Genomic DNA, 72089 nt, shown 5'->3' on the forward strand with positions numbered 1-72089 from the left:
CTCCACGTGATATCAAGAAACGGCTTAGTGCACTGCATACAGCAAAGGCTATGGACCCCAACAACATCCCGGCTGTAGTGCTGAAGACTTGTGCTCCAGAACTAGATGCGCCTCTAGCCAAGCTGTTCCAACACAGCTACAACACTGGCATCTACCCGCCAATGTTGAAAATTGCCCGGGTATGTCCTGTCGACTAAAAGCAGGACAAATCCAATCCGGCCAATTACCGCCCCATCAGCCAACTCTCAATCATCAGCAAAGTGATGGAATGTGTCGTCGACAGTGCTATCAAGCGGCACTTACTCTACAATAACCTGCTCAGTTTGGGTTCCGCCAGGACCACTCGGCTCCAGACCTCATTACAGCATTGGCCGGTCCAAAGATGGACAAAAGAGCTGAATTCCAGAGGTGAGGTGAGAGTGACTGCCGTTGACATTAAGGCAGCATTTGACCGAGTGTGGCACCAAAGAGCCCTGTTAAAATTGAAGTTAATCGGGATCAGGGGGAAAACTCTCCAGTGGCTGGAGTAATACCTAGCGCAAAGCAAGATGGTAGTGGTTTTTGGAAGCCAATCATCTCAGCCCCAGGGCATTGCTGCAGGAGATCCTCAGGGCAGTGTCCTCGGCCCAACAATCTTCAGCTGCTTCATCAATGACCTTCCCTTCATCATAAGGTCAGTAACAGGGATGTTCGCTGATGATTGCACAGTGTTCAGCTCCATTCGCAATCCCTCAAATAATGAAGCAGTCCGAGCCCACATGCAGCAAGACATGGATAACATCCAGGCGTTGGCTCATAAGTGGCAAGTAACATTCGCGCCAGATAAGTGCTAGGCAATGACCATCTTAAACAAGAGAGAGTCTAAACACCTCCACTTGACATTCAACAGCAATACCATCGGCGAATCCCACACCATCAACATCGTGGGCGTCACCATTGACCAGAAACTTAACTGGACCACCCATATAAATACTGTGACTGCGAGAGCAGGTCAGAGGCTGGGTATTCTGCGGCGTTTGACTCACCTCCTGACTCCCCAAAGCCTTTGCACCATCTACAAGGCATAAGTCAGGAGTGTGATTGAATACTCTCCACTTGCTTGGATGAGTGCAGCTCCAACAACACTCATGAAGCTCGACACCATACAGGACAAAGCAGCCCGCTTTGTTGGCACCCCATCCACCACCCTAAACATTCACTCCCTTCACTACCGACGCACAGTGGCTGCAGTGTTTACCATCCACAGGATGCACTGCAGCAACTCGCCAAGGCTTCTTCGACAGCTCCTCCCAAACCCGCGACCTCTACCACCTTGAAGGACAAGAGCAGCAGGCAGATGGGAATAACACCACCTGCATGTTCCCCTCCAAGTCACACACCATCCCAACTAGAAATATATCGCCGTTCCTTGATCGTCGCTGGGTCAAAATCCTGGAACTCCCTTCCAAACAGCCCTGTGAGAGAAACATCACCACACGGAATGCAGCGGTTCAAGAAGGCGGCTCACCACCACCTTCTCAAGGTCAATTATGGATGGGCAATAAATGCCGGCCTCGCCAGCGACGCACACATCCCATAAACGAATGAAAAAAATTCCACGCTTTCTCCCCATCATCATTGGGGATTACAGCGAGCACTAAATTCGACACTCTCAACCCACTCATCAAAGTGGATTACAGTGAGCAGTAAATTCCACAAATCTGTCCCCCACTCATCACTGCGGATTAAAGTGAGCGGGAAATTCCGCACTCTCTCCCCCACTCATCACTGGAGATTAAAGTGAGCGGGAAATTCCGCACTCTCTCCCCCACTCATCACTGCGGATTAAAGTGAGCGGGAAATTCCGCACTCTCTCCCCCACTCATCACTGCGGATTAAAGTGAGCGGGAAATTCCGCACTCTCTCCCCCACTCATCACTGCGGATTAAAGTGAGCGGGAAATTCCGCACTCTCTCCCCCACTCATCACTGGAGATTAAAGTGAGTGGCAAATTCCACACTCGCTCCCCCACACATCAATAGGGATTGCAGTGGCATAAATTCCACCCTCGCCCACTCATCATTGTGGATTGCAGTGACGAGTAAATTCCTCATTCTCTCTCCCACTCATCACTGTGGATTACAGTGAGTAGTAAATTCCACACACGTCCCCACTGATCACTGGGGATCACAGCGAGCACAATATTCCACAATCTTCCCCACTCATCACTGGGGATTACACTGAGCAGTAAATTCCACACTAACTCCCGCACTCTTCTCTGGGGATTAGAGTGAGCACTAAATTCCACACTCTTCCCCACTGATCACTGGGGATTACAACGAGCACTAAATTCCACACTCTTGGCCACTCATCACTGGGGATTACAGTGAGCAGTAAATTCCACACTCTCTCATACACTCGTCACTGGGGATTACAGTGAGCAGTAAATCCCACACTCTCTCCCACACTCATCACTGGAGATTATAGTGAGCAGTAAATTCTACGCTCGCCCACTCAACACTGGAGATTGAAGTGAGCAGTAAATTTCACACTCTGTCCCCAACACCACACTGGGGATTACAGTGAACATTAAATTCCACACTCTCACCCCCATTCATCATTGGAGATTACAGATGACAGTAAATTCCACACTCCCTCGCACTCATCCCAGGGGAAAACAATCAGCAATAAATTCCATACTCTTTCCCTCACTCATCACTGGGGATCACAGTGAGCGGTAAATTCCACACTCTCTCCCACTCTTCACAGGCGATAACAATGAGCAATAAATTCCTTACTCTTTCCCTCACTCCTCACTGGGGAGCACAGTGAGCCGTAAATTCCACACTTTCGCCCCTACTCTTTGTGGATTATACTGAGCAGTAAATTCTATACTCTCTCTCCAACTCTTCTCTAGGGATTACAGTGAGCAGTAAATTCCACACTCCCCCCCCCCCCTCATCACTAGGGATTACAGCGAGTATTAAATTCCACAATCTCTCCACCAATCTTCACTGGGGATTACAGTTAGAAGTAAATTCCACAACTCTATCCCCCAATTATCACTGGGGATTACAGTGAACAGTACATTCCATATTCTCTCCCACTCATCACTGGGGAATAAAGTGAGCAGTAAATTCCACACTTACCCACTCATCACTGGGGATTACAGTGAGCAGCACATTCCACACTGTCAGCCACTCATCATTGCGGATTACAGTGAGCAGTAAATTCCACACTCTCCTGCACTCATCACTGCGGATCACAGTAAGCAGTCAATTCAACACTGTCTCGTCAACTCATAACTTTGGATTACAGTGAGCAGTAAATTCCACACTATCTCCAACTCCTGACTGGGGATTACAGTGAGCAGTAAGTACCACAATCTCAACCACTCATCACTGTCGATTACAGTAAGCAATAAATTCCACAATGCCTCCCACTCATTGCTGTGGATAAAATTGAGCATAAATTCGACACTCTCTCGAATTTATCAATGGGCATTACAGTGAACAGTAAATTCCACACTCTCTCCCACTCATTACTGGAGATTACAGTGAACAGTAAATTCCACACTCTCTCCCACTCATTACTGGAGATTACAGTGAACAGTAAGTTCCACACTCTCTCCCACTCATTACTGGAGATTACAGTGAACAGTAAGTTCCACACTCTCTCCCACTCATTACTGGAGATTACAGTGAACAGTAAGTTCCACACTCTCTCCTACACTCAACACTGTGGATTAAAGTAAGCAGCATATTCCACAATCTCACACATATATGACTGGGGATGACAGTGAGCGGTAAATTCCACTCTCTCCCCCAGTCATCAAGGCGGATTACAGTGACAGTAAATTGCATATTCTCCCTACCATTCATCACTGGGGATTACAGTGAGCAGTAAATTCCACAATCTCTCCCCCAGTCATCCCTGGGGATTACACTGAGCAGTAAATTCCACAATCTCTCACTGACTCATCTCTGGGGATTACACTGAGCAGTAAATTCCACAATCTCTCACTGACTCATCTCTGGGGATGACAGTGAGCAGTAAATTCCACACTCTCTCCCCCACTCTTCTATGGGGATTACAGTGAGCAGTCAATTCCACTCTCTCCCCCACTTTCCACTGGGGATTACAGAAGGCAGTAAATTCCATAATCTCCCCCATCACTGGGGATTACACCGAGCAGTAAATTCCACACTCTTTCATCCAACTCATCACAGGGAATTACAGTGAGAAGTAAATTCCACTCTCTCTCCCCCAATCATGAATCTGGATTAAAGTGAGCAGTAAATTCCACACTCTCTCCCCGACTCATCAGTGGTAATTTCAGTGAGCAGCAATGTCCACACTCCCTCCTCCACTGATCACAGGGGATTACAGTAAACAGTAAATTCCACAATCTCTCCCCCACTCATCACTGGGGATTACAGTGAGCAGTAAATTCCACACTCTCGCCCCCACAATTCTCTGTGGATTACAGTGAGGATTAAATTCCACACTCTCGTCCACTCATCACTGGGGATTACAGTGAGCAGTAAATTCAACACTCTATCCCCCACTCTTCTCTGGGGATTACACTGAACAGTAATTATACACTCTCTCCCCGACTCTTCTCTGGGGATACAGTGAGCAGTAAATACCGCACTCTCTCCCACTCCTAACTGGGGATTAAAGAGAGCAGTACATTCCACTCTCTCTCCCCAATCACCAGTGGGGATTGCAGTGAGTAATAAATTCCACACTCTGTCCTCCACTCATCACTGGGGATTACAGTGAGCAGTAAATTCCACAATATCTCCATCAATCTTAACTGGTGATTACAGTTAGAATTAAATTCCACAAATCTATCCCCCAATCATCACTGGAGATTACAGTGATCTGTAAATTTTATATTCTCCCCCACTCATCATTGGGGTAACAGTGAGCAGAAAGGGGTAAGTAAAGTGAGCGTTGGTCCCCTGGAGGGTGAGTCTGGGGAACTAATAATGGAGAGCAAGGGAATGGCGGATGAATTGAACAGATATTTTACGTCCGTCTTCTCTGTAGATAACACAAATAACATGCCAGAAATAATTGTGAATCAAGTGGTGAACGGGAGGGAGGAACTTAAAATGTTTACAATCACCAGGAAAGGGTTTAAAAAAATTATTAGAACGAAAAGCTGACAGGTCCCCAGGACCTGATGGACTTAATCTTTGGATCATAAAGACTTGGCTGCAGAGACAGTAGATGCATTGGTATTATTTTTCCAAAATTCCCAAGATCCTGAAAGGGTCCCATCAGATTGGAAAATAGCGAAAATAACTCCTCTATTCAAGAAAGCAGGTAGACAGAAAGCAGGAAACTACAGGCCAGTTAGCTTAACATCTATCATGGGGGAAATGTTAGAATCTATGATTAAGGAGGTTATAACAGGGTCCTTAGAAAATCTCAATGCAATCAGGCAGAGTCAACACGGCTTTGTGAAAGGGAACTTGTGTTTGTCTAATTTATTAGCGTTCTTTGAGGAAGTAACAAGCTGACAGGTCCCCAGGACCTGATGGACTTAATCTTTGGATCATAAAGACTTGGCTGCAGAGACAGTAGATGCATTGGTATTATTTTTCCAAAATTCCCAAGATCCTGAAAGGGTCCCATCAGATTGGAAAATAGCGAATATAACTCCTCTATTCAAGAAAGCAGGTAGACAGAAAGCAGGAAACTACAGGCCAGTTAGCTTAACATCTATCATGGGGGAAATGTTAGAATCTATGATTAAGGAGGTTATAACAGGGTCCTTAGATAAAGGGAATCCCATGGATGTGGTGCACTTGGATTTCCAGCAGGCTTTTGACAAGGTGCCCCATCAAAGGCTACTACACAAAATAAGTGTTCATGGTGTAGGGGGTCACATATTAGCATGGATAAAGGATTGGTTAACTAACAGGAAACAGAGAGGAGGCATAAATGGGTCATTTTCAGGTTGGCAAGATGTAATGAGTGGAGTGCCACAGCGATTTATGATTGAGCCTCAACTATTTACAATCTATATTAATAGCTTGGATGAAGGGACTGAATGCATGGATGCTAAATTTGCTGATGACACAAAGATAGGTAGGAAAATAAATTGTTTAGAGGACATAAGGAATCTGCAAAGGAATATAGAAAGTTTAAATGAGTGGACAAAACATTGACAGATGGAGTATAATGTGGAAAAATGTGAACGTGTCCACTTTGGCTGGAGGAATAGAAAAGCTGTATATTATTTAAATAGAGAGAGATTGCAGAACTCTAAGGTACAGAGGGATCTTGGTGTCCACAAAAAGTTAGTATGCATGTACAGGAAGTGATTAGGAAGGCAAATGGAATGTTGTCATTTATTTCAAGGGGAATGGAATATAAAAGTAGAGAAGTTTTGCTACATCTCGAATACTTTGTGAAGTTTTGGACTTCAAATTTAAGAAAGGACATAATTGCTTTGGAGTTAGTTCAGGGAAGGTTCACTCGATTGATTTCTGGGATGAGGCGGTTATCTTATGAGGAAAGGTTGGACAAGTTTGGCCTACTTACATTGGAGTTTAGAAGAATGAGAGGTGATCTTATTGAAACATATAAGATCCTGAGGGGACTAGATGGGGTAGATGCTGAGAGGATTTTTACCCTTGTGGGCTAGATTAGAACTGGGGGCCTCAGATAAAAATAAGCCTTTCTCCCATCTAAGACAGAGATTACGAGATTTTTATTTTCTCTGAGAGCGTCCTCAGTCTTAAGATCTCCCTTCCCCAGAGAGCGATGGCGGCAGGGTCATTGAATATTTTATGGCTGAGTTCGATAGATTCCTGATCAACAGGGGAGTCAAAGGTTATTGTAGGTAGATGGGAAAGTAGGGTTGAGGTCACACTCAGATCTGCCATGATCATATCAAATGGCAGAGCAGGCTCGATGGGCCGAATGGCCCCCTCCTCCTCTTAATTTGTATGTTCGTATATTCTGTGTTAAACTTGAAACAATAATTTCCAGCTTTCAAATTTCCTGGTGCAGCCCCAGTCCAGGCGCTACCTTATACAGGGCCTTTTATTGTTGCTATAATATATTTGGACAAATGCGAGGTTTCGTCGGTGAAGTGCTGCCTTTTTAGTGGAAGAATCCACATTCCAGGGGCAAATTTCACCCTTTTTGTGTGGCCCCCTCCACCACACTCCAGCATTGATTGGTCTCAGTGTCTCATTATCTGGTTCATCTCTTTAGACTTTGGACATTGAATCATCTGCTACACTGTGTGTTGCTATCAGATACTGACAGCTGTGTCCTTGTGGTGAGAAAAAGCGGAACTTAGAGGCTGACAGTTTCTTGGTGTCTCTTCCGCTCCACCAGGCTGGGTCAGATCGATATAAACAGGAAAAATTTTTCAAACGTAACGTGTGATGTGTTGAGATCATACAGGGATGGAAAGGACTGCATTTTTTCTGAAACGGTCACGGAGTCAATTTCACAACAGTCGTCGGAACAAATAATTGTTAGCGGCGCTATTCGATGTTCGTGAACGCATTAACACATTTTAGGAAATTCCTCTCGCCCCTATTTCACCACGATGGTATCGTATAATTAATGTTTTTTTCTGTTACCCCATAGCGCGGTGCCACCTCACATGACAATGGCGGATCTCGGCTCCGACCACGAAGCAGGAAGATTGGCCGAAAACGTAACTTCCTGAAATCCACCTCGACGCCATCTTTTCCCTATTCACTGAATATTATCGAGCCTCCCCACCCAGATCACATTGCAAAATGTGCTGCCTTGTCCAACGTAAAGTTTTCCTAGGCGGAAATAAATCTGCCTGTAGATTAAGTTACTGCTTCTTCATTGATAGTAAAGTTATCGAATAAGGATACAGAGTGACTGCGGGATGGTGCAAAGACTTTGCCTCTCTCTTTAATGAAGGGCAGGTGCAACGCAGCTCGACAGCCTGATCAAGGAAGTCACATTTGCATTCATTGGTCAGTTTAAAAGAGCTTCGAGAGGAATTTCATAAATTGCGTTTCGTGTTTGTGAACAGACGATGTGCACACGCCACTTTGAACCGTTTTGACACCGTAACATGAATGAATATACGTCCATAGGAACAGCAACTTCGGCCATTCAGCCCCTGGAGCCAGTTCCGCCATTCAATGAGATCATGGCTGATCTGTACCCTTACTCCATTGACCTCTTCTTGGGAACTTATCCTTTAATACCGTTGGCTAGCATATATCGATGTCAGATTCAAAATTATTAATTGAGCTCGCATCTACCGACATTTGGGCGACGGAGTTCCACACTTCTACTACCCTTTGTGTAAAGAAATGTTTCCCAACTTCTTTCCTGACGGTCCTGGCTCTGATTTTAAGGTGATGCTGCCTTGCCTTGGACTCCCGCACTCACAGAAAACGTTTCTCTCTCTCTATCCTTTATCAAAATGCTGAAAACCTCAATCAAATCACCTCTTAGCCTTATATATTCCACGGAGTACAAGCCTAGTTTATGTAATCTCACATTATAATTTAACCCTTGGAGCCCTGGTAACATTCTGGTGATTATGCGCTGCACTCCTGCCAAGGTGCGATGTTCAGAACTGTACACAGTACACCAGATGTGGTGAATAGGGACAGAAGAATGCACAGAACTGGGAGAGGAATAGACTGTGATTCTCACAGCATAAATGAAAAAAACGCCAGTTTGCTTTTCGAACGTTCCTGAATTTAGAAGGCCGAGTAGAAGGGAGACGCCGAGAATCATACATTTCATACCTGCTGGTGAAGAGTGCAAACTAAGTATAGGGAAATGGCCGAGCATGTCTGTTAGCAAAAGTGGATGAATTTCTCGTTTCATTTTCTTGGAACGAAATGAGGCTCCATCACGTGATTATTGGTCGGAATTTCCTCAGTCACGAAACGGAATCCAGAGATAGTTCTTTCGACATCAGGGTGAAATTCGATTTGCACGGAGGCCGCCAGTTATTGCGCCTTCCAAAATTCAGTTTCATTGAAGTCAATGACGCAAAAATCACCTCACACCCTCAGCAGCACCACCATTGCCAGGACCCCAACAACTTCTTGGTAGTCATCAATGCGTAGGAGCTGAACTGGACCGAGCGGAACAACACAGTGACTGCAAGAGCAGGGCAGATGCTGAGTACTCTGCGACAAGTGACTTACCTCTTGACCCCTGAATTTCTCTCCTCTATCTTCAAAACGCAATTCAGGGGAGTCTGATGGACTCTTCCGACTTGCCAGCATGGCTGCAGCCCCACCAGCGCACATGAAGCTTAATATAATCAAGGAAAACGAAGGTTGTTTCATCTGCGCCCCTGCGACTGGATTCAATAAGCCCTCCCTCTATCACCTGCACACTGGTATGTACTATCTACTTCAGGCAGTGAAGAATCACACCAAGCTCACTTGACCTCACCTCCGAACTCCACAGCCTCTACCACTAAGAAGGACAAGTGCAGCAGGATGATGTGAACACTATTACCTATAAGCGACAGACCATCCTGACTTGGACATATATCGCCGATCCTTTATCAGCGCTGGATCAAAGTCCTGGAATTCGCCAAATAACACCATGGCGGGGGCACCATTAACACAAAAGCACCGGCGGTTCAAGCAGTCCCATCGCCACCTTCTCAGGGCAACCGAGGATGGGCAATAGAAATGGGTCCTTGCCCGAATCACCTCAATTCCACGAAGAAACGTTTAAAAACCATTAAATTTGCATAAGGTGCCCGTTGCTCGTGATTTCTACCGACTTCGTTTTTACATCCCTTTTCATTGATTTGACGATTTTGCTATTTACAGAGTCGCCAAAACAGCGCCACTGGAGGGAAAGATCTCCTCTGTTTTTGAATACCGTCGTCTTCATGATTCAAACACCAGGAGGTTTTATCTGTTAACTTCAACTGGTTATCTTCTGTTTGGTAAGCCGCTTTGGTCACGGCCAGCCGACAGTGGCAGCATATCTATCTCATAGAAACATATCAGAATTCCTATGTCTCTGTCTGCTACTATCTATCAAGGAAGTGACATGGAATATCAGCCCTTAAACTGAGAAGCATTCATATTCTGGAAAGATCATGACAGATCTCCCTAGAACTTACCATTGGCGTTGTTGATATAAAAGCTTAGTTCGTCAATTCTCTGCACTAGAAGGAGATGAAACCACTTGCACATAAATGAATTAATTACTATGATAAAGTGGCATTGAAAGTAACGTCATAGAAAGGCGTTCAGGGCAGCTACACCAGTATGTAAACCGGTAATTTCAAAACTACAATGAAGGGCAAATGTCTCATGTGGATAAAAGATTTTGCCACTTGAGCGACATATTGGAGGAGCTGAATGTCTGAGTCCACCTGACTTGGCGCCCATTCAACATATTCCACAGCGCGCTATTGAGTGCATCATACACGTCTGAAACTCATCTACAAAGCAAAATAATATCAGGTATAACAGATAATTTACAAGATAGATAGGTCGTGGGCAAGAGGAGAGGAGAGGAGGCCAGAGGAATTTTGAAGCGAGGTGGAGTGGGGAGGGGAGAGGAGGGCTGAGAGTGTCGGAGATGAGGAGTGGAGGGAAGAGAGGGGAAAGTGAAGACAGTCAGAGAGAGGGTGGGAAGTGAGAATTTGGGAGGGAAAGTTAGGAAAAATACTGCGAAGCGAAAGGGGGAGAGGAGGCAGAGAGAAGGTTGGGAAGTAGCGGAGAGAATTGGAAAGGAAAGGTACATAGAAAATAAGAGACAGGGCATGGAGAAGGCAGGATGTAGAGAGAGAGTGGAGATCGAGGAGGAGATACATTTGGGAATCAAGTAAGTGTAGGGGTGGAACAGGAGGAGCAGAGAAGATGTGAGAATGGAGGCGTGGAGAAGAGGAGAGGTGTAAGTAGATAGGAGGGACATGATAGGGCAGATGGGGAGAGGGGAAGAAGAGATCATCGGGCAGAACGTCGGAGAGTAAGTCAGAAACGGCCATGAAGTGCCGGAGGGCGGAAGTGGGGGGGGGGGGGGCGGGGGTTGGATGCAAGGGAGGAATAGGGACGAGGGTTAGTGGAGTGCGAGGAGGCAGTGGAGAAAAGTGGGAGCATGGAAAGCAGTGTTTTGAAGTTGGAAGGGCGAGATCGTGGAGGATAAGGCAAATTGAGGGAAAGAGTAAGTGGCCAGAGGTGGAGAAGTGTGATGCTTTTTAGCCATGGGGGAGAGGGGCGAGCGGCTGCATCTGCTGTCAGTGGACTGGAGGTTCAAGACTCATTGTAAGGTGGAATTGTTGAACTCAGTTTGGAGGCAGCAGTGGGCAATCACCGTCACAGCGTGGTGTGGGAGTTTAACATGGATGATTTCCTTTTCTTTGGGCAGTGGGTGTCACTGGGCAAGCATCGGCCTGGGCAGGTCGGTTGGTGAGTGATGTTTTGCGGACTCAGTGTGGTTTGTTCTTACAATGACTATCACTCAAACGGAGTTAAGTATTTCTTCACCTTCATCGCTCGTTTTGATTGAAGCCTGATTCTGTGAGGGGATGCTAGGATGGAGGGGTGGGGGTTTTGCTGGGGGTAAAATTAGCCTTAGTGGGTAGAAGAGGGGTGTCTCATTTGATTATATATATCTCATGAGAGAGGGTGGCGACTTTCCTATTGCCATCTGGAAAAGCTCAGACAGACCGTTTAGAGATTCCATGCCTAATATACGGTGAGATTGATTCCTGCTCTGCTTGTCCCTTTAAATATATGTTTTTATAGAGGATAATTTTTGGCGACGCTTGTCACGATTTCATTGTCATTGGTAATTGGTCTGCCCTATTGAGGCCTCTGCAGCGGACTGTCATGTCAAGTCAGGTGACATCTCACTGTTGTCTACGTGACACGTGACATTAGCGTTCAGCGCCACCGACCATTGCAGTGCCATTTGAATGTGGAGACAACGTCGGTTTATCATATAATCGATGATTGAAGAGCACATCTACAATATATTACATCTCTTACTTGCAGTCTCTGCATTTTTGTGTAGTTTTATGTGCAAACATTAAAGCGTCACATATTCAGATCGTTCAGGAGACACATCCGAAAAGCTGCATGGTCAGTAACATTGGAACTGTGCGGCTGAGTTTGACGGATTGAAACTGATTACAGTTTACGTTCTGTAACACGTCCGGGATAAGATTTGCTCTGGTCACAACAGGCTGCAACATCCATCGTTTGTCCGTGAACATTTCCTCTGCTCCAAATTCCCAGTGATATTCTAATGCTTCACTAAATTACCACAACATAGGACATCTTTAAGAACGTGACAAACAGAGATTGGATGAATTTTTAAATAGAAGCTTTATTTCATTTTCCTTTCGGGCCCTCGCAAACCAACCAATCCTCAAACTTATTCTCGCTCGAGGAAAACGCTGCAGGAGAGTTTCAGAATCGCCTGCAGGAGTACCGAATCAGTCAAGCATCGAATTCAAGAGATTCCCGTCGAAATTTGCAAATTGGGTTCAATCAATTCTAAAAGCTTTTCAAAAGTAAATAAAACCTGGCGGTTCAACACTTCATCTTTTCTTTCCAATTTGATCAGAAACATCAGCTTCAGAAGTGAGGAAATTACTGGCACCAAATTCACATCTGGCTGCACCATGCAAAGAGGTGCAGCATCAAGAAACTCTCTGAGGAACGATTTTGCCGCACTGGTTATTGTTTTGTGTGGACATGTTGCCTTGAGCATCAATGAGCTGGGGGGGGGGGGGGATTGCAAAGTCTATTTACAATCACAGATTTTGTGCATCCTTCGTTGTTCTGTGTTGCCGCCAGACTCAGTGTCCTGTTGACGCTTTCAGCGATACAGATCTGTTTGCGTCAAGACAATGATCACAGGAACCCCGCCACACTGATTACTATCGTCACTGTGGTGTTCAAAATACAACATTCGTCACCTTTACCCAGCATGCATTCTCCGTAATATGATAGCGGAATTTTGAAAGATATGATACAAAATAAAATTAAGAAATTGGAAATCCAACACAAGGTTCGCTGGCGATCAAGAGTTGAAGCACGAAGCAGCAAAACAAAGCGCATAATTTATGAAATTTATCGAAGTCGTTTTCCTAAGTTGCATGGGAGGATTTGTACTCACAACCTCTGTTTTTCTGGTCTGTTACCATAAGCGCTGACATAGAGTGTCCTTTGGAACGCGATGTCCACAAGGGAGCCAATATAATTCAAGAAAAGGAGCAACACCCAGTGGAGAATTGAACACTCTCCGGGGTCTGAGTGAGTTGTCTTTGTTCTCACAATTCCAACAAATATACGAGCACCTTATCTGAAATAAATACAAGAGTTAGTCGTGTAACGGTGAGAGGAGCAATATGTGCAGAATAAGTGGACACAGTGCAATAGTTTTTTTATTATAGAATATCAGGAGGAATTGATCTGAGTGGAAATTCATAAAGGCGTTCAGATTCGCAAGGAAAGTAGTGCTATCAATATAATTTGGGTAGATAGATGGCTGGATAGACAGATAGATAGAGAAAGACAGACAGATAGATAGATAGACAGTTAGATAGATAGATAGATACATAGATACATAGATAGACAGATACATAGATAGATCAGCAGTGTGTGAATCATACCTCTGCACTTGGCTGTACACCGACTGTTCCTCCAAGTTCAAACCCTGTGAAAAGTTACAGCAAAGGTGAGAATTCTTGATCACTCGATAATTCAGTTAAAACTATGTTATGCTGGAAACGGTATGTCTGTTCTGTACATTTACCATGTAAGTGGAGTTCAAATCAGTCGAATCCTGGAACATAACGTTAATACAGTTAAATTCAGGAGCATTCAGACATTGGTATCGACAGAATGGCGATATATACATGGAAAAAGGCGTGTCTAAATGTGTTCAATGAACGATGGTCTCAAAACTACAGAACTAAATACTAGCAGCAGCTCTGTAGACGAAAACAACAGACGGAATTAATTCATCTTCCATAAGGAATTGCTGAGGAACGATGCAATTGTTGTACAGCGATATCGATCAGAGATAACTGTCTGAAATAACAGCGAGGGGAGGCTTAGCCGTGTTTTATGCGATAGGCGTGTCCGTTATTTTAACTAAGAAGTGAACTCGTTTATGTTAAATGCGTTATGAGTTGGTAACCTATTGCCTTAAACAGTAATTAGACCATGAGTTTATGGTTAAGGAATCGGTTTTGATCGTAAACCTTTGGAAGCAGACGATTCATTTTGTCAACATTTAAAGGGACACCTTGCAAAGAGGAGCGCCCATTGACAAATTATCAATACAGGATTGGATTTACCTGCTCTGTTTTCTTCCTTTGAAGAGGAACGTTGATGTAGGGTCCCTCTGAAAGCACAAAGTTGTAGGCTTCAATCATTGCAAATTCACGTTTGCTGTTCTGCCTGATAAATGCCAGAAATTCTCTGATGTAAAGCAGCTCATCAATTCTGAAGAAGCGTATAAAGCTGTCTGCCCTTCCTCTCTACAGACACTCACAGTCTGGCTGTGTATCTCGAGCATTCTATACTTTATCCCAGAATAAAGTATGTGCCTCTATGAAACGAGTCTGCAAAGTGGCGCTGATAACTGATAATGTCTGCCATTTTTATATCTGACTCTTCCGTCCCACTGAGACTCAAGTATGAGATGTTTAATTGTGGGCGGTCGGGTGGAGTGCTGAACATATATGCTGAAAATAGGCGATAGCATTGGTTCTCTGCTAGCACTCTCCCCACTGACCCATAAGGTTGTCGGTTCGAGTCCCACTCCAAAGACTTGAACATGTCACCTGGGCTGACACTTCAGTGGAGTACTGAGGGAGCACTGCACTGACGGAGGTACCTTCTTTCGCACGAGACGTTAAGCCGAGGCCCTGTCTGCCCTCTCAGGTAAACGTCAAAGATCCCACTGCACGATTCATAAGAATAGAATCATAGAATCATAGAAGTTTACAACATGGAAACAGGCCCTTCGGCCCAACATGTCCATGTCGCCCAGTTTATACCACTAAGCAAGTCCCAATTGCCTGCACTTGGCCAATATCCCTCTATACCCATCTTACCCATGTAACTGTCCAAATGCATTTTAAAATACAAAATTGTACCCGCCTCTACTACTGCCTCTGGCAGCTGGTTCCAGATATTCACCACACTTTGAGTGAAAAAATTGCCCCTCTGGACCCTTTTGTATCTCTCACCCCTCACCTTAAATCTATGTCCCCTCGTTATAGACTCCCCTACCTTTGGGGAAAGATTTTGACTATCTACCTTATCTATGCCCCCCATTATTTCACAGACTTCGACAAGATCACCCCTTAACCTCCTACTATCCAGGGAAAAAAGTCCGACTCGATCCTACCTCTCCCTATAAGTCAAACTATCAAGTCCCGGTAGCATCCTAGTAAATCTTTTCTGCACTCTTTCTAGTTTAATAATATACTTTCTATAATAGGGTGACCAGAACTGTACACAGTATTCCAAGTGTGGCCTTACTAATGTGTTGTACAACTTCAACAAGACATCCCAACTCCTGTATTCAATCTTCTGACCAATGAAACCAAGCATGCTGAATGCCTTCTTCACCACCCTATCCACCTGTGACTCCACTTTCAAGGAGCTATGAACCTGTACTCCCAGATCTCTTTGTTCTATAACTCTCCCCAACGCCCAACCATTAACGGTTGTAGGTCCTGGGCCCATTCGATCTACCAAAATGCATCACCTCACATTTATCTAAATTAAACTCCATCTGCCATTCATCGGCACACTGGCCCAATTTATCAAGATCCCGTTTCAATCCGAGATAACCTTCTTCACTGTCCACAATGCCACCAATCTTCCCTGGAGAGTAGGAGGTAAAGGGGTGATCTTACAGAAGTGGATAAAATAATGAGGGGCATAGATAAGGTAGATAGTCAAAATCTTTTCCCAAAGGTAGGGGAGTCTACAACGAGAGGGCATAGATTTAAGGTGAGAGGGGAGACATACAAAAGGGTCCAGAGGGGCATTTTTTCACTCAAAGGGTAGTGAGTGTCTGGAACGAACTGCCAGAGGCAGTAGTAGAGGCGGGTACAATTTTGTCTTTTAAAAAGCAATTGGACAGTTACATGGGTAAGATGGGTATCGACGGATATGGGCCAAGTGCAGGCAATTGGGATTAGCTTAGTGGTATAAATTGGGCGACATGGACATGTTTGGCCGAAGGGCCTGTTTCCATTTTGTAAACTTGTATGATTCTATGATTCTAACAGCGGACCCAGCACCGATCGCTGAGGCACACCGCTGGTCACAGACCTCAAGTATGAAAAACAACCCTCTGCAACCACCCTCTGTCTTCTGTCGTCAAGCCAATTTTGTATCCAATTGGCTCCCTCACCTTGGATCACGTGAGATTTAACCTTATGTCACAACCTACCATGCGGTACCTTGTCAAAGGCTTTGCTAAAGTCCATGTAGACCACGTCTACTGCACAGCCCTCATCTATCTTCTTGGTTAGGAGCAGGCACGTTATTCACTGCTATCGATATGAACTCAACATTTATCACCAATGCGCATCACACAGAGATTGTGAAGCTCAGATTGACCGATATGCGCTGGGAAGAAGGCAACGAAGATATCACACTTAAAAAAAAACCTTGGATAGAGTATTCCTGACCGCTTTTGGAGAAATTTGTTCTGATTTTTTTTGTTTTTCTATACGTGCTCCACGTCGATGAATCTAAATTTAATGTTCATATAATGTCCTTCATTGGAAGTTCCGATTAGGCGGGAAAGTAAAACTATGAAGAAAATATAGATAGATAAAAAGATAGATAAATACATAGATAGATAGAGATTGAGAGATGGAGAGGCAGATAGATAGAGAGAGATAGAGCTGGAGATAGATAAATAGATAGATAGATAGATAGATAGATAGATAGATCAATAGATAGGTATAGATGGATAGAGAAAGATTGAAGAGATTGTCAGCGAGAGAGAGTGTGAAGAATGATTGAAAGAGAGGGATTGAGAGACTGTACACTAGAATTGTGGAAACAATGAATTCAGATATTAGCTTTTTCTTGCACTTTGTCCAAGAGAAACTGAGACGATGAGTCACCGCAGTGGCTTTCATCACGCCTCCCTCTCGATTGACAAGATTAGCAGAGATTTGGAGATGGTGATAATGATAACTTTGGACGACTGTGCAAAATGTGCGCTATCCAATTAACCGTCCGTCATGATCCACGCCCGATTTTACTTTGTGTTCAAGTTAATAGAAGGAAAAATCTAGCTTGTGGAATGATTTACACCAAGGGGCAAAAGTAAATATGTAAATTCAGAAACAAATAATCAGAGTAATTAATTTGATGTAAGGGGATAAAATTAAGTACATAGAGGATACCAAGGTTAAATGGATTAGGATTGCATTAAATGAAAATCTGATATGCATAAATAATAAATAGGAGTTAAGGGGATTCCAAAATAAAGAAATTACCAAACAAAAATAGTTAGTTACAAATTAATCTGAAATCAAGCTAAATCCATCGAGAGTCTGTTGGCAGGCAAAGGGACGTCTGGTAAGTGGGAGGCTTTCAAAAGTGTGTTAACCAGGGTTCAGGGTAAGCACATTCCTTATAAAGTGAAGGGCAAGGCTGGTAGAAGTAGGGAACCTTGGATGACTCGGGAGATTGAGGCACTAGTCAAAAATAAGAAGGAGGCATATGACATGCATAGGCAGCTGGGATCAAGTGGATCCCTTGAAGAGTATAGAGATTGCCGGAGTAGAGTTAAGAGAGAAATCAGGAGGGCAAAAAGGGGATATGAGATTGCTTTGGCAGATCAGGCAAAGGTGAATCCAAAGAGCTTCTACAAATACATAAAGGGCAAAAGGGTAACTAGGGAGAGAGTAGGGCCTCTTAAGGATCAACAAGGTCATCTATGTGCGGAACCACAAGAGATGGGTGAGATCCTGAATGAATATTTCACATCGGTATTTACGGTTGAGAAAGGCATGGATGTTAGGGAACTTGGGGAAATAAATAGTGATGTCTTGAGGAGTGTACATATTACAGAGAGGGAGGTGCTGGAAGTCTTAACGCGCATCAAGGTAGATAAATCTCCGGGACCTGATGAAATGTATCCCAGGTCGTTATGGGAGGTTAGGGAGGAAATTGCGGGTCCCCTAGCAGAGATATTTGAATCATCCACCGCTACAGGTGAGGTGCCTGAAGATTGGAGGGTAGCAAATGTTGTGCCTTTGTTTAAGAAGGGCGGCAGGGAAAAGCCTGGGAACTACAGACCAGTGAGCCTGACATCTGTAGTGGGTAAGTTGTTAGAGGGTATTCTGAGGGACAGAATCTACAGGCATTTGGAGAGGCAGGGACTAATTAGGAACAGTCAGCATGGTTTTGTGAGAGGAAAATCATGTCTCACGAATTTGATTGAGTTTTTTGAAGGGGTAACCAAGAAGATAGATGAGGGCTGTGCAGTAGACGTGGTCTACATGGACTTCAGCAAAGCATTTGACAAGGTACCGCATGGTAGGTTGTTACATAAGGTTAAATCTCATGGGATCCAAGGTGAGGTAGCCAATTGGATACAAAATTGGCTTGACGACAGAAGACAGAGGGTGGTTGTCGAGGGTTGTTTTTCAAACTGGATGCCTGTGTCCAGCGGTGTGCCTCAGGGATCGGTGCTGGGTCCGCTGTTATTTGTTATTTATATTAATGATTTGGATGAGAATTTAGGAAGCATGGTTAGTAAGTTTGCAGATGACACCAAGATTGGTGGCATTGTGGACAGTGAAGAAGGTTATCTAGGATTGCAACGGGATCTTGATAAATTGGGCCAGTGGGCCGATGAATGGCAGATGGAGTTTAATTTAGATAAATGTGAGGTGATGCATTTTGGTAGATCGAATCGGGCCAGGACCTACTCCGTTAATGGTAGGGCGTTGGGGAGAGTTATAGAACAAATAGATCTAGGAGTACAGATTCATAGCTCCTTGAAAGTGGAGTCACAGGTGGATAGGGTGGTGAAGAAGGCATTCAGCATGCTTGGTTTCATTGGTCAGAACATTGAATGCAGGAGTTGGGATGTCTTGTTGAAGTTGTACAGGGCATTGGTGAGGCCACACTTGGAGTACTGTGTACAGTTCTGGTCACCCTATTATAGAAAGGATATTATTAAACTAGAAAGAGTGCAGAAAAGATTTACTAGGATGCTACCGGGACTTGATGGTTTGACTTACAGGGAGAGGTTAGACAGACTGGGACTTTATTCCCTGGAGAGTAGGAGGTTAAGGGGTGATCTTATAGAAGTCTATAAAATAATGAGGGGCATAGATAAGGTCGATAGTCAAAATCTTTTCCCAAAGGTAGGGGAGTCTATAACGAGGGGGCACAGATTTAAGGTGAGAGGGGAGAGATACAAAAGGATCCAGAGGGGCAATTTTTTCACTCAAAGGGTGGTGAGTGTCTGGAACGAGCTGCCAGAGGCAGTAGTAGAGGCGGGTACAATTTTGTCTTTTAAAAAGCATTTGGACAGTTACATGGGGAAGATGGGTATCGAGGGATATGGGCCAAGTGCAGGCAATTGGGACTAGCTTAGTGGTATAAACTGGGCGATATGGACATGTTGGGCCGAAGGGCCTGTTTCCATGTTGTAACTTCTATGATTCTACTTCTATGATTCTATGGTCCTGGCGGAACCCAAACTGAGCTTCGGTCAGCAGGTTATTGGTGAGTCAGAGCTGGTTGATAGCACTGTCGACGACACCTTCTGTAACTTTGCTGATGATTGACAGTTGACTGATGGGGCGGTAATTGGCCAGATTGGATTTGTCCTGCTTTTTGTGGACAGGACACACCTGGGGAATTTTCCACATTGTCGGGTGGATGCCAGTGTTATGGCTGTACTGGAACAGCTTGGCTCGAGGCGCGGCCAGCTCTGGAGCACAAGTCTTCAGCACTGCAGCCGGGATGTTGTCGGGGCCCATAGCCTTTGCTGTATCCAGTGCAATCAGCCGTTTCTTGACACCACGTGGAATGAATCGCATTGGCTGAAGACTGGCTTCTGTGATGGTGGGGATATCGGGAGGAGGCCGAGATGGATCATCCACTCAGCAATTCTGGCTAAAGATGGTTGCAAACGCTTCAGCCTCGTCTTTTGCACTCATGTGCTGGACTCTGCCATCATTGAGGATGGGGATGTTTACATAACCCCCCCTCCCGATAGTTGTTTCATAGTCCACCACAATTCACGACTGGATGTGACAGGACTGCAGAGCTTTGATCTGATCCGTTGGCTGTGGAATCGTTTAGCTCTGTCTGCAGCAGGTTGCTTCCGCTGTTTAGCATGCATATCGTCCTGAGTTGTAGGTTCACCAGCTTGGCACCTCATTTTTCGGTATGCCTGGTTCTGCTCCTGGCATGCTCTTCTACACTTCTCATTGACCTAGGGTTGATCCTCTGGCTTGTTGGTAATGGTAGAGTGAGGAATATGCCGAGCCATGAGGTTACAGATTGTGCTGGAATATAATTCTGCTGCTGCTGCTGATCGCACACAGCGCCTCATGGATGCCGATTTCTGAGCTGCTGGATCGGTTCTGAATCTATCCCATTAAGCACGATGGCAGTGCCGCACGACAAGTTGGATGGTGTCCACAGTGTGAAGATGGGACTTTGTCTCCACAAGGACTGTCTGGTGTTCACTCCTACAAATGCTGTCATGGTCAGATGCATCTGCGACAGGTAGATTGGTGAAGACGAGGTCAAATAGGGATTTCCCTCGTGTTGGCTCACTCACCACCTGCCACAGGCCCAGTCTGGCAGCTATGCCCTTCAAGAAATGTCTCTGCCCTGAGACACTTCGGGTCAGAATCCTTGAGCTGGAGTGCGAGTTAGTGACACTCTGACATATAAGAGAGGGGGAAGAATTTTCGGATCGTTTTCTCCAGAGTGCAGTCACACCTCAGAGGAAAGCACAGGTACAAGAAGGGGAGAGTGGGACTCACAGTCAGCTGGATGTGGGAAAGCTAGTGCAGGTGGATAAAGTGATCACACAGACAGCGGTTCTATCCAACAGGTACAATGTACTTGCTATCTGTCACAAAATATAGATTCAGGCTTGGGGTTGGGCAGCCAGAATGCTAACCATGACACTTTGGAGCACGAGGTCGTCCGGGGGTTGCGGGCGGGATGGCGTAGGAGCAGATTAGAAAGGTTGTAGTGATAGGGGATTCACTAATAAAGAGGATAGATAGCAAACTCTGCAGTCAGGGCCGAGAGCCCAGGAGGGTGTGTTGCCTATCTGGTGTAAGGTAAAGGACATCTCGGAGCAACTGGAGAGGAGCTTCGAAAGAGAATGGGTGGATCCAGTTGTCGTGATTTATGTTGATACCAATGACATTGGGAAGAAAAGGGAGGAGGTCCTTCTAAGAGAATAACAGAAGTTAGGAAGTAATTTAAAAAAGAGAACTTCAAGGGTGATAATCTCGCGATTACTCCCCAAGTAACAGGCTGGTTGGCATCGGGATAGGCAGATCAGGAAGGTAAATGCGTGGCTGAAAGAGTGGTGTGGGAAGGCGGGGTTCTATTTCATGGGATACTGGCACCGGTATTGGGTCAAGAAGGAGCGGTACCGCTGCGACGGGGTCAACCTGAACCGGAATGGGACCAGTGTCCTTGCAGAAAGTCTAAATAGGGCACTGGATAGGATTTTAAAATGGGAAGACGAGAGGGGCCGGGGTCTGGGGAATATCATTTAAACCTGAAGATAAACAAAATAAATTATAAGAGTAATAATCAGACAAAGGTAAGGAATAAGGGTGACATAAACGGTGAGGGAACAAACACAGTTATATAACTTAAGTGAGGAACAAATTACGTTGCCTCTACAGCAATATGCACAGCATCCGAAACAAAACGGGAGAACTGGAGGCAATAATTCGTGGCGAGGAGCCAGATGTAGTAGGGATAACTGAAACATGGATCCAAAAGGACTGGCAGTTAAATATTGCAGGATATAACATATTTAGAAAGGATAGCTGCACCAATTAAAGAAAACATAATGGCAATAGAAAAAAAAGGGCATAAGTAATATTAAGATAGAAATAGATTCCACATGGATTGAGACGAATCTATGAAATAAATACAAATATTGAATAATATTCATAGGGGTTTACAATTGCCTCAGATAAATTGTCAAGAAGAGGTAGGTAAAGGGGAAAGGGGATTGGAGTTTGTGCAGGGTTTATAGGATTGCTTCTTTAACCCGTATATGAGAAGCCCAACAAGAGAGGAATCACTACTGGGTCTGGTAATAGGAAATGAACCAGAGCAGATAAGTGAAGTAAGCGTAAGGGAACATCTAGGCAATAGCGATGAAAACATAATAATGTTTAAAATAATGACTGAGAAAGACATGACTGAGGCAAAGTCAAAATAAAAGCTCAGAAAAAAAGCTAATATTGAGGGGATGAGAATGGAATTAGGTAAGATAAATTGGAAAACAAAATTGACAGGCAAAGAGATAGAACAGCAGTGGGAAATATTGAAAATGGTGATAAATAGATTTCGGGAGAAATATATTCCTCTAAAAATCAAGAACAAACTAGCCAACAATGAAACCCCATGGATGAATAAAGAGACAAGGGTAAAATTGAAAGTAAAGAAAATGGCATTATCTAAATATATAGACAATAAAGGAAAGAATGTCAAAAGGGAATACCAGGAGTTTAGGAAAGTAGTAAAAAAGAAGACAATTAGAAAAGCAAAGAGGAACTGCGAAATTAAATTATCAAGAAATTTAAAAAGAAATTGTAAAGTATTCTACAGACAAATAAATATCAAAAGAAAATCAGGATAGGGATAAGGCCTATTCCTTATAGGTGCACAAGATAAACTAAAAGGTAATGACAGCGAAATGGCAGAAATATTAACTAATTTTCATTCTCCCAGCCTCAGTATTTATCAGGGAGACGGACAAGCCGGGCATGATAGTAGAAGAAGGGACCTATTAAGACATTTAAGATAGAAAGGGGGAGATAATTGATAAAATATTCAGGCTTGGAGAGGATAAAACACCTGGTCTGGATGAATTGCATCCACGCATGTTAAAATAAGTAAGGGAAGAAATATCAGATGTGCTACTACAGCTATAAAAGAATTCAGTGGAAAAGGGAATAGTGCCAAAAGACTGGCAGACAGTTAATATGATTCCTTTATTTAAAAAGGGAGATAGAACAAGTCCAGAGAACTATAGACCAATTAGCTTAATGTCAGTGGTGGGAAAGATAATGGAATCTTTACTCAAAGATGCAACAGACAAAATCCAGAAAACGAAAATATAATAAAGAGCCGTCAGCATGAATTTCAGAAGGGAAAGTCATGCTTGACCAACCTTATTGAATCCATGAAGAAGTAGCAGAAACGGTAGACAAGGTTAATTCAGTAGATATAATATATTTGGATTTTCAAAAGGTCGTCAATAAGTAACCACATTATAGATTTATAACTAAGGTTAGAGCATGTGGACTCAGGGTAAGTTGCAGAATGGATAGCAAACTGGCTGCAACACAGAAAATAGGGAGTCGGGGTTAAGGGTAGCTTCTCAGACGAGCAAAAGGTGGAAAATAGTGTTCTACAAGGATCGGTGCTGGGACCACTGCTGTTCACAATTTGCATTAATGACTTGGACTCGGGAATCGGAAGCACAATTTCAAAATTTGCGCACAGCACCAAATTCAGGGGTGCAGTTAATAAAAAGGAAGAATGTGTCAGAATGCACGAAGATATTAATAAACTTGCAGAATCAACAAGTAATTGGTCAATGAATTTCAATATCGATAACTGAAAGATGGTGCATTTTGATAGGAAGAATAATAAGAGTTAAATGGTGTAGAGGAGCAAAGGGATCTCGAGGCACAGATATACCAATCACTTAAAGCAGCGATGCAGGTTGATCCGGCCATAAAAAGCAAAGCAGGCCCTGGGGTTTATTTCACAGGGTTAGAATTATTGAGCAGAGAAGTCATGTTAAACTTATTTAGAACCGTGGTTATAAAATACTTGGAGTATTGTAAACAGTTCTGGAATCCATAGTTTAAAAATGGTATAGAGGCATTGGAAAAGGTGCAAAAAGGATTCACAAGGATGATACTGGTACTGCGATAATATACTTATCAGGAAAGATTAAACAGGCTGGGGCTCTTTTCTGCAGAAAAGATAAGGCTGGGGTGACCTGATAGAAGTCTTTAGGATAAAGAAAGGGTTTGATAGGGTGGACGAAGAGAAAGTATTTACACTTATGGGGGAGTCCAAAACTAGTGCTCATAAATATAAGATAGTCAATAATAAACACAATAGGAAGTTCAGGAGAAATTTCTCTCCCAAAAGAGTGGTTAGAATGTGGAACTTGTTACCACTCGGGCTGGCTGAGGCAAATAGCATAGATGTATTTAAAGGGAAGCTCGCTAAGCATACGAGAGAGAAAGGAATGGAAGGGTCTGCTGATAGGGTTAGATGAATTGGGAGGGAGTAGGCTCATTTGCATCATGAATACTGGCATAGGCCAGTTGGGACGAATGGTCTGTTGCTGTGTTGTTCACTCGGTGCAACCGGATGTATCATCGGCGGCCAATTCAATGTCACCCATTTTACACAATGGTCCAAAGTTAAAATTACCCCCATAGACTTTACACCTCACTATGGTGTGGCGATATCCAATTTCGGAGCTGGGCAAATACAAAAGAGGATGCCTCAGTGTGTATAACTATGTAACCATTTCATCTCACATCCATTGAATAGTCTGTTTGTTTACTTCCCGTTTGGTGATTTGATTCTACTTCTCAAAAATAGAAACATCATAATTCCTTATAAGTAATGAACCACATCATAAACTCTCCAGACTCCAGCACAAATTGACAATGGATTTTTAATGCAGAGGAGTGGGGGCGATAAGGTTTGTTGGCATGGGAAATCTAATTTCCTTGGTTGCCCAATGACTTGAATATGCACTCGCAAATTAGTTTGAGATCAGAACAGTGTGAAACTCCATGTTCTGTGGTCCGACAAAACGACTTAATCTCAAGCTCAGAAAAAAACACACCAAGTGTGCCACTGTGATAAGTCCCATTTCCCAAACCAATTTCCCTTATTATCTCTGTTCAGTAAATTGCAAAGTTACTATGAGCCTGTGTAAAGGTTTGGAGAGTTAATCGTACCCTCCAGAAACTGGTTCAGCACAATGAGACTCATGTCATGTAGGGCCTTTGGAGCTCGCAGGAAGGAGGCCAATAACTTTATCAGTCCCCACCGGACTGGAATCCAGAAATGATGAACAGTGCCAGCAGAGTGATAGAATTGTCACTGCACACCTGGATGGGCAGCTGTAACATCACTAAAGAAGATTAACACGATCCTGGGCAGAGCATATCACTTGATCGGTGCCCTTGGTACTGGGCTCAAATCTCCACCTCTCTACCTTTGAGTACAATGTTTTTATGATCTATAGGACGCACAGGTTATCTCTCCCCACTCTGAACTTTACCACCAATAGGGACAAGACCACCAACGTGGTTCAAACCCCGTTATCACCACCTATCCCTCCGAGCATAACAGTGGAACTGAGGATCACTGGCATCACTGGTTGTGCATAACTGGCAGTAAATGTCAAACCGCTCGATTCGCGGTGTCGCCCAGGACAGGTTTCTACCCCAGGGAGATATTCAACATCGTTTGAGACTGATGGACCGAGAGGCTGGGGGTGGGGTGAACGTTGACTACGCCCATATCCCGGAATGTGTGCATCCTGAATCAGCAGCCCGTTTGCAACCCGCCCGGATTTCCTGCCCATTGAGGTCAGTGAAAAGCTAACAGGGCGGTCTATCAAATTGGCTGCCGAATGGCTATCAGTCCATTTCGCGCTTGTGGCAGAGACCAATTTCACCCTGGTTGCTAGAAATTATTTTTCTGTCCAGGAGGTCAAGTGAGTTGAGACCAGAATCTCCCCATAAATGGAACTCTTCTTCAACACATGGACTGTTTCAGCTCCGTGGAGAGTTGTGAATTAGGGAGAAAGTAAACAGTTGAAAGGAAAGAGAAAAGCTTTCCCCATGGAGCAAGTGTGAGAGTTCAAGTTGAGATCAGAGCTTACAATAAGACTAGGAATGTGAGCACCCAGAAGAAAGATGAAAAGTAGAGTGGTGGAACTTTTAAATGCCAGCCCTGAGTGGAAATACCTGTAGGCGGTGCAACTACTGGATTTACATGTTATTTTTGTTATATTTACCTGCTGGTTTGTATTTTGTTTTGATCAGTAAGCCTAAGAAAATCAAGGCAAGAGCAATCACCGCCACTCCGGCGAGAGCACCTGTGATGATTATTTTGCTCTTTGAATTCGTGGACGAAGCTGTGAAAACACCATCTCAATTAGAAAAGTAGCACAAAGTCCAACTAACTATCCACATGTAATACTAAACGTGTATAATATTCACATAAGTTCATTGTGACATTTGTAAAAGTTCATTTTATGTCTACTAATTTTACTTTCGTGAGATCACTCAAAAGCCATTCTTCCCACCCACACCCCCCTTCCCCCACCACCCACCCCGCCAGTAATGAAGCAGCCCATTAAAATTCGGTCCGATAAATGAACGGTAACATTCACATCACATAACTACCAAATAATGACCACCGAGAGCAACAGAAAGCCCATCTAGCTCCCCAGGGTCCAGCCTCAGTCAATGATTCGTGGATCATCACTGACCAGAAGCAGAAATGTACCCGCCCTAGGAACATTGTTTGACGAGCAGGACAGGGGCTGGGCACTCTGCGATAGGTGGCTCACTTCTTGATTTCTTAAAGCCTCACCAGTATGATAACGCTCAACTGCCGAGTGCGATGCAACACCCATCTTTAATTTGATTTGGTGCTGCTTCAACACACAACAAACGAGACTGCTTTTAGGTTATAACAGGTCGTCTGATCAATGCCCCTTGGAATCGAGATCCAACCCCTCCACCACTGGTGCACTGTGACAGGGCTGGAGTCGAAACGTTATGGGAACAGCATCACCCTCCAGTTTCGCCTCCAACGCACAAACCATTCTGATTGGACATACATCGCCCGTCTTCCATTTTCGCTGGGTCAATCATCTCGAATTCCAAGCCCATTATCTTGCACCACAATGAGTGCACCGTGCCCAGAAGGACTTCGATAAAGTCCCGCACAGGAGACCGGTCAAGAAGGTACGAGCCCATGGAATCCAGGGTGCCTTGGCACTTTGGATACAAAACTGGCTTAGTGGCAGAAGGCAGAGGGTGATGGTCGAAGGTTGTTTTTGTGACTGGAAGCCTGTGGCCAGTGGAGTACCACAGGGATCGGTGCTGGGTCCCTTGCTGTTTGTGGTCTACATTAATGACTTGGATATGAATGTAAAAGGTATGATCAGTAAGTTCGCTGATGATACAAAAATTGGTAGGGTGGTAAATAGCGAGGAGGATAGCCTCAGTCTGCAGGACGATATAGATGGGTTGGTCAGATGGGCGGAACAGTGGCAAATGGAATTTCACCCGGAAAAGTGCGAGGTGATGCACTTTGGAGGGACTAACAAGGCAAGGGAATACACAATGAATGGGAGGACCCTAGGCAAGACAGAGTGTCAGAGGGATCTTGGTGTACAAGTTCACAGATCCCTGAAGGCGGCGGAACAGGTAGATAAGGTGGTAAAGAAGGCATATGGGATACTTGCCTTTATTAGCCGAGGCATAGAATATAAGAGCAAGGAGGTTATGATGGAGCTGTATAAAACACTGGTTAGGCCACAGCTGGAGTACTGTGTGCAGTTCTGGTCGCCACACTACAGGAAGGATGTGATCGCTTTGGAGAGGGTGCAGAGGAGATTCACCAGGATGTTACCAGGGCTGGAGCGCTTCAGCTATGAAGAGAGACTGGGAAGATTGGGTTTGTTTTCCTTGGAGCAGAGGAGGCTGAGGGGGGACATGATTGAGGTGTACAAAATTATGAGGGGCACAGATAGGATGGATACTAAGGAGCTTTTTCCCTTCGTTGAGGGTTCTATAACAAGGGGACATAGATTCAAGGTAAAAGGCGGGAGGTTTAGAGGGGATTTGAGAAAGAACTTTTTCACCCAGAGGGTGGTTGGAGTCTGGAACTCACTGCCTGAAAGGGTTGTGGAGGCAGGAACCCTCACAACATTCAAGAAGCATTTGGATGAGCACTTGAAATGCCATAGCATACAAGGCTACGGACCAAATGCTGGAATATGGGATTAGAGTAGACAGGGCTGATGGCCGGCGCGGACACGATGGGCCGAAGGGCCTCTATCCGTGCTGTATAATTCTATGACTCTATGACTCTATGAAGTGGGTCAACGAGGAAGGCTGCAGTTTCTCAGAAAAAACAGGATTGGGCAATGAATGAGCCCGTGCCAGCATCCCCCACATCCCGAGAATTTTTAAAAAAATAATTAGAATGATTTAGGGAATAGTGGGATGCCTTTTTGGGAGGTGAGGTTGGGGCTTCAGGTTCTTTCTTAATGTTGATATTAAGATGGGATGAATGCCTTTCCTCATGTATAATTCTCTTGTGACTTTGCGATAAAGAGGTTAGCTTCAATGCTTTGGCCGTGTAGCTGTACATGGCGAGCAGACAAATCCCCCCGCATCCCCTCCCCGCACCCCCACCCCCAAAAGCCTTCAGCAATCAATCTCATTTTTTCTATGCAAGCACAGTCACTCGGGTTTACCACGTTTGAACCAGGAACAGCAACATTCTCAAAATGTTCAAAACGACTTTTACAGTGCACAACAGGAAATAAAAATCGTCCTTTACGCTTATCTCCGGGGTTTGCACCAATTTCGATGTCCGCCTCCTCAGATTTATACTGGATAGAACCAGAAATCATTGCTCCGTGTATCAGATGTTACCTCAAAAGTTCAGCACCATGAAAGGGTGAGAGAAGCAAATTGGTACTTTTTCTATCATCAAACTCTTCCCTTGGGGAGGTTAGTCGTAAATGACGAGTGGGTTTTATGGGCTCGTGCAACATATGCCATGAGGGGAAAGCCACACCCACCAGACACGCCTTTCTCACTGGATGTCAATAATTCAGAGCCAGAGCTCGGGTCTCCAGTTGCCAGGGCTGTGTGGAGCAGGGATCCAAACCTGCACTTTCTGACTCAGAAGTGGGAATGCTGCCACTGAGCCAAAAGCTGTCTCCAGACAGTTGGTGTCAATTCATTGATAGTTTAGAAGAAAACAGGACTAGTTCAGGTTTCTCTATGTCCTCCATTCCCTCCCCCAGTCTTATAACTGTCCATGTCTAAGTGGACTGGTCTATGGTAGAATCTCCCCATTTCCTGGCTGGTCCTTTTCTGCTCACTTTCTAAATAACATCAACTGGTGCAATTCGTCAAGTCAACACCCGTTGACTGCAAATCACCACAGCCGTTTCACTCAGCTGTCTCCAGGTGCATTTAGCTACAAGGCAGCAAGAAGCAAACAGGAAACCGTTTCATGAGAGAAAAGTTTCACCTGAAGTTGTTGTCGCTGGAGTCTTCACAGTCGGATTGACGTCATGTGAAAGTTCTACAGAAAATTAGAACAAATTAATAGGTGAAAAGGAATTTAATCAAAATAAGCAGCGGGGCTGAAAATTGACACAACACTGATGAAAGCTCCCTGTGTGTGAAATCCACCCAAATGATTGGCTATTGTCCTTCAGGGCGCGACCCGAGCTACACGTGACACCAGTCCCAAACTACGTGGTTAACTTTTACTGCCCACGAGGAAACTTGGAATGAAAAATAAATACTGTCTTAACAGTGCCGTCCGCATCGAAAGAACAAACTAAAAAAAATACACAATTGGAGTTTGGGAAGCTTTTTCAATAAAATCCTAATCCGTGTCGAATACAATTGAAAACGTGTTCAGGACTATATTAACTCCGCAAACACTTCAACATAAAACAGCGCATGGTAGCGTACGGGCAAGAAACACATTAATTAATATTCTTCGGTCCAATAATTTAAGGGCGGTGTTGATCTGTTGAAATAGCGCCACTTTTCAAAATAGTGTTCAAACATCAGTTAAAAATTTGGGCACGGTGACACCATATAATAAACAGGGCAGACTTGCCACCGTTCAACTTAACACAATAATATCCAGTTTTCAAACAGTGAGCTCCGCCATGTGTACACGGGGAAAGGGCTAGCTCTTAGCATGTCAGGTGCTTTCAGTCTGTAAATGGATCCTGTAGATATAGTCTCAGAGCCACCGTTACTTTACAGCAGGTCTTGGTTTCATGTTTCTATCATATCTGCACCAATGCGTGGGTCCGCCTGTCATGTGCTGCCCACTTAATGGAAGGATCCATTTTCCTGTGCACATTTCACTTCATCCCCAATTGCCCACCCCCCTCCCCTCACATACACCGAAACTGAATGGTTCCCAAAGTCTCATCATCTGATTCATTCGTTCAGTTACTACTCTTTGGACGGTCCGAGACTTTGGCTTAGTGGGTGAATTGCCACCTGTGAGTCAGAAGGTTGAATCCTGGGAGCGGATCTCAGGTTCGACATCCAGCGGGATACATGCTTCCGGTGGATGTGGGCGCCTCCCCCTCCCCCCACCCGCCACATCCTTGAGATTGTGGGTGCCCATCAGACCTTCCCTCCATACAGGAGTAATCACCCTGTTGGCTTGTATGAAGATAGCTACAGCCATGGATAGAGTGTTCACATCCTGGGAGGCACCACCGACCAGAAGCTTAAAGAGGAAACTGTGGGTACATGAAGGTACTGTAAGATGACCCACTCATCTCCTGACCTTTCAAAGGCTCTGCTCCCTCTTCAGTACTCAAGAAGGGAGGGCAATGGAATAATCATCAGTAAGCTGGATGTAAGGAACCAGAACAGCACCCGGGGAGCTCAACACCATGCAGGACATATGACTGTCGTATAAGGAGATATTGAGTCGATTCGGCCTGTATTCACTCGAGTTTAGAAGAATGAGAGGGGATTTCATTTAAACATATAAAATTCTGACAGGGCTAGAAAAACTAGATGCAGGAAGGATGTTTCCCCAGGCTGGGCGTCCAGAACGAGGGGTCACAGTCTCACGATAAGGGGTAGGACATTTAGGATAGAGATGAGGAAAAATTTCTTCACTCAGAGAGTGGTGAACCTTTGGAATTCTCTACCACAGAAGGCTGTGGAGACCAAGTCACTGAATATATTTAAGAAGGAGCTCGGTAGATTTCTAGACACAAAAGGCGTCAAGGGGTATGGGGAGAGAGTGGGAATATCGTATTGAGATAAAGGATCAGCCAAGATCATATTGAATAACGGAGCAGGCTCGATAAGCCGAATTGCCTCCTCCGGCTCCAATTTTCTATGTTTCTATGTTTCTATGACAGAGCAGTCCGCTGACACCACGTTCTAAACTTGAAACTGGGAGGATATTTATGGACATTGTGAATCATCCCTGGCAAATGGAAGTATTGTTTGAGATGTGTGCTAACCTGGTATCTCCAAGAGGCGGCTGTAACACCAAGACATTCCATCCTTCAACATTATCGTATACGTGTAGCGTCCCGCATCGCTGGGTTGAAATTTGTTGATGTGTAAACTCCTGAAGTCGAACTTGTGTCGTTTGTCTTGATGGATCAGCGTTCTGTTCCGTTTCCATTCGATTTTACCCCATCTCGAAGTTACACTGGTGTTTTTAATTCTCCAATCCAGGCTCTCAAAAAAGGACGGGTTGGAAATCTCACAGGTCAGGCTGACGGAGCCTCCTAGGGGAATTGGGCCGGCCGGGGTCACAGACACTGTGGAAAAAGGATAATCGGTTAAATTGATAAAAGCCATCGTAGTTTAAATCGCGGTCTTGAATTTCGATCGCGGCCGATTACGAGCAGGGGAAGATGCTGCACGCGCATCTTCACATCGTCCCAGTCATCACATTAAATTCGTGCTGGGACCTCATTAAAATAATTCAAGTACAACCAGCACTACATCCATTATTCATTGGCCTGTTTTAGGTTGGGACAAGGGATTCGAAATTGACTAAGTGACCGGAAACAGAGGGTAGTGATGAACGGTTGTTTTTTGGACTGGACGGAGGTGTGCAGTGGTGTTCACCCAGGAGTTGCTTGTAGGACTACTGCTTTTCTTGATATATATTAATAACTTGGACTTGTGTGTACAGGGCACAATTTCCAAATTTTGCAGATGACACAAAACTTGGAAGTGTAGTGAACAGTGAGGAGGATAGTGATAGACTTCAAGATGATATAGACAGACTGGTGGACACGTGGCAGATCAAATTTAACGCAGAAAAGTGCGAAGTTATACATTTTGGTCGGAAGAACGAGGAGAGGCAATATAAAAGAAACGGTACAATTCTAAATGGGGTGCAGGGACAGAGAGATCTGGGGGTATATGTGCACAAATGGTTGAAGGTGGCGGGGCAGGTTGAGAACTCAGTTTTTAAAAAATAGTATATGGGATCCTGGGCTTCATAAATAGAGACTTAGAGGACAAAGGCAAGGAAGATTATGATGTACCTGTACAAAACATTGGTTCGGGAACAACTGGAGTATTATGTCCAGTTCTGTGCAAGACATTTCAGGAAAGATGTGAAGGCCTTCGAGAGGGTGCAGGAGCGATTTTCCGGAATGATTCCAGGGATGCGGGATTTCAGTTAGGTGGATAGACTGAAGAAGCTGGGATTGTTCTCCTTGGAACAGAGACCGTTGCGAGGAGATTTGATAGAGGTATTCAAAATCATGAGGGGTCCAGAAGAAGAGATAGAGAGAAGCAATTTCCATTGGCGGAAGGGTCAAGAACCAGAGGACACAGATTTAAGGTGATTGGCAAAAGAACCAAAGGCAACATGAGTAAAAACATTTTTACACGGCGAGTGGTTAAGGTCTGGAATGCACGGCCCAACGGGGTGCTAGAGGCATATTAAATCGTGGCTTTCAAAATTGAATTGGACAAATACTTGAAGGGAAAAAAAATAGCAGGGATACGAGGAAGTGGCGGGATGTGGGACTCGCTGGATTGCCCTTGCCGAGATCCGGTACGGACTCAACGCATCGAATGACCTCCTTCTGTGCTGTATGATTCGATGAAATCGTATCTAAAGGCGTGCGCAGCAGCAAATCGACAATCCGGTGTGCTATGGCCTTGGACTACGGTCCAGGGTAAAAAGTGATCTGCTGTTCTTGCAGGAGTACGGGATCCCGCAGCTCAATAACTACCAGCAAATGTGACACTTATGGACGCAGGGGCAGTCGATCTAGTGGGGAGGCAACGATCGTCGTTCCTCAGGCCTGGGGATTCTGTTGCATGGAGGACAATTCACCATCACCAAGGTTAAGGAGGTGGTGGTGGGGGGGGGGGGGTGGGGTGGCGGAGCCATCTGTTTGTCACAGAAGTTCAGTACAAGAATGCCCCGCTCTGGCTGATCAATGTGTATGCCTTGACCGTGAGGAGCGAGCAGATAGAGGCCTTCCGGCATCTCCCGACGCTGCTGGCGACCTCCAGTCCGATCGTTCTCGCCGGAGACTTAAACTGCATCATCGATGCGGCTGGACGTTCCAGCAGAGACGGCGGAATACTGGCCGCCACTCCTGATGGAGGTGATGAAAGCCGCAAAGCTTTGCGATGTCTTCAGCAACCCTGCAGACGGAGCGCCGCAGAGATTCAACGAGTCCAGGCCAGACGGGACCATCCATAGCAGGATCGATCTCCTTTTTTGGGGTACGGTGGCATAGTGGTTATGTTACTGGACCAGTAATCTCGTGGCCTGGAATAATTATCCGGAGTCATGAGTTCAAATCCCACCTCGGCAGCTGGGGAATTTAAATTCAATTAATTAAATAAAATCTGGATTTAAATTACCAGTATCAGTAATGGTGGCCATGAAACGACCGGATTGTCGGAAAAATCCATCTGGTTCACTAATGTCCCTCAGGGAAGGAAACCTGCCGCCCTTACCCGGTCCGGCCGATATGTGACTCCAGACCCACAGCAATGTGGTTGATTCTTAATTGCCCTCTGAAATCGCTGACCAAGCCACTCAGTTGTAAAATCTCGCTAGAAAAAAAGTCATAATAAGAACAAAACTCGACGGATCACCCGGCATCGGACCACTCGGCACCGGACACGACAAAGGCAAACCAAGCCCAGTCGAACCTGCAAAGTCCTCCTCATTAACATCTGCGGATTTGTGCCAAAACTGGGAGAGCCGTCCCACAGCCATACTTTCAGCCAACGTCCCAGACTCTTCTATTACAATCCCTGAGTATGTCCCGCCCCACTGGTAGGACAGACGGACGAGAGGTGGCGGTACAGTGATAAACAGCTAGGGGGGAGTGGACCTGGAAGTCCTCAACATTGATTCTGGACCCCCTGAAATCTCATGGCATCAGGTCAAACATGGGCAAGGTAACCTAATGCTGATTACCACCTATCACCCTCCCTGAACTGATGAATCAGTCTTCCTCCATGTTGAACACCAATTGTTGGCAGCAAGGGCACAGTGGGGGGTCTTCAATGACAATCATGAAGCGTGGCTCGGTAGCACCGCTAATGACCCAGCTGGCCGAGTCCTGATGGACACAGCTGCCAGACTGGGCCTGACACAGTTGTTGAGCGAACCAATATGAGGGAACAACTTACTTGACCTCGTCCTAAACCACCTCGTCGGAAATGCATCTGTCCATGAGAGTATTGGTAGGAGTGACCACCGCACAGTTCTCGTGGACACGAAGTCCCATCTTCGCACTGAGGACACAATACAACGTTTTGTATGGCACTACCACCGTGCTAAATGGGACAGAATCAGAACAGATCTAGCAGCTCAAAACCGGGCAGCCACGATGTACTGTGGGCCACCAGCAGAAGCAGAATTGAATTCCAGCACAATCTGTAACCTAATGGCCCGGCATATTCCTCACTCTACCATTAACAACAAGTCAGGGGATCAACCCTGGTTCAATGAGGAGTGTAGAAGAGCATGTCAGGGGCAGCACCAGGCGTAACTAAAAATGAGGTGCCAACTTGGTGAAGTTCCAACTGAGGACGACATGCATGTTCAACAGCGGAAGCAACATGCGAAAGACGGAGTGAAGCGATTCCACAAGCAAAGTATCAGATCAAAGCTCGGCAGTCCTGACACATCCAGTCGTGAATGGTGGTGGACAATTAAACAACGAACGGAAAGAGGAGGCTCTGGAAACATTCCCATCCTCAATGATGGCAGAGTCCAGCACGTGAGTGCAAAAGACAAGGCTGAAGTGTTTGCAACCATCTTCAGCCAGAAGTGCCGAGTGGATGATCCATCTCGGCCTCCTCCTGCTATCCCCACCATCAGAGAAGCCAGTCTTCAGCCAATTCCATTCACTCCACGTGATGTCACGAAACGGTTAAGTCCACTGGATACAGCAAAGACTATGTGCCCCGACAACATTCCGGCTGTAATGCTGAAGACTTAGGCTCCAGAACTAGCGCTGCCTCGACCCAAGCTGTTCCAATACAGCTCCAATACTGGCATCTACCGACAAAGTGGAAAATTGCCCAGGTATGTCCTGTCCACATAAAGCAGGAGAAATCCAATCCGATAATTTTCCGCCCCATCAGTCTCCTCTCAGTCATCAGCAAAGGGATGGAAGTTGTCGTCGACAATGCTATCAAGCGGCACTTACTCACCAATAAACTGCTCACCGATGCTCAGTTTGGGTTCCGCCAGGATCACTCGGCTCCAGACCTCACAACAGCCTTGGTCCAAACATGGACAAAAGAGCTGAATTCCAGAGGTCAGCTGAAAATGACTGCCCTTGACACGAAGGCAGCTTTTGACCGAGTGTGGCACCAATGAGTCCGAGTAAAATTGAAGTTAATGGGAAAAATGGGGAAATCTCCCCAGTGGCTGGAGTCCTACCAAGCACAAACGAATATGGTCGTGGTTGTTGGAGACAAATCATCTCAGCCCCAGGGCATTGCTGCAGGAGTTCGTCAGGGCAATGTCCGAGGCCCAACCAACTTCAGCTGCTGCATCAATGACCTTCCATCCATCATAAGGTCAGAAATGGGAATGCTGCTGATGATTGCACAGTGTTCAGTTCCATTCGCAACCCCTCAGATAAGGGAGCAGTCCGAGTCCGAATGCAGCAAGACCTGGACAACATCCAGGTTTGAGCAGATAACTCGCAAGTAACATTCACGCCAGACCAGTGTCAGGCAATGACTATCTCCAACAAGAGAGAGTCTAACCACCTCCCCTTGAGATTCAACTTCATTACCATTACCGAATCCCCCACCATCAACATCCAGGGGTTCACCATTGACCAGAAGCTTAACTGGACCAGCCATATAAATACTGTGGCTACAAGAGCAGGTCCGAGGCTGGGTATTCTGCGGCGAGTCACTCATCTCCTGACTCCCTAAAGCCTTTCCCCCATCTGAAAGGCACAAGTCAGGTGTGCATTGGAATACTCTCCACTTGCTTGGATGAGTGCAGCTCCATCAACACTCAAGAAAGTCGACACCATCCCGGACAAAGCAGCCCACATGATTGGCAACACATCCACCACCCTAAACATTAACTCTTTTCACCACCGGCGCACAGTGGCTGCAGTGTGGACCATCCACAGGATGCACTGCAGCAACTCGCCAAGGCTTCTTCGACAGTACCTCCCAAACCCGCGACCTCTCCCACCTAGAACGACAAAAGCATCAGATACATGGGAACAACACCACCTGCACCATCCCCTCCAAGTCACACACTATCCCGACTTCGAAACAAATCGCCGTTCCTTCATCGTCGCTGGGTCAAAATCCTGGAACTCCCTTCCTAACTTCCCTGTGGGAGAACCTTCACCTACGGACTGCAGCTGTTCAAGAAGGCGGCTCACCACCACCTTCTCGAGGTCACTAGTATTAGGCAATGAATGCTGGCCTCGCCAGCGACGCCCACATCCCATGAACGAATAAAAAAAGATCTCTTTTTTGTGTCCCCAATGCTCAAGGTCAGATCCAGCGACGTCCAGCCGATGTTCCTCTCTGACCACTGCCTCCTACTGTCAATCGCAGCAGGACCAGAGTGCGGGCAGGGGATATGGAAGCTGATCAACAGACTGTTGATCCCTGAGAACATCGAGGAACTAAAGAGGGATTACACAGGTTGGAGGACCATGAAACCCCTCTTCAACTCCACTGTGCACTGGTGGAAAGCAATCAAGACCAACATCATAAGTTTCTTCATCCTCAAAGGTGTTCAGAAGGCGAGAAGGAGACAGAGAGAAGTGTCACAGGTCCAGAAAAGCATGCAGGATTTGGTCCATCTGCATTCGATTGGCCTCGATGAAGAGGAGGAATTCAGAGAGGCGATGGGCCAACAAGCCTCGCTCTTCACCTCTGAGGCCTCAAAGATCATCTTCTGGTCCAGAGTCGGCTCCATAGAGCAGGATGAGAAATGCTACTTCCAGAAACTGCACAGAGCGACCTCTGTGATCAGCAGCCTGAAGAAGGAAGTCGTCCCAGGCCGACATACTGAGGGTTAGCAAATCCTTTTATTCTGGGCTGTACGACGTCAAACCCACAGACAGCACGGCCTCCCAGTCCTCCCTGTCCTCCACCCTGGAAGTGTTAGAGGACAGTGAGTAGGAGAGCATGGATCAGCCATTGACCTTGGACGAGCTGACAAAGGCCGTCCGGCCCTTTGAGAAGACTAGAACTCCTGGAAGCGATGGCTTACCGGTCGAGTTGTACTCTCCTCTGTGGGACTGGATAGGCCCAGACATGATGGAACTGTACGGGAGTGTTACTTCTGGCAGGCAGAATGCCAGAGTCCATAACGAAAGGCATCATCACCCTGAACTACAATCGGAAGGGGGGTGGCGAGGAAATCAGAAATTGGTGACAAATTTCCTTGCTGAATGTCGACTACAAGATTCTTTCTTCGGCCATCATCAACAGGCTCAAGTCTGGTTTGGAGCGGGTGTTTCACCCGGATCAGATCTGTACTATACCCGGCAGGAAGATCTCTGATAGACTTGCGCTGTTCAGGGATATGATCACCTACGAGCAGGACAGAGGATGAAAAGCTGCCTCATCAGCCTTGACCAGGAGGCCTTTGACAGTATATCCCACACGAACATGCTGGCTGTGCTTTCCAAAATGGGTTTTGGGGGGCAATCTGCGATTGGACCCAGCTGCTCTACGCGGACATCCGTACTACAGTCCTAATCAACAGGTGAGAGTTGGGGAGCTTTCCGATCAGATCAGGAGTCAGGCAGGGGCTGTCCTCTCTCCACGATCTTGTTCGTTTGTTATGTCGAGCCGTTTGTCGCGTTCATCAGGAGGGACGCAGGCATCAGGGGGTGACGATCCCAGGCAGCGGAGGCTCTCTGGTGCAGGCCTCCCTGTACATGAATGATGTCACCATCTTCTGCTCTGACCAGCAGTCGGTCCACTCACTGATGGGCATCTGCGACTGATTCGAGCTATCCTCAAGGGGGCAGAGTGAACTGAAGTAAAAGCGAAGCCTTGTTCTTTGTCAAGTGGCAGGCCCGATCTTTTGTCCGCTTCAACGTCAGGTCCAACTACCTGAAGGTGCTAGAGATCTGGATTGTGGGGGCCCTGGCCTGCATGAAGAACTGGGAGGAGCCGATCTCCAAGGCCAAACAGAAGCTGGGTATGTGGAGGGGGTGCGATCCCTCTCCATAACCAGCAGGAGCCTCCTCATAAGGTGTGATGTACTCGCGGTGTTGCTGTACGTGGCCAGGGTTTAGTTCATTCCCCACAACTCTGCCATCACAGTCACCCAAGCTATCCTCTACTTTATCTGGAGGTCCAAGGTAGAATGCGTCCGCAGAGCCACCGTATACAAGCCCCCAGAACAACGGGGGAAGAGCGTCCACAATGCTGCACTGATCCTGATGATCACCTTTGTGTGTGGCTGCCTCAGGTTGTGTGGAGAGCCTCATTATGCAAACACCAAGTGTCACTACGTGCTGCGTTTCTACCTGTCCAACACATTAAGAAAGCTGGGTCTGGCCATCCTGGCCAGGAAGGCACAGGACATCCTCACCAGCTGGACTGGACCCCACCACCTGTCCCAGGTGGAGAAGTTCCTCAGGAGGAACACCTTTGACCACAAGGCCGCAAGACCGTTGTTAACACGAAACGTTACCAAAGAAGGCTGATGGACATCTGCCAGGAAATGCTGGGTGCACTGGGTAGCCTGCCAGCGACTGGTAAACAATTGGTCAGAGCATGAAGCAGTCCAGCTCTAAATTATCTCAAGGCTCCGCGCAGAGCATGGAGACAATTCTGTCCAACATCGATGCAGTGGTCAGCTCCATGAACACGACAGTGCTTCTCACCCTGATGGAAGTTCTATTGACAGATGTGACAGACTCCATGTCAGCTCACACTGACGCTATGAAGACCAGGCAGTTGCAATCCTGTCTCTGGGCGCTTGTGTTGACACGGACTTCCAAAGCATCGCAGCAGTCCTGCATTCTGTTCTCGCTCAGAGCTGGGACGCAAACCCTGTTGAGTTGTCTTCGTTCCATGGAAGAGGTACCTGTTGTCCCCTCTCAGGATGTCTGCACTGCCACCACCCCCTCCACCAGTTCCCTTGTTAGGGCCACACAGCCATTAGGGCCAGACTGCCCCAGCCCACGCCGAGATGCTGCAGTCTGTAGACGAGCCCTCATGACCCACAGCTGCTCGTAGTTGCCAACTACGGTCATCTAAAGACTTCTCAGTGGAATCTCAGCAATTTCTTATCAGCTGTAGAAACTGGGCAACGTGCTGTCGGAGCAAAGGAATCACTAAACGAGCACTGCAGATAGGTAATACGGGCATGCACAAGGGCGATTCTTAATTATTGCAGTTAACTATTAGATACAGATGAATTTGAGTTGTTAGTTTATTTTTTTTGTTCTGGATTTGGCGTTACTGTTTACATGTACAGTGATGTGAGGGCCAAGTCCTTGAGGATGGACTGAAGAAAGACAATTGGATGGTGCTACTAAGGCTGGTGGTAATCGGTGGCAGATGCAATTTAATGGGGAGAATATGAGGTGATGCAGTTGGTGAAGAGGAACAAAGAACAAGCGGAGGCAATCTATTGAAATTATAGGCTGTTGTATGACAGAGAGACCCAGGGACTGAAGACATTGGGGGTGAAGTCAATGAAAATGAAAATTTGGGCACTATGAAACAGACCCCCAATTCGCTACCGCCCATTTCACTTTTACGGCAGAGACCAATTTCACCCCTTAATTCCTTGAAAGTTCCAGGGCAGGTCGACAAAGTCGCAAGTCGAACAATGGCCCTGCGGTAGGTCTTACTAGAGGAGGGAGCGACCGAAAAAGAAGGAAGTCGAGTGGGGGCGTGGGGGGATCATGTGAGGATTGGAGGCCGTGGTCAAGGAGGCAATCAGTGGCCAGCAGCTGCCCAAGATTTTAACGTGGAGCCAGGAGGAGCAGGAGTGCAACTGCCAGCTCCATATTCCGGAATGTCTTCACTGGTGGCGGCTCCCAACATTCCCGTTAAGAAGCCGTGGTTAGGCTGCATGTGGACATGTTTTCCTGAATGCAGCTGGCTAAATTAAGGGAAACACAATTTGGTAAAGCGCATCAAACATATTTTAGGCTCCTTACTTGCATATCCAAATGTTTGTTTCAGGCTGGCGTCCTGTCGTCTCTTTTGATGTGTTTACCAATATGGAAGAATACACATTTCTGTCTCAGAATGTGCGCGCACGCCGCCCGCCAGTGTTACGCCTGCAAACCTGCAAATGGCCTCGCAATTGGGTTGCCACCAATTTGGGGTACGGGGGGCGAATGCACAATTTACGACCCCTGTCCCTGAATCCTGAGGATATCCAGATATTTCACTACTCATTTCAAAGTGAGTGTCAAGAGACCCACGCGGTGGTGAGGAATCGATGTTCGGGACCCTGCCAGCTTCTCAGTTGTCAGAAATCAAGGTCAGGAATCGGGCTGCAGGCCTGGGTCTTGTAACGGGACTTCGGTTACGAGGTCAGGATGGGGGCCTTTTGCGTTTGTGGTACTGGGGCCTGCATCAGTAGTCCGTATTGGGACTAGGGTAGGGGAAAGGGCACAGGATCGGAATCGAAATCTGTGTCAGGGGTACGTGGCCTGGGACGGATGTCGGAAGTCAAGGCTTGGTTCAGGGATCGGGGATTGAGGCCTGGTTCGAGGACCAGGCTGGGGGTCTCGTTGGGGTCAGGGTCTTGATCAAAGACCATGGGGACCACGGTCATGGGGATCACGGAGGTTGATGTTGGGGGCCTGAGATCATGCGGGTCGGGTCGAGAGTTCGCATCAGCGATTGTGGGGTCGTGGAGGGGAGGGGGTGGGTGGTTAGGAGATGCAATCAGGTCATTCAGGGTCGGGTCCTACAATAGTTATTGCTGTTTAGAGGCTATCTCAAGGACTGGTTTCCTTGAGTGTAGACTGGGCTGGCATTCGCTGCCTCAGGTCAAACCAATCTTACAGAAGGGAGCCTCAAACAGCTGTATGGCCCGTTATTTGCAAATGCAGGATTTCTAATTGGGTTCACAAAGAAAGATATGTAAATTGCTGAGTGTTTGCAATTAGCTGCACAAAAGGGTTTTTCGAGTGTTCCAATAACCTGCCCAGGAAAAAAAGTAACACTTCTTTCATGTTACGTTTGTCTGCATAACAAATAACCAAAATTCTTGAATTTAACGTAGCGGAGTTTAATGCATTATTGTTGCAAAGACGTAAAATGGGGAAACAGTTTGTATCAGAGACACTCTTACAGATATAACTATCCGATATAATTGTTTTAGAACTTACCGCTGATCACCCAGACGTCGGCTTGCATATCCTTTCTCGGTGGTTCACCATACAGATTGCACCGGTAATATCCGCCGTCTCTCATTGTCGCCGTGAACCAAAGAGAGTAATTACCCGTCTTAAAACCATCCGACTCAGCCAGTTTCACATCTGGATACTGCGGGGAACTGCACTGAGGGTTCTTTTGATCAATTGTGCAAAGTCTCATCCCAGTTTTTCCCCGGGCAGGTGAAAATATCCACTGAACCTTTGTAATCTGATCGGGAGATGGGTCGCAACAAGGCAGCAAAACTGGCCTGGACCCGTTGGTAATAACCAGTCTGGGACTATTTCCAATCTCATAGCAATGTTCATCCTGAGCGGTACCTGCACAGGAAGCAAAGTGTGAGATTAAACGGGACTGTACACGTCTGGATGAAGATCCGCCTTCACCCACAAACTCCCTTCCTGAGTCACCGAGTACATCCCTCTCCCTGGCCACTGTCTGAGGCTGAACCAAACCGTTGACAATCTCGGCGTCATGTTTGAATCTGAGCTGAGCTCCCGACCCCATATCCTCCCCATCGCCAAGGCCGCCTATATCCACCTCACGAACATTGCCCATCTCCGCCCCTCCCTCAGCTCATCTGCCGAAACCCTCATCCATGCTTTTTTTACCTCTAGACTCAACTATTCCAATGCTCTCCTGGCCGGCCTCTAACTTTCAAAATATTCAAACCTACTTCAGCCTATGTTATAGTAGAGGCGCTCAGCTCATTGATGTGACATTACTCTGTCCAATAGTTTAACGGAGTCGTTAATGCGCTAAAAACAAATGAAAAAGACTACAAACTTCAGTTAAGTGACTTGATGGATTAACGGCAAACAAACACGGTAAAAGTTTCTGAGTGGGCACAGAGTGAGCAACTTGAGAGGTTGGTAAGTGTGGGAGTTTTAAGGTTAATCGCTTTTGTAAGGGTTAATCTCTTTTAAAATCTAGTAGTAATTGCTGTTAGCTTTTAAGTAAGATCAACTGATTAAGTTACATTTTAAACTTTAAATTTTTAAGTTTTTGTCAGGCTTAAGTGGAGACAAACAATAAAGCTCTCCTACTGGAGGGCTGCTGTAGTTAGTTAATTAGTTAGCTAGTTTAAACTGTGTTCATGTAACAGTAGCAGAGCGGTGCTGACTCATCTGAGTCACAAACAGTATAATACAGGGTCATGTGAGTGCAGCGGGCACACAGTGATAAACATGAGAGTTTGGTAAGTGTAGGATTTCGATGAATTGGGGGTAGGAGGTGCTCCTTTGCTTTTCCTTGCTTTTCCTAACTTTTTCGGCAGAGCGGCGGCGGACCTGAGCAGCAGCAGGCCGAGAGAGGGGATAAATTGTTTGGTGAGCATTTGACTCGTTTACAAATCAAGTGTAACTTAATAAATGTAAGGTTTTATTAATAGTTGAAGGTTTACTAGCAGTTGTAAAGCTTATTGGGAGTAGTAGCGTTTATCAATTATAAATTTAATTAAGAAGAAGGATACATTAATTAACATATAATAAAGATGAGAGGGCAGGTGATGTGTAGCGACTGCGGAATGTGGGAGCTCCTGGACGCCAGTGTGATCCAGGGCAAACATGTTTGCCGTGACTGTCTGCGACTTGAGGAGCTTCAGCTCAGAGTCATTCAGCTTGAGGCGGAGCTGCAGACACTGCGACACATCAGGGAGGGGGATAAATAGATGGGCATTCGGTTCCAGGAGGCGGTCACACCCTTAAGGATAAGGTTGTCTAAATTGGTCAGTGGTCAGGGACAGGAGGGTGTGACTGCGAGCGAAGCAGATAAGGGGGTCGAGAAGATAGAAGTGGAGGAGCCTCAGCCTTTGCAATTGTTCAACAGGTTAGAGGTCCTTGCAGCCTGTATGGATGAAATCGGGGCTGCAGGGTGGATGAGAAAACTGAACGTGGCACCATGGTACAGGAAGCCATTCAAGCGGGGAGAGTAAGTACGAATGTAGTGGTAGTAGGGGACAGTACATCAGGGGGATAGCCCCAGTTCTCTGCAGCCGAGAACAAGAGTCCAGAAGGATGTCTCGCCTGCCCGGGGCCAGGGTTCGGGATACCTGCTCTGGGCTGGAGAGGAACTTGCAGTGGGAAGGGGAGGATCCAATTGTTGTGGTTCACGTAGGTACCAATGACACAGGTAGGACAAGGGAAGAGGTTATTCTTATGGAGTACGAGCAGCTAGGGGCTAAATTAAAAAGCAGAAACTCAAAGGTAATAATCTCTGGATTATTACCTGATCCAAGAGCAAATTGACATCGGGTCAATAAGATTAACAAGTTAAATGCGTGGCTCAAAGATTGGTGTGGGTGAAACGGGTTTCGATTTATGGGGCACCGGCATCAGTACTGGGGAAAGTGAGAGCTGTACGTTGGGAGTGGGTTCATCTGAACCGTGCTGGGGACAGCGTTCTGGTGAATCCTTTAACTAGGGCGGTAGAGAGGGCTTTAAACGAAACAAAGGGGGCAAAGGATCAAGTAAGGCAAGATGTGATAAATTAAAGAATGACAAGGCAAGAGAGCAAGGTAGCGATAAGGGAAATGATATTCAGAGAGTGGCAAGAAGGAATAGAGGATGCAAGCTGAAGAGCTTGCCAGCAGATAAGGCTAGAGGTTGAAAAATTAGTAAAAAGACAGCTCTAAAGGCTTTGTGTCTGAATGCGTGTAGCATTCATAACAAAATGGATATATTGACAGCTCAAATAGAGATTAATATGTATGATGTGATAGCCATTACAGACATGGCTGCAAGATAACTGAGGCTGGAACCTGAATATTCAAGGGTACTTGCCATTTCGGAAGGACAGGAAGCTAGGAAAAGGTGGAGGGGTAGCTCTATTAATGAAGGATGACATGAGTATAATAGAGAAAAATACCTTACTTCTAAAGGCCAAGATGTAGAATCAGTTTGGGTAGAGATAAGAAAGAGTAAAGGCAGGAAGTCATTTGTGGGAGTAGTTTATTGGCCCCCTAACAGTAATCACATTATAGGACAGGGTATATTGGAAGAAATAATGGGGACTTGTGAGAAAGGAACAGCGATACTCATGGGTGATTTTTATCTACATTTCGATTGGACGAATCTGATTGGCAAAGGTCGCCTGGAAGATGAGTTCGTAGAATTCTTTTGGGACAGTTTCTTAGAGCAGATCGTTCTCGAACCAAGCAGAGAGCAGGCTAGTCATAAGAACATAAGAACATAAGAAATTGGAGCAGGAGTAGGCCAATCGGCCCCTCGAGCCTGCTCCGCCATTCAATAAGATCATGGCTGATCTGATCCCAACCACAAATCTAAAGAACACAAGAAGTCGGAGCAGGACCCGGCCACATAGCCCCTGGGCCCTCTCCGCCACCCACAGGGCATTGACCGATCCGAACTCAGCTTCATGTCCAATTTCCTGCCCGCTCCCCATAACCCCTAATTCCCTTTACTTCTAGGAAACTGTCTATTTCTGTTTTAAATTTATCTAATGATGTAGCTTCCACAGCTTCCTGGGGCAGCAAATTCCACAGACCTACCACCCTCTGAGTGAAGAAGTTTCTCCTCATCTCAGTTTTGAAAGAGCAGCCCCTTATTCTAAGATTATGCCCCCTAGTTCTAGTTTCACCCATCTTTGGGAACATCCTTACTGCATCCACCCGATCAAGACCCTTCACAATCTTATATGTTTCAATAAGATCGCCTCTCATTCTTCTGAACTCCAATGAGTAGAGTCCCAATCTACTCAACCTCTCCTCATATGTCCGCCCCCTCATCCCCGGGATTAACCGAGTGAACCTTCTTTGTACTGCCTCGAGAGCAAGTATGTCTTTTCTTAAGTATGGAGACCAAAACTGTATGCAGTATTCCAGGTGCGGTCTCACCAATACCTTATATAACTGCAGCAATACCTCCCTGTTTTTATATTCTATCCCCCTAGCAATAAAAGCCAACATTCCGTTGGCTTTCTTGATCACCTGCTGCACCTGCATACCAACTTTTTGATTTTCTTGCACTAGGACCCCCAGATCCCTTTGTACTGCAGTACTTTCCAGTCTCTCGCCATTAAGAAAATAACTTGCTCTCTGATTTTTCCTGCCAAAGTGCATAACCTCACATTTTCCAATATTATATTGCATCTGCCAAATCTCCGCCCACTCACCCAGCCTGTCTATATCCCCTTGCAGGTTTTTTATGTCCTCCTCACTCTCTACTTTCCCTCCCATCTTTGTATCATCTGCAAATTTTGATATGTTGCACTCGGTCCCCTCCTCCAAATCGTTAATATAGATTGTAAAGAGTTGCGACCCAGCACCGACCCCTGTGGAACACCACTGGTTACTGGTTGCCAGTCCGAAAATGAACCATTTATCCCAACTCTCTGCTTCCTGTTTGATAACCAATCCTCCACCCATGCCAGAATATTACCCCCAATCCCGTGATTTTTTATCTTAAGTAATAATCTTTTATGTGGCACCTTGTCGAATGCCTTCTGGAAGTCTAAATACACTATGTCCACTGGTTCCCCTTTATCCACCCTATACGTTATATCCTCGAAGAACTCAAGCAAATTTGTCAGACATGACTTCCCCTTCATAAAGCCATGCTGACTTTGTCCTATTAAATTATGCTTATCTAAATGTTCCGTTACTGTCTCCTTAATAATAGACTCCAAAATTTTACCCACCACAGATGTTAAGCTAACTGGCCTATAATTTCCAGCCTTCTGCCTACTACCCTTTTTAAATAACGGTGTTGCATTAGAAGTTTTCCAATCTGCCGGGACCTCTCCTGAGTCCAGGGAATTTTGGAAAACTATCACCAAAGCATCCACAATCCCTACAGCCACTTCCCTCAAGACCCTAGGATGGAAGCCATCAGGTCCAGGGGATTTATCCGCCTTGAGTCCCATTATTTTACTGAGTACCATCTCTTGAGTGATTTTAATCGTATTTAGCTCCTCCCCCCCGAGAGTCCCCTGTTTGTCCAGTGTTGGGATATTCTTAGTGTCCTCTACTGTCCAGATCTGGTAATGTGTAATGAGGCAGGATTCATTCATGACCTCGGTGTAAAGGAGCCTCGAGGTAGCAGTGGTCACAATATGATTGAATTTCACATTCAGTTTGACGGAGAGAAGAGTAAGTCTAAGACGAGTGTTTTAATCTTAAATAAGGGCAATTATGAGGGAATGAAGGCACAGCTGGTTAAAGTGAACTGGGAAATTAGGTTAACGGATAGTTCAGTTGAGATGCAGTGGCAGACATTTAATGAGATATTTCATAACACTCAGCAAAGATACATTCAAGTCAGAAAGAAAGACTCTAGGGGAAGGACGTACCATCCGTGGCTAACTAATGAAGTTAAAGATATTATCAAATTTAAAGAAACAGCATGAATTCCGCGAAGATTAGTGGCAGGTCAGAAGATTGGTCAGAATGTAAAAATCAGCAAATGATGACGAAAAGAATAATAAGGAGGGGGAAATTCGAGTACGAGAGAAAGCTAGCTCGAAATATTAAAACAGATAGTCAGAGTTTCTATAGGTAATTAAAAAGGAAATGGATAAATAAATTGAGCTTTGGTCCTCCAGAGAGTGAGTCTGGGGAATTAATCATGGAGATCAAGGAAATCGCGGATGAATTGAACAGATATTTTGCATCCGTCTTCACTGTAGATGATACAAATAACATGCCAGAAATATGGTGAATCAAGTGGTGAAAGGGAGGGAGGAACTTCGATTTACATTTACAATCACCAGGAAAGGATTTTGAAAAATTATTGGAACTAAAAGCTGACAAGTCCTCAGTTCCTGATGGACTTCATCCTTGGATCATAAAATAAGTGGCTGCAGAGAAAATAGATGCATGAGGATTAATTTTCCAAAATTCCAAGATTCTGAAAGGATCCCATCAGACTGGAAAATAGCGAATGTAACTCCTCTATTCAAGTAAGCAGGTCGACAGAAAGCAGGATACGACAGGCCAGTTAGCTTAACATCTGTCATGGTGAAAATGCTAGAATCTATTACAAAGGAGGTTATAGCAGGGCTCTCAGAAAATCTAAATGCAATCAGGCAGAGTCAACACGGCTTTGTGAAAGGAAAATCGTGTTTGTCTAATTTATTAGAGTTCTTTGAGGAAATAACAAGCAACGTGGATGAAGGGAATCCTGTGGGTGTGGTGTACTTGGATTTCCAGAAGGCTTTTGACAAGGTGCCACATCAAAGGCTACTACACAAAATAAGAGCAAATAGTGTAGGGGGTAGCAGATTAGCATGGATAAAGGATTGGTTAGCTAACAGGAAACAGAGAGTAGGCATAAAAAGGTCATTTTCAGGTTGGCAAGATGTAACGAGTGGAGTGCCACAGAGATTAGTGATTCGGCCTCAACTATTTACAATCTATATCAATGGCTTGGATGAAGGGACTGAATGTACTGTTGCTAAATTTGCTGATGACGCAAAGGTAGGTAGGAAAACAAGTTGCGAAGAGGACATAGGGAGTCCGCAAAGATATATGGATAGGTTAAATGAGTGGGCAAAAATGTGACAGATGGAGAATAATGTGGAAAATGTGAACTTGTCCACTTTGGCAGGAGGAATAGAAAAGCAGTACATTATTTAAATAGAGAGAGATTGCAGAATTCTGAGGTACAGAGGGATGTGGGTGACCTAACATGAATCACAAAAAGTTAATATGCATGTACAGGAAGTGTTTAAGAAGGCAAATGGAATGTTGTCATTTATTGCATGGGGAACGGAATATAAATGTAGAGATGTTTTGCTACAGTTGTACAGGGCATTGGTGAGACCACATCTTGAAATCTGTGTGCAGTTTTGGTCTTCAAATTTAAGAAAGGACATAGTTGCTTTGGAGTCGGTCCAGAGAAGGTTCACTCGACTGATTCCTGGGATGAGGAGGTTATCTTATGAGGACAGGTTGGACAAGTTGGGCCTATGTACACTGGAGTTTAGAATAATGCAAGGTGATCTTATTGAATCATGTAAGACCCTGAGGGGATTAGAAGGGGTCGATGCTGAGAGGATTTTTCCCCTTGTGGGCCCGACGAAAACTGGGGGCTACATTGAATAATAAGGTTTCTTCCATTGAAGACAGAGATTACGACAATTTTTTTTTTCTGAAAGCGTCGTCAGTCTGTGGAACTCCCTTCCCCAGAGAGAGGTGGAGGCAGGGTTATTGAATATTTTAAGGCTGAGTTCGATAGATTCCTGATTAACAGGGGAGTCAAAGGTTATTGTAGGTAGATGGAAAAGAAGGGTTGAGGTCACTATCAGATCAGCCATGATCTTATCAAATGGCAGAGCAGGCTCGAGGGGCCGAATGGCCTCCTCCTGCTCCTAATTTGAATGTTCGTATATTCTACGTTAAACTTGAAACAATAATTTGCAGCTTTCAAATTGCTATGTGCAGCCCCATTCGAGGCGGTACCTCACATATGGCCTTTTATTGTTGCTATAATATATTTGGACCAATGCGAGGTCTCGTCGGTGAAGCGCTGTCATTTTAGTTGAAGAATCCAAATTCCAGGGGCAAATTTCAGCTTGTTTGTGCCGCCGCCTCCCCCACACTCCAGCATTGAGTGGATCTCAGTATCTCATTATCTGGTTCATCTCCTTAGACGTTGGACATTGAATCATCTGCTACACTGTGTGTTGCTATCAGATACTGACAGCTGTGTCCTGTGTGGTCAGAAAAAGCGGAACTTGGAGGCTGACAGTTTCTTGGTGTCTCTTCTCCGGCCTCGATCAAATCGATGTAAATAGGGAAATACTTTCAAACGTAAAGTGTGATGTGTTTGGATCATACTGGGATGGAAAGGACTGTATGTTTTAGTAAAACGGTCACGGTGTCAATTTCACAACAGAGGTCGGAACAAATAATTGATGGCCGCGCTATTCGATGTTAGTGAAAGCATTAACACGTCTTAGGAAATTCGCCTCTCCCCTATTTTACCACGATGGTATCGTATAATTAATGTGTTTTGTGTCATCCCATAGCGCGGTGCCACCCCACATGACAATGGCGGGTCTCGGCTCCGACCAGGAAGCACGAAGATTAGCTGAAAATATAACTTCCTGAAATCCACCTCGACGCCATCTTTTCCCTTTTCACTGAATATTACAGAGCCTCCCCACTCAGATCACATTGCAAAATGTGCTGCCTTGTCCAACGTAAAGTTTCCCTAGGCGGAAATAAATCTGCCTTTAGATTAAGTTACTGCTTCTTCATTGATGGTAAAGTTAGCGAATAAGGACACCGAGTGACTGCGAGATCGTGCAAATACTTTGCCTCTCGCTTTCATGAAGGGCGAGTTCTGCACAGCTCGACAGTCTGATCAGGGAAGTTACATTTGCACTCATCTGTCAGTTTAAAGGAGCATCGAGAGTAATTTTATAAATCGCATTCCGTGATCGCGAACAGAGTATGTACACACGCCACTTTGAACCTTTTTGATACCGTAACATGAATGAATATACGTCCATAGGAATATCAACTTAGGAGGCCATTCAGCCCCTCGAGCCAGTTCCGCCCTTCAATGAGATCATGGCTGATCTGCACCCTAACTCCATTGACCCGTCTTGGGAACCTATCCTTTAATACCCTTGGCTACAATAAATATATCGATGTCAGTTTTAAAATTATTACTTGAGCTAACATCTACTGCTATTTGGGGGAGAGAGTTCCACACTTCTACCACCCTTTGTGTGAAGAAATGTTTGCTAATTTCTTTCCTAACGGGCCTGGCTCTGATTTGAAGGATATTTTGCCTTGCCTTGGACTCCCGCACTAGAAGAAAACGTGTCCCTCTCTCCATCATATCATACACCTCTTCAAAAGTCTGAAAACCTCAATCAAATCACCTCTTGACTTTCTATATTCCAGGGAATACAAGCCTAGTTCATGTAATCTCACATTAGAGTTTAACCCTTGGAGCCCTGGTAACATTCTCGTGATTCTGCGCTGCACTGCTGCAAATGCCAATGTATCCTTTCTAAGGTGCGGTGTGCAGATCTGTACACGGTACTCCAGATGTGGTCAATAGGGACAGATGTATGCACAGAACTGGGAGAGGAGGAGAAGATGACTCTCACTGCACAAATGAAAAAAAATGTAGTTTGATTTTAAAACTTACCTGAATTTAGAAGTCCGAGTAGAAGGGAGACGCCGAGCATCAAACATGTCATACCTACTGGTAAAGAGTGTAAACTAAGTATGGGGAAATGACCTAGCGTGTCTCTTCGCAAAAGTAGATTAAGTTCTCGTTTCCGTTTCTTGGAACTATATGAAGCTCCATCACGTGATTATTGGTAAGCATTTCCTCAGTCACGAAACGGAATCCAGAGATAGTTCTTTCGACATCAGGGTGAAATTCGATTTCCGCGAAGGCCGCCAGTTATTGCGCCGTCCAAAATTCAGTTTCAATGAAGTCAATGACGCAACAATCACCTCACACCCTCAGCAGCACCACCATTGCCACGACCCCAACAACTTCTTGGGAGTCATCAGTGCGTAGGAGCTGAACTGGAGCGAGCGTAACAACACAGTGACTGCAAGAGCAGGGCAGAGGCTGAGGACTCTGCGACGAGTGACTCACCTCTTGACCCCTCATTTTCTCTCCGCTCTTTACAAAGCGCAAGTCAGGAGAGTCTTATGGAATCTCACGATTTGCCGGCATGGCTGCAGCCCCAACAGCGCTCATGAAGCTTAATATAATCAAGGAAAAAGAAGTTTGTTTGATCTGCGCTCCTGCCACTGGACTCAATAAGCCCTCCCTCTATCACCTACACACTGAGTACTATCAACTCAGTCAGTGCAGAATCACACCAAGCTCACCTGACCGCACCTCCTAACTCCACAGCCTCTACCACTAAGATGGACAAGTGCAGCAGGATGATGTGAACACTATCACCTATAAGCGACAGACCATCCTGACTTGGACATATGTCGCCGATCCTTTATCAGCGCTGGATCAAAGTCCTGGAATTCGCTACATAACACCATGGCGGGGGCACCATTAACACAAAAGCACCGGCGGTCCAAGGACTCCCACCGCCACCTTCTCAGGGCAACCGGGGTTGGGCAATAGAAATGGGTCCTTGCCCGAATCACCTCAATTTCACGAAGAAACTTTTAAAAACCTTTAAAATTGGGCAAGGTGCCCACTGCTGGTGATTTCTACCGACTTCGTTTTTAAATCCCTTTTCATTACTTTGACGATTTTGCTATTTACAGAGTTGCCAAAACAGCGCCACTGGAGGGAAAGCACTCGTCAGTTTTTGAATACCGTTGTCTTCACGATTCAACATCAGGAGGCTTTATCTGTTAACTTCAACTGTTTATCTTCTGCTTGGTGAGCCGCTTTGGTTACGGCCAGCCGGCAGTGGCAGCATATCTATCTCAGAGAAATATATCAGAATTCTTCTGTCTCTGTCTGCTTCCATATCTCAAGGAAGTGACGTGGAATAACCGCGCCAAAACTGAAACGCATTGTTAACTTTCATTTCATGGAAAGATCATGACAGATCTCTGTGGAACTTACCATTGGCGGTGTTGATATAAAAGGTTAGTTAATCAATTCTCTGCATTTTAAGGAGATGAAGCCCCTTGCACATAAATGAATTAATTACTATGATAATGTTGCATTGAAGGTAACGTCATGGAAAGGCGTTAAGGGCGGCAACACCAGTATGTAAATCGGTAATTTCAAAACTACAATGAAGGGCAAATGTTTCATAAGAGCAAAAGATTTTGGCACTTGAGCGACATATTAGAGGAGCTGAATGTTTGAGTTCACCTGACGTGGCGCCCATTCATCATATTCCAAAGGGCGCTATTGAGTAAATCATACAGGTAAGAAATTCATCTTGAAAGCAAAATAATATCAATTATAACATGCACATTACAAGCCAGGTAGGTCGGGGGCTAGAGGAGAGGAAAGGGGGCCAGAGGAATTTTGAAGAGAGATGGAGTGGGGAGGTGAGAGGAGGGGCGAGAGTGTCGGAAAGGTGGATAGGAGGGAAGAGAGAAGAGAGTCTGAGAGAAGGGGGAAGTGAGGAGGAGGGAGGGAAAGTTAGGCAAAATACTGCGATCAGAAAGAGGGAGAGGAGGCAGAGAGAAGTTTGGGAAGAAGCGGAGAGAATTGCAAGGGAGAGGTACAGCGCAGATGAGAGACAGAGAGCGGAGAAGGCGGGATGTAGAGAGAGAGTGGAGATCGAGGAGGAGATAAATTTGGGAATCAAGTAAGTGTAGGGGTGGAACGGGGAAGAGCAGAGAAGATGTGAGAATGGAGGTGTGGAGAAGTGGAGAGGGGAAAATGGATATGAGGGACACAATGGGGCACATGGGGAGAGGGGAAGAAGAGATCATCGAGCGGAATGTCGGAAGGTCGGAGATTATGTCAGAAACGGCCATGAAGTGCAGGAGGGCGGAAGAGGGAGCGGGGGTTGGATGCAAGGGAGGAATGGGTACGAGGCTTAGTAGAGTGCGAGGAGGAAGTGGAGAACCGTGGGAGCAGGGAAATCAGGGGTTTGGAGTTGGAAGGCGAGATCGTGGAGGAAGAGGCAAATTGAGGGCAAGTGAAAGTGGCCAGAGGTGGGGAAGTGTGATGCTTTTTAGCCATGGGGGAGAGGGGCGAGCGGCTGCATCTGCTGTCAGTGGACTGGAGGGTCAAGACTCATTGTAAGGTGGAATTCTTGAACTCAGATTGGAGGCAGCAGTGGGCAATCACCGTCACAGCGGGGTGTGGGAGTTTGCCTTGGATGATTTCCTTTTCTTTGATCAGTGGGTGTCACTATGCAAGCTTCGTCCTGGGCAGGTCGGTTGGTGAGTGATGGTTTGCTCGCTCAGTGGGGTTTGTTCTTGCACTGAATATCACTGAAACTGAGTTCAGTATTTCTTCACCCTCATCGCTCGTTTTGATTGAAGCCTGATCCTGTGAGGGGATGCTAGGATGGAGGGGTGGCGGTGTGCTGGGAGTAAATTTTGCATTTGTGGGTAGAAGAGGGATGTCTCATTTGATTTTTTGTATCTCATGAGAGAGGCTGGCGATTGTTCCTATTGCCTCGCACATCTGGAAAGGCTCACACAGACTGTTTTGAGATTGTGTACCTTTTCTCCGGTGAGATTGATTCCTGCTCTGCTTGTCACTTTAACGATAATTTTTATAGAGGATAATTTATGGCGACGCATGTCACGATTTAATTGTCATTAGTTATGACTCTGCACTATTAAGCCTCTGTGGCGGACTGTAATGTGAAGTGAGGTGACATCTCACGGTCGTCTACTTGTCACGTGACAGTAGCGTGCAGCGTCACCTGCTGTTGCCGCAGCATTGGAACGTGGAGACCCCATCGGTTTATCATATAATCGATTGTTGAAGAGCACATCCACAATAAATTACATCTCTTACTTGCAGTCTCTGTATTTTTGTGTAGTTGTCATTGCAAACATTAAAGCGACACATATTCCGATAGTTCAGGAGACACATCCTAAAAGCTGCATGATCTGTAACATTGGAAATTTGCGGCTGAGTTTGACGGACTGAAATTGGTTACAGTTTAAGTTCTGTAACACGTCTGGGATAAGATTTGCTCTGGCCACAACAGGCTGCAACATCCAACGTTTGTCGGTGAACATTTCCTCTGCTCCATATTCCCAGTGATATTCCAATGCTTCACTAAAAAAAGACAAAATAGGAAATCTTTAAGAACGTGACAAACAGAGACTGGATGAATTTTGAAACAGTAGGTTTATTTCATTTTTCCTTTCCGGCCCTCGCACATCAACCAATCCTCAGACTTATTCTCGCTCGAGGCAAACGCTGGAGGAGAGTTTCAGAATCGCCTGCAGGAGTACCTAGTCAGTCAAGTATCGAATTCAAGAGATTCCCGTCTAAATTGGCAAATTGTGTTCAATCACTTCTAAAAACTTTTCAAAAGTAAATAAAACCTGGCACTTCAACACTTCATCTTTGCTTTGCATTTTGCTCAGAAACATCAGCTTCAGAGGTAAGGAAATTACCGACACCAAATTCATATTTGGCTACAACGTGCAAAGAGGTGCAGCATCAGGAAACTCTATGAGGAACGATTTCGCTGCAAAGATTTTTGTTTTTTGTGGACATGTTGCCATAAGCATCAATGAGCTGTTGGGCGCTGAGTCTGGCGGCAACACAGAACAACGAAGGATGCACAGATTTTGTGCATCCTTCGTTGTTCTGTGTTGCCGCCAGACTCAGTGCCCTGTTCACGATTTCAGCGATACAGATCTGTTTGCGTCAAGACAATGATCACAGGAACCCCGCCACACTGATTACTATCGGCACAGTGGCGATCAAAATACAACAATCATCACCTTTACCCAGCATGCATTTGAAACTGTTCTCCGTAATATGAATGGCGATCTTTGAAAGATATGATACAAAACAGAATTGAGAATTTTGAAATCTAACACAAGGTTTGCTGGTGATCAATAGTTGGAGCACGAAGTAGCAAATCATAACTCACAATTTATTAAATTTATCGAAGTCGTTTTCCGAAGTTGCATGGTGGGATTTGAACTCACGACCTCCGTTTTACTGGTCTGGTACCATAAGCGCTGATATAGAGTGTCCTTTGGAACGCAATTTCCACAAGGAAGCCCATATAATTCAATACAAGGAGCAACACCCAGTGGAGAATTGAACACTCTCCGGGGTCTGGGTGAGTTGTCTTTGTCTCACATTTCCAACAAATATACGAGTACCTTATCTGAAATAAATAAAAGAGTTAGACGTGTAACGGTGAGAGGAGCAATATGTGCAGAATAAGTGGACACAGTGCAATGGCTATTTATGACAGAATACCAGGAGGAATTGATCTGAGTGGAAATTCGTAAAGTCGTTCAGATTAGGAAGGTAAGTAAACCTATCAATAAAATTTGGGGAGAGAGATAGCTGGATGGACAGATAGATAGATATATCGATTGATAGAGAGATAGATGGACAGGCAGATCGATATATAAATATATATAGATATATAGATAGATAGATCAATAGAGAGACAGATAGATAGATAGAGAGATAGATAAATACTTAGATAGAGAGATAGATAAATAGATAGATTAGCAGTGTGTGAATCATATCTCTGCAATTGGCTGTATACCGACTGTTCCTCTAAGTTCAAACCCTGTGAAAAGTTACAGCAAAAGGTGAGAATTCTTGATCACTCGATAATTCAGTTAAAACTAGGTTATGCTGGAAACAGTATGTCTGTTCTGTACACTTACCGTGTAAGTCGAGTTCACATCAGTCTAATCCTGGAACATAATGATAATACAGTTAAATTCAGGGGCATTCAGACATTGGAATCGACAGAATGGCGATACATACATGGAAAGAGGCGTGTCTAAATGTGCTCAATGAACAATGATCTCAAAACTACAGAACTAAACACTTGCAGCAGCTCTGTAGACGAGAACAACAGACAGAATCAATTCATCTTCTGCAAGGAATTACTGAGGAACGATGCAAAACGATGCAATTGATGTACGGCCATATCGATCAGAGATAACTGTCTGAAATAACAGCGAGGGAAGGCTTCGCCGCGTTTTATGCTGTTGGATTGTTATTTTAAATAAGAAGTGAAATCGTTTATGTTAAATGAGCTATGAGTTGGTGAACTATTGCTTTAAACAGTAATTCGACCGTGGGTTTGTGGTTAAGGAATCGGTTTTGTTCTTAAACCTTTTGAAGCTGACGATTCAGTTTGTCAACATTTAAAGGGACACCTTTCAAAGAGGAGCGCGGATTGACAAATTATCAATACAGGATTGGATTTACCTGCTCAGTATTCTTCCTTTGAAGAGGAACGTTGATGTAGGCTCCCTCTGAAAGCATAAAGTAGTAGGCTTCAATCATTGCAAATTCACGTTTGCTGTTCTGCCTGATAAATGCTGGAAATTCACTGATGTAAACCAGCTCATCAATTCTGAAGAAGCGTATAAAACTCTCTGCCCTTTCTCTCTACAGACACTCATAGACTGGGTGTGTATCTCCAGCATTCCCTACTTTATCCCAGAATAGAGTCTGTGCCTCTATGAAACGAGTCTGCAAAGTGGCGCTGATGACTGATAATGCCTGCCATAATTACATCTGACTCTACCGTCCCACTGAGACTCAAGTATCAGATGTTTAATTGTAGGGGGTAGGGTGGAGTTCTAAAGATATGTGCTGAAAATAGGCGTCAGCCTTGGTTCTATGCTAGCACTCTCACCCCTGACCCATAAGGTTGTGGGTTCGAGTCCCACTACAAAGACCTGAACATGTAATCTGGGCTGACACTTCAGTGTAGTACTGAGGGAGAACTGCACTGACGGAGATACATTGTTTCGCATGAGACGTTAAACCGAGGCCCTGTCTGCCCTCTCAGGTTAACGTCAAAGATTCCACTGCACGATTCAAATAAGAGCAGGCTCGTTATTCACTGCTGTCAATATAGACGTAACATTTATCACCAATGCGCATCACACTGAGATTGTGAAGCCCAGATTGACCAATAACCGCTGGGAAGAAGGCAACGAAGACATCTCACTATAAAAAATGGATGGAGTATTCCTGACCTCTGTTGCAAACATTTGTTGTGATTTTCTTTTTCTTGTTATATACGTACTCCACGTCAATCAATCTAAATTTAATATTCATATAATGTCCTTCATTAGAAGTTCCGATTAGAAGGGAAAGTAAAATTATGAAGAAGATTTAGATAGATAGATAGATCGAGATTGACAGATGGAGAGGCAGATAGATAGAGAGATAGAGCTAGAGATAGATCGATAGATTGATAGATAGATCAACAGATAGATCGACAGATAAATATAGATGGATAGAGAAAAGTAGAGAGATTGTCAGCGAGAGTGTGAAGAATGATTGAAAGAGAGGGATAGAGACTGTACACTAGAATTGTGAAAACAATGTATTCAGATAAAAGCTTTTTCTTGCACTTTGTCCAAGAGAAACTTAGACGATGAGTCACCGCAGTGGCTTTCATTACGCCTCCCTCTCGATTGACAAATTAGCAGAGATTTGGAGATGGGGGTAATGATAACTTTTGACGACTATGTAAAATGGGCGTTAGCCAATTAAACGTCCGTTATGAGCCACGCCCGATTTTACTTTGTGTTCAAGTTAATGGAAGGAAAAATCTAGCTTGGAACATGATTTAAACCAAGGGGCAACAGTAAATAAGTAAATTTATAAAGAATAATCAGAGTAATTAATTTGATCTAAGGGGCTAAAATTAACTAAATAGAGGATACCAAGGTTAAAAGGATTAGGATTGCATTAAATAAAAATCTGATATCCATAAATAATAAATAGGAGTTAAGGGGATTCCAAAATAAAGAAGTTAATAAACAAAAATAATTCGTTACAAATTAATCTGAAATCAAGCTAAATCCATCGATTGGTCCTGGCGAAACCCAAACTGAGCATCAGTGAGCAGGTTATTGGTGAGTAAGTGCCGCTTGAAAGCACTGTCGACGACACCTTCCATCATTTTACTGATGAATGACAGTAGACTGATTGGACAGTAATTGGCCGGATTGGATTGTGAGTAATATCAAGGAAATTACGTTTTCTGTCATTTTCACGTTGAAAATAACTTTGAGACGAATTTCATAATTCATGTTACGCCTTCGCCAATACCGAGCAGAATATAACCATAGACCACTTTGAACTATAGCTACCGTTTTAAGACCGCATCACCGAATAATTAGATCGATAGGGATAGATATATCCACACAAGCGGGAGGGAGAGAGACTATGGTTGTCGCTGTATCAATGAAAAACATGTAAATTTGCTCTGAAAACATACCTGAATTTAGAAAGCAGAGTAGAATGGCGATGCCGAGGATGAAACACGTCATACTTGCTGCTGTTCAGTGTGTACTAAACATAGAGTGAGATGGTCCAGCGTGTCAGCTGACAATGCAAGAGGAAGATGTGGTTTTCGTTCCTTCAAAATATCAGACTTGGTCACGTGATTATTGGGTAGAATTTCGTGTCAGTTTAACGGATTTTAAACTCCATGTAAATGAAACGAGCCAAAGCCTATGATACAGCAGCACTCTAAAGAATGTCACAGCAAGGCGGTAAGCGTGGCTACGCAAATTTTTCAAACAGTATTTTCGAATTAATAATGAAGGACTAAAGTTTCAATAGGATAAAAGGTTTTGCCAATTGCCCGACATACTGGAGGAGTTGAATGTCTGCGGTCAACTGATGTGGCGGCCAATCAGCACATTACTCAGCGTGCTACTGAGAACAGCATACATGCCATAAACTCATTTACAAAGCAAAATAACATGAGGTATCATATCAACATTCCAACATTGGTAGATGAGGGGTGAGGGGTAGAGGAGAGGAGAGGGGAGGTCAGGACAGGAGAGGAGAGGAGAGCAGAGCAGAGTAGAGGAGAGGCGAGGAGAGCAGAGGAGAGGCGAGGAGGCCAGAGAAGAGGCGAGGAGTGCAGAGGGGAGGTGAGGAGAGCAGAGGGGAGGAGAGGGGAGGTGAGCATGGAGGGGAGAGGCGATAGTGCCAAGGCTTCGCTGACATAACCAACATAGGATCTCTTGAAGAACACATTTACAAGATCCCTACACGTACAGAATTGATAAATTCTTATTTTTTTTTTTGGTTTTAGATAAGATCAGGAAACTGAACACCCAGATGAAAGTTGGAAAGTGGAGAGGAGAACTTGTAAATGCCAGCACTGAGTTGAAATACCTGTAGGCTATGTAACTATTGTATTTTTCCTCAGCTCCAGCCAGGGAAAACAACCTCTTAGTAACTACCCTGTCAAACCCTCTAAGAATTTTATATGTTTCAGTGAGAACTCCTCTCATTCTTCTAAACGCCAGAGAATATAAGCCCCTTTTACTCTATCTCTCCTCATAGGACAATCCTCTCATCCCAGGAATCAATCAAATGAACATACGTTGCACTGCCTCGAAGGAAAGTATATCCTTCGTTAGGCGAGGAGGCCAAAACTGTACACAGTACTCCAGGTGTGGTCTTACAAGAGCTCTATATAATTGCAACAAGACTTCCTTACTCTTATACTCCAACCCCATTACAATAAAGGCTAACGTACCATTTGCCTTTCTAATTGCCTGCTGTTAACTTTCTGTGATTAGTATGCAAGGACATCCAAATCCCTCTGAGTACCAACATTTATTAGTCTCTCACCTTTTAAAAAATTCTGCTTTTCCATTCTTCCTACCAAATTGAATAACCTCACATTTCCCCACATTATACTCTATCTGCCACCTTCTCGCCCACTCACTTAACCTGTCTATATCTCTTTGTGTCCTCCTCACAGATTAATTTCCCACCTAGCTTATATCATCAACAAACTTGGATACATTACATTCCGTCCCCTCATCTAAGTCATTAATATAGATTGTAAATAGCTGAGGTCCAAACACGGTCAACCCAAAAATAACCCGTTTATTTATACTTTCTGTTTTCTGCTCGTTAACCAATCCTCAATCGATGATAATATATTACCCCCAACCCCTGAGCCCTTATCTTGTGCAACAACCTCTTGTGTGGCACCTTATCGAATGACTTTTGAAAATTCAAATATGTACTATATCCACTGGTTCCCCTTTATCTACCCTGCTGGTTACATCCGAAGAAAACTCTAATAAATTTGTCAAACATGATTTCCCTTTCATAAAACCGTGTTGCCTAATCATATTATTATTTTCTCAGTGTCCTGTTAGCATTGCCGTAAAATGGATCCAAACATTTTCGCTGCAACTGATGTCAGGCTAACTGACCTTTTGTTCCTTGTTTTCTCTCTCCCTCCTTTCTTGAATAGCGGGGTTACATTTGCCACATTCCAAAGAGCTGGGACCGTTCCAGAATCTTGGGAATTCTGCAAGATCAAAACGAATGCATCCACTATCTCCGCAGCCACCACTTTTAAAACCTTAGGATGTAGGCCATCAGGTTCAGGGGATTTGTCGGCTTTTCGTCCCATTAATTTCTACCGTACTTTTCCTTTACTAATATAAATTACTTTAAGTTCCTGAGTACCATTAGATGCTTGGTTTCTTTTTTTTTCATTCGTTCATGGGATGTGGGCGTCGCTGGCGAGGCCGGCATTTATTGCCCATCCCTCATTGCCCTTGAGAAGGTGATGGTGAGCCGCCTTCTTGAACCACTGCAGTCCGTCTGATGACGGTTCTCCCACACTGCTGTTAGGAAGTGAGTTCCAGGATTTTGACCCAGCGATGATGAAGGAACGGCGATATATTTCCAAGTCGGGTTGCTGTGTGACTTGGAGGGGTATGTGCAGGTGGTGTTGTTTCCATGTGCCTGCTGCCCTTCTCCTTCTAGGTGGTCGAGGTCGCGGGTTTGGGAGGTGCTGTCGAAGAAGCCTTGGCGAGTTGCTGCAGTGCATCCTGTAGCTGGAACACACTGCAGCCACTGTGCGCCGGTGGTGAAGGGAATTAATGTGTACGGTGTTGGATGGGGTGCCAATCAAGCGGGCTGCTTTGTCCTGGATGGTGTCGAGCTTCTTGAGTGTTGTTTGAGTTGCACTCATCCAAGCAAGTGGAGAGTATTCCATCACACTCCTGACTTGTGCCTTGCAGATGGTGGAAATAATTTGGTTGAGTGAGGAGATGAGTCATTCGCCGCAGAATAAACAGCCTCCGACATGATCATTTAGCCACAGTATTTATATGGCTGGTTCAGTTACGTTTCTGGTCAATGATGACGCCCAGGATGGTAATGGTGGGGGATTCGGCGATGGCAATGCCGTTGAATGTCAAGGGGAGGTGTTTAGACTTTCTCTTGTTGGAGATGGTCATTGCCTGGCACTTGTCTGGCGCGAATGTTACTTGCCACTTATGAGCCTAAGCCTGGATTTTGTCCAGGTGCTGCTGCATGCGGGGTCGGACTGCTTCATTATTTGAGGGGTTGCGAATGGAACTGAACACTGCGCAATCATCAGCGAACATTCACATTTCTGACCTTATGATGGAGCGAAGGTTATTGATGAAGCAGCTGAAGATGGTTGGGCACAGGACACCACCCTGAGGAACTCGTGCAGCAATGCCCTGGGGCTGAGATGATTGGCCTCCAACAACCACTACCATCTTCCTTTGTGCTAGGTATGACTCCAGCCACTGAAGAGTTTTCCCCCTGATTCCAATTGACTTCAATTTTACGAGGGCTCCTTGGTGCCACACTCGGTGAAATGCTGCCTTGACGTCGAGGGCAGTCACTCTCACCTCACCTCTGGAATTTAGCTCTTTTGTCCATGTTTGGACCAAAGTTTTAATGAAGTCTGGAGCCGAGTGGTCCTGGCGGAACCCAAACTGAGCATCGGTGAGCAGGTTATTGGTGAGTAAGTGCCGCTTGATAGCACTGACGACGACACCTTCCATCACTTTGTTGACGATTGAGACTAGGCCGATGGGGCGGTAATTGGCTGGATTGGATTTGTCCTGCTTTTTGTGGACAGGACATACCTGGGCAATTTTCCACATTGTCGGGTAGATGCCAGTGTTGTAGCTGTACTGGAACAGCTTGGCGAGAGGCGCAGCTATTTCAGAAGCTCAAGTCTTCAGCAATACAGCTGGGCTGTTTTCGGGGCCCATAGCCTTTGCTGTATCCAGTGCACTCAGCCGTTTCTTGATATTACCTGGAGTGAATCGAATTGGCTGAAGACTGGCTTCTGTGATGGTGGGGATATCGGGAGGAGGCCGAGATGGATCATCCACTCGGCACTTCTGGCTGAAGATGGTTGCAAACGCTTCAGCCTTGTCTTTTGCACTCACGTGCTGGACTCCGCCATCATTGAGGATGGGGATGTTTGCACAGCCTCCTCCTCCCGTTAATGGTTTAATTGTCCACCACCATTCACGACTGGATGTGGCAGCTCTGCAGAGCTTTGATGTGATCCGTTGGTTGTGGAATCGCTTAGCTCTGTCTTTAGCATGTTGCTTCCGCTATGTAGCATGCATGTAGTCCTGAGATGTCGCTTCATCAAGTTGGCACATCATTTTTAGGTACGCCTGGTGCTGCTCCTGGCATGCTCTTCTACACTCCACATTGTACCATGGTTGAACACCTGGCTTGTTGGTTATGGTAGAGTGAGGAATATGCCGGGCCATGAGGTTACAGATTATGCTGGAATACAATTCTGCTGCTGCTGATGGCCCACAGAGCCTCATGAATGCCCAGTTTTGAGCTGCTAGATCTGTTCTGAATCTATCCCATTTAGCACGGTGGTAGTGCCTCACAACACGTTGGATGGTGCCCTCAGAGCGAAGACGGGACTTCATCTCCACGAGAACTGTGCGGTGGTCACTCCTACCAATAATGTCATGGACAGATGCATTTCCGACAGGTAGATTAGTGACGACGAGTGGTGCTCAACATGGAAGAGGACTGATTCATCAGCTGAGGGAGGACGGTCGGTGGTAATCAGCAGGAGTTTTCCTTCCCCATATTTGACCTGATGCCATGAGATTTCATGGGGTCAAGACTCAATGTTGAGGACTCCCAGGGCCACTGCCTCCTGACTGTATATCTCTGTACCTCCACCTCTAGTCGATCTCTCCTGCCGGTGGGACAGGACATACCCAGGGATGGTGATGGAAGAGTCTGGGACGTTGGCTGAAAAGTATGATTCTGTGAGTATGGATATTACTTGACTCGTCTGTGGGACAGCTCTCCCAATTTTGGCACAAGTTCCCAGATGTTAGTGAGGAGGACTTTGCATAGTCGACTGGGCTTGGTTTGCCGTTGTCGTGTCCGGTGCCTCGTGTTCTGATACCGGATGGTCTGTCCGGTACTATTACTTATTGTGACGTTTTTTTAAGCGAGATTTTACAAATGAATGGCTTGCTGGGCCATTTCAGAGGGCAATTAAGAATCAACCACATTGCTGTGGGTCTGGAGTCACATTTAGGCCAGACCGGGTAAGGATGGCAGTTTTCAGTCCCCTAAAGAACATTCGTGAACCAGATGGGTTTTTACGACAATCCGGTAGTTTTTTGACCACCATTACTGATACTATTATTTTAATTCCAGATTTTTTTTATTTAATTAATTGAATTTAATTTCCACAGCTGCTGTGGTGGGATTTGAATTCATGACTCCGGATTATTAGTCCAGGCCTCTGGATTACGAGTCCAGAAACATAACCACTATGCTTCCGTACCGCAACTATTTCCAGTAGGTTTCTTGTGTTTTCTACTGTGAAGACAGATTTGAAATATTTGTTTAACGTCTCTGCCATTTCCTTATTCCCCATTATAATTACTCCTGCCTCTGCCTCTAAGGGTCCAACGTTTACTTTCGCTAATCTTTTCCTTTTTACATACTTGCAGAAGCTCTTACAATCTGTTTTTATATTTCTTGCTAGTTTATTCTCAGATTGAATTTTCTCCCTCTTTATCAATTTGATTGAGTTCCTCCGACCACTTCCTCATGTCCCTCGCCACCCTCACCCATTATATCCTTCCATCTCCGCCTCGGCCCCACGCTCCCGAATTTCCTGCTTAAGCCTCTCCGCCTGTGCAGCCCGCTCCTCCTCTAAGACCCTCCTTAAAATCCTGTTCTTGTCCAAGCTTTTTGGTCATCCCCTCCTGATAATTCTTATTTTGGCTCAGCATGCATTTATTTCTGAGTACGTCTTTGTAATGCGGGTTTGGATATTTTCCGACATTCATGGAAGTTGATGTTGCTGTTGTGTTTCTGTTATTTATAAGTAAGTACATAATTAAGTTCAGAAAAAGTTCAGAGATTCAAAGTTTACATTGAACATGTTGTACAAAGGTTGTTGCCGCATCGACTTCCATGTTTTCCCAACAAAGGGGTTTTGTCACGGTTGTGAATATAGGAACATAGGAACAGGAGTCGGCCATTCAGCCTCTCTAGCCTGTTCCACCATTCCACTGATCTGCACTTCAAATCCACTTATCCGCCTTTGCTTCATTTCCCCTGATACCCTTGCCGAACAAAAATCTAACGATTGCAGTCTTGGACATTTCAATTGACCCAGCATCTACAGCTTTTGAGGCAGAGAGTTATACATTTCCACTAGCCTTTGCAGGAAAAAATGCTTCCTGAATTCATTCGTAAATGGTCGAGCTCTAATTATTCCTCTTTGTTCTACTTTACAGACCACAGCAAACGGCTTCTCTTTATCTAATCTATCCAATCCCTTTATCATTTTAAATACCTCGAGTAGTTAACCGCACTTCCTGCTTTTTAGAATCTGAAAGAACTGCCCTTAACTGCACCTGGAAGCTAAAGTGAAGACAGAGGGGCATCGCCATGATCGATACGAGCAACAGACTATCAGTGGGGGCTACGGGTTTCACAAAGAGGCAGAGCAAATCCTAATTTAGTAATTCAGCCTTAAGGCAAGTTGTCCAAATTGAGACTACACTGGTCACACAAAAGTAAGAAATTGTTTTCGCAGTAATATAATGCATGAGCGAAATCATTTTATTTGAATATTTATTCTTAATGTTGGTTATAAATGTTATTTTAGCAGTTAACTTCTCACTGAAGCAAAATGCAAAGCAAATTCACAGTATTTTTAGATCCCTTTGATGATGCCACCGCTTCCCCTTTGCTCTCTATGTGTATTTTACTGATTGCTCTTGTTTAATCCTGTCTGTCCTCAGCCGTTTCTCATTGCTATGTTTTCATTCCTACATACCCAACCACTTCAGTCCCAATTAGTTGCTCTTTTCTGAGTGCTTATGAGGGGTTGATCCCGAAAAGTAAGTGAATTAAACGTTTGAAAAGTCACACAACATCTTCAGTGGGTTTCCAACTCATCTGGCGTTGAGCAGACTCATCCCTCGAGCAGAGTGTTCTGCTTTTAAGGATAATTTGAACATGAAACACGCCCATCTGCAGAAGTCCCACCAACCACTATACAAAAGGACAACATCGTGGATCAACTCAGAAAGCAGAGCATCAATGCAAAAGAGTGAGAGATGCCTTGTTGGGTTTCCACGTATTCTGTATGCTCCCTGGTGCAGCGGTCTCTGCAGTTGTTTGAAAAAACAAACAAACAGCTGGGCAGCTGTTTCGAATCTTCTAAATTATGGATGGTAGTGGACGAATTTTCACTGCAATGTTTATTACGCGTCACAATTTCAGTCAGCTTCTTCTGTGTCGAGTGCAGCGCAAACTCAAATTCCGCTTCCCATCCTCTTAGAATTTGGACAATAGGTCTATCTAATAGACGACCAGGGAAGTCAATTCCCAAACAGACTCCAATACTAGGAGTTGTGTTTTAGACAGTGCAGGTATCTAAATGACGTTATGACAAATTTCTCAAAGTACGAAATTTAAGAGTGATTTTCCTCCTCATCGCGAACGGCGTAAGAACTTGGGGGTTGGTAGTGCATATTGTCATTCTAAATTAGGGTATAAACAACGCACGATATTCAATCCACTGCAATCATCCAGCAGCCTGAGCCTAGTTTTGCGAGAAGGAATTCAGTCTTTCCGGACTGTTAATCTGTTTAGTGACGATGTAAATGAACTGGGCAATGGCTGCTCGCCCTATTGAGAATTTAAATGCTGCTTCTACTGTGGTTTGGGGAACGACGTTTCCCATCCCAACAAACTGTTTTGTGGCTCGAGCACCGATCAAAAGCAGGCGTGCAATACCGGACCAGAACCGTCGGAAAATACAAAGGATTCTTCACTTTTCCCATCGTCGATGATTCATGTAGAGGAGTCAATAAACATCTGTGCATTCCCAGGCGCCATTCATCGTTTATCACCATGCAATAGAACATTGATTGCTCATTTTGAAATGCATCTAAGAGGGTTGTTGATTACATCTGTGATGTGATAGGGAAGTAATGGAACTTTCCTTTATTAGCCGAGGCATAGAATATCAGAGCAGGAAGGTTATGCTGGAACTGTATAGAACATTATTTAGGCACAGCTTGAGTACTGCGTACAGTTCTGGTCACCACATTACAAGACAGATGTGATTGCACCAGAGAGGGTACAAAGGAGATTTACGAGGATGTGGCCATGGCTGGTGAATTTTTGCTTTTGGGAAAGATTGGATAGGCTGGGGTTGTTTTCTTTCGAAGAAAGGAGGCTGAGGGGAGATTTAATTGAGGTATATAAAATTATGAGGGGACTAGATAGAGTGGATACGAAGAGGCTGTTTCCTTGAGCGCAGAGGTCAATAACCAGGGGGTATAGATTTAAAGTCATTGGTAGAAGGATTAGAGGGGAGCTGTGGACATTTTTTTTTCATCCAGAGGGTGGTGGCGTTCTGTAACTCACTGCCTGAAAGGGTGGTAGAGGCAGAAACCCTCATCACTTTTAAAACGTACCTGGATGTGCACTTGGAGTTCCGAAACCTACAGGACTACGGGCCAAGTGCTGGAAAGTGGGATTAGGCTGGGTGGCTAATTTATGGCCGGCGTGGGCATGTTGGGTCGAATGGCCTCATTCTGTGCCTTCAATGTTCTATGATTTCTATGAACTAAGCAAACCGTGCGTGGAAAATCACACACGTGCACTCATGTAAATGTGTACAACTGTACAGGCGCGTGTGTACGTTTGCGGCTCACCTCCATAATTTGCTTCTTTCCACTCGGTTGCTGTTTGTTGGATCAAACCGCCCGCGGATTGTCGGCCGCGCTTCCCTACAATACCGCCGTGACTACACTTCAAAGATGTGGAGATGCCGGTGATGGACTGGGGTTGACAATTGTAAACAATTTTACAACACCAAGTTATAGTCCAGCAATTTTATTTTAAATTCACAAGCTTTCGGAGATTTTCTCCTTCCTCAGGCAAATGTTTCAAGATCTCCTTGAAGCCTACGCATTTATACATATTGAACAATAATACATGGTGTTTACAGACTGCCCCTGCAACTGCCCGTTGCCAAGGCAATCACCGTGTTCAGACAGAGACTGTTTGTTTTTTTGTTGAATGTGTATTCGGAGGTTCTGCAGGTAACACCTCTCTGTCTGAACACGGTGATTGCCTTGGCAACGGGCAGTTGCAGGGGCAGTCTGTAAACACCATGTATTATTGTTCAATATGTATAAATGCGTAGGCTTCAAGGAGATCTTGAAACATTTGCCTGAGGAAGGAGAAAATCTCCGAAAGCTTGTGAATTTAAAATAAAATTGCTGGACTATAACTTGGTGTTGTAAAATTGTTTACACTTCAAAGAGCGATTGATTGGCTGCATTTGGGATGTCCCGAGGACGTATAGTGCTCTATTCCAATATAAGTTTTTTGTTTCTTTCGCGGGTATATCGACCCGGGTTTGGTTCAACATCTCAGTGACTAGAGACAGATTCTGGTTAACCAGCTCAAACTGTTCCTAAGTAGCGATTCAATAATCCTTAAATGTCACATTGGTCACACACATAAAACTTTATTGCCAAAATATTTCGCTTCATCCAAGCTGATAACAAACAAACTATCCCGATAATGAATTAAAAAGTCAATGGATTTAAAATCATGTAATACATCATCAAATGAAGTCATTTCAGAAGTGCACTGATATATAAATATGTATAGTCAAATAATAAATACATGTGATGTATCGATAACCATGAGCTGGGGCGCTCCCAGACTCTGTATGTAAACTTTACAGAAGGCAGTACTGTACATATGGGTTTAATTTACCTGCCACGTGTAAATATTTCAAATTTGCGTAAGTCACAACTATCGTGACTCTCGGGACTGCTCTGAACCACCGAAACCGATCATGGTTAAAATTCTATACGGCCAGGTTTTATCTCCCACCACGATGTGCGATCAGAGGATACGGGGATAATTTTTTTAAATTGCCAAGCCGCAACGCCAGTTTTATGTCCAGGCGGCAAGTTGACGATTTAACCCCACTCCCAAGTTCTCGCTTCAAGCGGACAGGAGGGACCCTGTTGATAATCGGATGTGCATAATCATATTATTTGTTGCTGAATTAATTATAATTGCATGTATATACAGTCTAATTTATAACCTGCTTTACATTAGCAAGGTACAGGAAAAGCAAACAAAAAAAGGAAACCATTCTCTATCTCTTTCACTTTATTTCCATGTTTTCAATATTAACAATATCAGAGGGAGCCCAGCCTTGCGCTGAGACGGAAGAAGCATGAAGGACAGTTTATCGGCGGAATTCATTGGCTCTGAAGCGCTTTAAGGTCGCCTTGAAGGCGTGGCAGGCCCTACGTAAGTGCGCGTTCTTTCCTGGTTAAGGATGACGAGATCCGACCAGCCGCCCCGCAGCAAAGATTGAACGCCTTCGGGTGATTAACTGAGGGGAGACAACTGGCTGCGAAAATATCACGGAAGCACTTTTGCTCCTAGCTTTGGAATGAGAGAGGTCGCGCCTCTGATGGCGATGCAAATCGCGGGACAATTGATATAATGCTGTTATTCCAAAATTCAGAAAATATGTTGCACGGTCCCGAGCATCCAATGACAGGTTATCTAGGAGATAATTAATTGCCTGGGGAAGAGCGGCGGGATACATGTTAAGGAAACTTAATTTACACTGTGTAAAGCTTCTACATAATACAGAATTTGCAAAAAGCCAACTGAAAACATCAACCCATAAATAGATACAAGATCGTTTCCAATTGCTTGTGTGTGTGGAATATACATTGAAAGACCGAACAATTGATCCGAACTCGAACTGCCACTTTGACAGAACTACTGAGTGATAGAAAGAAGGAGACAGGCAATGTGGATCTGTGGTAAATTAATGAACGCTGCTTCTGTTGCTGGTTGGATAACGACTGTTTGTTAAGAAAAAATACAAAGCAGACATGAAGCGTTCAAACCGCGATTATTTGTTTAAAACAAGGTTGCAATGGAAGCTGCATTTTCCTCAAACACACTCATCATGTGTGTGGAGCTCAACTCAGATGTGTTCTGCAACACAATGTGAACATAGGTATGGAAAATACAAACAATTTGCATCGACATCTGTGCAAATACTAAGGCATATGTGCAACCGTGTACATAAAAATGTTGGTATAAAAAAATTGTCTGTAATTAGTTCATTATTTATCATTACAAATGGGAGACGTTGGGCCGAAAGATGCAGTTGCTTCAGGAATGGTTCACAAATCATAATGGAACGAGGACATTCGGGATATAGGTTCTGCTTGCACTTATTTTGAGAAAGGTTTTGCTGACTAAAGCACTGCCTTGTGATATACTGAACTATAAAAAACAAAAAGTCCCCGGTTTATCCCTGCTATGTTTATAATCCAACCCTCCCGGAGTGTTGGGAAGGGGTCACATTTGGGACAAATTGGCGGCCGGAAATGCACGTTAAAGAGCTTCCGGTGAAGCAGTTCTCCAAGACACTCAATGCTAAAACAAACGTATCACTAGATTCCACCTGTTCGTCAGATGCAGCATGAAGAATTAGTTTATGATTTTGGTACAGCTACCGCTCAGAGGAAGCCCCCTCCCTCCAATGTAGCTTCCGTGAGTTGAGTTTACCTGATTGGACCACGCTGGTTGAAGAGGATCGTTGACGCATTTCCTGTTGGTAACGGAAAATAACAATTAAATTATCGAAGATGCACATGGATAAAGATATTCAGCAATGACTGTGTTACTGAATGTTGATGTTCAATTCGCTGTTTTCCTTAATTTCCCATAGTTTCCCACTCCACAACTGCAATAATTATATTGCATCCCGCGAGGAACAGCACCTCATCTTTCGTTTAGCACTTCGCAAGATTCCAGACTCAACATTGATTTCAATAGCTTCAGATCATAACCACAGCTCCCATTGTTTTGTGGGAGAGCAGCTCCTAATTATGATTCTGTTATTGTAATTTACAGCTCCTCTAGACCTATTTTTTGTTTCTGAACTTGTCCCATTACTGCCCTCCATGCCTTGCACCATCATCACTTTTGACGTTTAATCACTGCTGGCCTCCACCCCCAGAGACTTTCCATTCTGTTCTTTCCTCCACTCCCTCCTCCCTCCCCACCTCTTTCCCTTGCTCTGTTTTTGCTTAAAAACAATTAATTCTTCATCTTCTTCCAGTTCTGATGAAAGGTCTTCGACCGGAAACGTGAATTCTGTTTCTTCCCCCACAGACATAGGACCACTCGGCTCCAGACCTCATTACAGCCTTGATCTAAACATGGACAAAAGAGATGAATTCCAGAGTTGAGGTGATAGTGACTGCCCTTGACATCAAGGCAGCATTTGAACGAGTGTGACACCAAGGAGCACGAGTAAAATTGAAGTCAATGGGAATCAGTGGGAAAATTCTCCAGTAGCTGGAGTCATACCTAGCACAAAGGAAGATGGTAGTGGTTGTTGGAGGCCAATCATCTCAGCCCCAGGACATTGTTGCAGGAGTTCCTCAGGGCAGAGTCCTCGGCCCGACCATCTTCAGCTGCTTCATCAGTGACCTTCCCTCCACCATAACGTCAGAAATTAAGATGTTCGCTGATGATTGCGCAGTGCTCAGTTCCATTCGCAACCACTCAGATAATGAAGCAGTCCGTGCCCGCATGCAGCAAGACCTGGACAACATCCAGGTTTGGACTGCTAAGTGGCAAGTAACATTTGCACAAGACAAGTGCCAGGCAATGACCATCTCCAACAAGAGAGAGTCTAACTATCTCCACTTGACATTCAAGGGCATTACCATCGCCGAATCCCCCACCATCAACATCCTGGGGGTCACTATGGACCAGAAACTTAACTGGACCAGCCACATAAATACCGTGGCTAGAAGAGTAGGTCAGAGGCTGGGTATTCTGCGGCGAGTGACTCACCTCCTGACTCCCCAAAGGCTTTCAACCATCTACAAGTCACAAGTCAGGAATGTGACGGAATACTCTTCACTTGCTTGGATGAGTGTAGATCCAACTACACTCAAGAAGCTCGACACCATCCAGAAAAAGCAGCCCTCTTGATTAGTTCCTCATTCACCACCTTTAACATTCACTCCGCTCACCACCAGCGCAACGTGGCTGCAGTGTGTTCCAGCTACAGGATGCACTGCAGCAACTCGCCAAGGCTTCTTCGACAGCACCTCCTAAACCCGAGACCTCTACCAACTGGTGGGACATGGGCAGCAGGCACAGGGGAACAGCACCACCTGCAAGTTCCCCTCCAAGTCACACACCGTCCCGAC

At 45.0% G+C, this 72089-nt stretch overlaps 1 protein-coding gene across 2 annotated transcripts; it reads right to left on the reverse strand.

Moving 5' to 3' along the window:
- Positions 1 to 12298: 12298 nt before the first annotated feature.
- LOC137304949 (uncharacterized) lies at positions 12299 to 51138 on the reverse strand. Of its 2 annotated transcripts, XM_067973729.1 has the most exons (9): positions 51037 to 51138; positions 41869 to 42234; positions 31525 to 31830; positions 29538 to 29591; positions 26272 to 26391; positions 14300 to 14346; positions 13753 to 13782; positions 13610 to 13653; positions 12299 to 13299 (listed from the first exon to the last, which is right to left on the reverse strand). In XM_067973729.1, exons 1-9 carry the CDS (start codon positions 51086 to 51088, stop codon positions 13296 to 13298), a joined length of 1023 nt encoding a protein of 340 aa, XP_067829830.1. In that variant the 5' UTR covers positions 51089 to 51138; the 3' UTR covers positions 12299 to 13295. The 2 variants fall into 2 exon arrangements, with proteins under 2 accessions (XP_067829830.1, XP_067829831.1); XM_067973730.1 differs by lacking the exon at positions 26272 to 26391.
- Positions 51139 to 72089: the final 20951 nt, after the last annotated feature.

The sequence above is a fragment of the Heptranchias perlo genome, chromosome 39 (genome assembly GCF_035084215.1).
Source record: "Heptranchias perlo isolate sHepPer1 chromosome 39, sHepPer1.hap1, whole genome shotgun sequence".
NCBI lineage: Eukaryota > Metazoa > Chordata > Chondrichthyes > Hexanchiformes > Hexanchidae > Heptranchias > Heptranchias perlo.

Coding starts and splice junctions, on each gene's coding strand:
- LOC137304949 (XM_067973729.1), bottom strand. CDS start 51,088: ATGACATGTTTGATGCTCGGCGTCTCCCTTCTACTCGGACTTCTAAAT. Junction 42,235..51,036: donor ACTCGGACTTCTAAATTCAG/GTAAGTTTTAAA, acceptor CTTCCTGTGCAG/GTACCGCTCAGGATGAACAT. Junction 26,392..29,537: donor TCCAGCGACAACAACTTCAG/GTGAAACTTTTC, acceptor GTGTTTTCACAG/CTTCGTCCACGAATTCAAAG.